This window comes from Humulus lupulus, chromosome X (genome assembly GCF_963169125.1).
Source record: "Humulus lupulus chromosome X, drHumLupu1.1, whole genome shotgun sequence".
NCBI lineage: Eukaryota > Viridiplantae > Streptophyta > Magnoliopsida > Rosales > Cannabaceae > Humulus > Humulus lupulus.
The window spans coordinates 173700004-173772092 of NC_084802.1; the positions used below are offsets into that span (position 1 = coordinate 173700004).

General features: G+C 41.7%; 3 protein-coding genes across 7 annotated transcripts; 2 read left to right on the forward strand and 1 right to left on the reverse strand.

The window, feature by feature from the left end:
* The first annotated feature begins 6288 nt into the window (after positions 1-6288).
* Positions 6289-9176, forward strand: LOC133803766 (uncharacterized). The gene is made up of 2 exons (XM_062241876.1): positions 6289-6591; positions 6861-9176. Exon 2 carries the CDS (start codon positions 7340-7342, stop codon positions 8585-8587), a length of 1248 nt encoding a protein of 415 aa, XP_062097860.1. The 5' UTR covers positions 6289-6591; positions 6861-7339; the 3' UTR covers positions 8588-9176.
* A 1826-nt stretch (positions 9177-11002) lies between these two features.
* On the reverse strand, positions 11003-15876 carry LOC133803767 (E3 ubiquitin-protein ligase MBR2-like). 2 transcript variants are annotated; one of them, XM_062241878.1, is made up of 7 exons: positions 15692-15803; positions 15030-15577; positions 12864-14055; positions 12608-12658; positions 12422-12520; positions 12028-12183; positions 11003-11466 (listed from the first exon to the last, which is right to left on the reverse strand). In XM_062241878.1, the coding sequence occupies exons 3-7, from the start codon at positions 14028-14030 to the stop codon at positions 11305-11307; spliced, it is 1635 nt and encodes a 544-aa protein (XP_062097862.1). In that variant the 5' UTR covers positions 14031-14055; positions 15030-15577; positions 15692-15803; the 3' UTR covers positions 11003-11304. The 2 variants fall into 2 exon arrangements, with proteins under 2 accessions (XP_062097862.1, XP_062097861.1); XM_062241877.1 differs by lacking the exon at positions 15030-15577 and having other exon boundaries at positions 15692-15876.
* Positions 15692-22930, forward strand: LOC133803768 (uncharacterized). Of its 4 annotated transcripts, XR_009878136.1 has the most exons (5): positions 15737-15815; positions 16831-16907; positions 18338-18436; positions 18657-19724; positions 19819-22151. XR_009878136.1 is itself a non-coding variant. In XM_062241879.1 (2 exons), exon 1 carries the CDS (start codon positions 18530-18532, stop codon positions 19475-19477), a length of 948 nt encoding a protein of 315 aa, XP_062097863.1. In that variant the 5' UTR covers positions 18524-18529; the 3' UTR covers positions 19478-19724; positions 19819-22151. The 4 variants fall into 4 exon arrangements, 1 of the variants encoding a protein (XP_062097863.1); XR_009878135.1 differs by lacking the exon at positions 16831-16907 and having other exon boundaries at positions 15692-15815; XR_009878137.1 differs by lacking the exons at positions 18657-19724; positions 19819-22151 and adding an exon at positions 22221-22930.
* Positions 22931-72089: the final 49159 nt, after the last annotated feature.

Sequence of the window (72089 nt, forward strand, 5' to 3'; positions counted from 1 at the left end):
GCATGAGTAGCTTCAGTCTCCTTGAGTTGCTCAGCATATTGAGCCTCAGCAGCACTAAGCTGATCGCTGAGTTTCTTCTCGAATTGAGCGGTCAGTGTCCTCGAGCATCGCCAGCCAGAAGTCCTGGTAAGAACTCCCTGCGATCAGAAAGATATAAAGTTGTTAGTAGGGACGAATTGGCGAGGAAATTCATAAAATATAATAAAAAGAGCAACTTACAGCAAGCACTCCGTTTAGTGCGCGGTTGAAGACTTGATCAAACGCCATGGAGCCAGTCTCCTGAATCGCCTCCCAGCTGTGACGGTGCTTTGTTATTCTGGACAACCTATCTTTGGATGAATTGAGCACCACGCCCGTGAGGTCGTCTCCTGAGGCTTCTTCTCGGTGACCAACCAGCTGCTAGACGGTAGAAACTAGAGGCGTAAGGTCGGCTGGAGCTGGTGGAGGAGTCTGTCCAACTGGAGATGGGGGATCTGGATTTACTGGAAACGGCCGAGTTGCCTCTCTGGCAGGAGCTGGTGGAGGAGTTGTCTCTTTTGTGGGAGTAGATGGCACAGGGTCTTCTGTTCAAGACCTCTTCGCGGAGGGATGGCTATAGCCTTCCCCAGACTGGCGCTTGTGGGATTTTTTCTTGTTCGCCGATTTGGCGTACAAGTCGAAAGCTCATTCAGCAGGCATGTCTGCAAGGAAGAAACAAGCAAACAATCAGGCAATATAATAAAAGGAGCTTGCTAAGTTTAGGAAACAAGGGCAAATAAATTAAAAGTATAATACTCGAGCTATAATTACTGGTCACTACACTATATACTTTACTAGTGCTACACTCACTCTCTGGCCTGAAGAAGTCTGAATTTAAAGCAGGTGTGTATTTAAAGTTTCCATCCCCATCAAAAAGGTGACAGGGAATAGGCAGACTATCTAAAAGCAAAAAATCAGTACCGTTCTCGTCCGATGACTCAAGAATATGTTTGAAGGCCTTCTTCTTGCCCTTCCCTGGAGGGGCTGGTGTAGCAGCAGGTCGCGGGGCGCCGGTTGGTTCATTGATAGTCACCCCTGTTGCCCTTCTCGTTGGAGGTTGTGACATATCTTGTTGTTGTTAGGGGACTTCAGTGCCGGTGGCACTCCCTGCGGTAGATTCCCTCACATCCTGGTGAGGTGCCAGAAGGCCGACCAGTCTCAGATTGGCCTCGGTGACCAGCTGTTTGACGGTTTTCTCTACGTCGGTCATGCTGGCCAAGAGGGCTGATCGGACTTCCATGTCTGGAGTGGGAGCCAGTCGCAGCCATGGACCTGAAATGCTCTAAACCTCTAAGGGGAATGCAAGAGGAATCAAAGGAAAACAAACGACCAGGGGTGCAAAGATATTACCTCCTTGGGTGAAGGTCAGGTTGTTAGCGACCATATCGGTAGTCAGAAAGTATTCTAGATGGTACTTCCCCACATTAGATATAAAAGTGGTATCACTCAGGAAAGTGCGGGTCGTTTCCTAGTGGCAGAAATGGAAGAACCCTGTATTTTCTTGGTTGGGGTTGGATTTTAGGTCGAACAGGTAGTTGACCTCATGTGGCGTGGGGACCGGCCACTTCTTATGACTATAAAGGATATAGAGTGCATAAAGCATTCTATACCCATTTGGGGTTATTTGGAAAGGAGCGACCCCAAAATAATTGGCCACTCCTTGAAAGAAAGGATGGAGAGGCAGGATCGCTCCCGCTTCGATGTGATACCTCGACCAGGTGTTGAAGGCGCCTCCAGGCAGATTTGCCTGTTGGTCTCTGGTGGGTTGGACTAGGGTCACCCCAGGAAGCCCGTATTTCTTGATGTAATTGGAAATCATCCTAATCGTTACTCGACTAGGAGGGGCAACGTACCATTCGACATCTAGTTGAACGACGTTTCAAAGTTGGGCTTGAGTTTGGATTCCTGGCTCGGGAGTACTCTCAGCTCTACTGCTGGTCAAGGGAATTTCTGCATGAGAAGCAGGCTGGTTTTCAGAAGGTTTTGATGGTTTCTTTTTTTGGGCAGTGGATTTTACTCTACCCATGTCTGGAGGGTTTGAGTGAGGTCTATTAGGTGGAATTCGAGAAAAAGGGATGTATGGAATAAGTAATGACGGTTGTTCTTCATCCACGAGCAGTTGGACGAGTAGGTCGTCGTCAATTGGTCTCTAACATCCCCACGGATCTTGCATGAAAATTTGCGAACAGAGAAGGGGAGATGAGAACTTAAAGCCTAGAAACTTGTGTTGAGAGTTAGAATAACGTTGCTCGCGTATAAAATTAAAGTTTTTATACGGCCAGCAACATTCTAGCAAAAACACTAAGTTTCATACGAGCAGTTTGAGAACGAATTAAAAAGTGGAAGTAAAAAGTTTTTCAGAGAAAACTTTTTCAACTCTGAAGGGGTGCGAAAAACCTAGTTTTTCAACTAGCTTAAAAATCGAAGCATTCGATTTTACGCCCTAAATCCACAATCTCGACTACCAAACTGACTCCTAACTCCTATAAAACATTATTTCACTACCCTATCAAACGTCGATCAATATGCCATTTACCCCAAAATAGTTTAAGCCAAGAACATTCAAGAGCCCAGATACAAAATAAATATAAAATGTTTTTGCATGGCATCTCAAACGACTGAAAGATTCGGGAAACTTACTTGGATGAAAGCTAGAGTACGAACACGAACGTTTTGAATGTCTGAGTGAAAGTTCCTTAGATCAGCGATGAAAGCTTCTGGGTTTTCTGGGCTCTGATGGTCGAAGTTCTTCAGAGTTCTTGAAGAAGATAAGATAAATGAAAAGTAAAAAGTAAAAATGTGATCTTGGGGTATTATTTATAGTGATTGTGGCACCGTAAAAAAGGTAATCATGGAATTATTATTTTTTCAAAGTATGGGGAAGTGCAATAGCCGTCAGAAAATTTTTTGGAAACCGAAAAGACTTGATTGGACATGATTAGTTACCTTTTTCGAGAAGGCATGGGCAGCTCTGACAGATTTTGTGGAGTAAGTGAAGAGTTGGTTTCCTAAGTTTACTTTATGTTGGTCGCAGTAAAAAAAACTTGGGGGGCAAATGTTTACCCAAAAACGGCTGCTGATGATGTGGCAAGGATTTCTCACACGTGGTTGACACATGGCAGAGTCGAAATAAAGAGGTGTTGTTCGATTATCGACCAGCTACCCGTTGCTTCGTCAAACCTCACGATTAGATGCGACCAGGCTGGTCATATGCTTCGGCTTATTTCCTTAAAAGATTGTAATCTTATAATAACTACGTTGATTATTTCTTCTTTATTGCCTTGATACTCAGATATTAAGGATAGTTAAGGCCCATTGGCCCGTGTAACTCCCCTTGAGCCTATAAATATGCATGAGAGAGCTCAAGGAGGGGACTTTTGACTTTTGAATCTTTCTTCTGAATACTGAGAGAAAGAGCATACAGTGCGATTATCCTCCAAATAGTTGTATTTCCCCTAAGGCTTGTGAAACTCAAGAACCCTAGTTCTTTGATCGCGGCATTGTGATCCAATATTAATAATAGCACTAAGTGGACGTAGGTCATTACCATTCACTGGGGCCGAACCACAATAAATCGTTTGTGTCTGTTCTTTACCATTAGATTCTATTCTTGATTATCATATCATTTCTTGTCGTATTTTTGACTCCGTGTCGTTGGCCAAATCGAGGGTCAACAAATATAGATGGCCAATCAATAATCAATCAATAAACATAGATTTCCAGGAATTGAAAAGAAGATGAAGAAGGAATGATAATTGCATTAGTTCATAATATGGATTCAAGCGATTCAATTAACAGCCCTAAACAGAAAATTAGTTCATAACTGTCATTCTAAACACAAAGAAATTCAAGAACAACATAAAGAAATAGATGAATAACAAACAATTGAGAATACTCCTCGAGTGTTCTCCGAACTTTTTAGCCACCCAAAACTATCTCTCCCTATTCCTCTCTTGGTTTCCCCTTTTCTCCTTTATAAAGCCTAATTTTTTTTCGTTTTTAAAAGAGGTGGGCTGTGGCCCTACTTACACCATGTTGCGGCCCATGTCCTAATTTTCTGAGAATTTGCACCTCTAGGTCGTGGTCCTCCAAAGCCATGCCACGACTCGTGTCCTTGTTTTCTAGGATTTAGCACTGCAAAGTCGCGGCCCGAGTCTAGCCTTCAAGACACAGATTATGTGAAGAGGCTGGCCGTCGCTCTTAATTGCTCAAGTCGCAGCCCTTAAGGAATTCTTCAATTCATGCATTTTTAAACCTGACAAATCAGCAATGCCTTCAAATCATGTCGAGATCCATCCTTTATTGATAAAAACACCGAAACTTGGGTTTTTCTTATCTTTTTGAACCAATTTTCTCCAAGCATTCAAATCTTCCTTTTTATTCACTAAAACTGTAAAACAAACAAACAAAAGCGTAAAACCGCACTAAATGAAATAAAAACGGCATAAAAGACTACCTAAAACATCACCTAACCATGACATAAACTAGACTCAACAATTCTTCCAAATGATACGTAGGCAACCTAATTGATAAGATTAGGTACAGTCACAAACTTCAAAAATCTTTCAACGAGGTCAATCACCTTAAACTTTCCAAGTGAGGTCATTCACCACAAAATCTCCAAGCAAATTAATTCTTCACAAAATTCTCAAAGATACAAAAAAATCTATATTATGTTTGACTTGATTCCACCAAAGAATATATAGGCAGCCTAATTGCTAAGATTAAGTACAGTCACAAACTCTCAAAATTTCTCAACGTCATTCATCTTAAACTTTTCAGAAAAGGTCATTCACCTCAGCAAAAATCTAAGGTGAAGTCATTCACCTCAAAATCTCCAATCAAGTTAATTCTTTACAAAATTTTCGAAGATACAAAAGTTAAGTGGAGTCACAAATACCATAAATTTCCAAAGTTCTCGAATATCAAATACAATTTTCAAAATTCCATAAAATATCGTTTATCTATAAATTTTTCCTAATTTCAAAAACATCAAATAATTCCATAATATAGCATTCACCATAATTTTTTGTAAATTTATAAAATTACATGAATTTATAAATGTACTCCATATATATGTGACTTTAATAACCAAACTAGCGTTGCTTCTCCTAAATACTCACCATTACCCGAGCAGGTCCTTTTAATGATAAAAACAACTTGTCTTCAAGTGAATCCTCTTATTACCATGTCATTAGTCATGTCGTATTTGCTCGTCATCTACTCAATCGTCTTCCTTCATAAATGCATCCTCGAAGAATAGATATAACAACCCTCATTAAATTTCAAAAATTAAAATATATACACATATGATTTTTAATCATCATATAATATGTTATTTTTATATATAACAACATATATAATCTAATAAATTAATAACTTAAACATTTAATATTTGTCTTTTTTTTCTGTATTTGACTTATTAAAAATAATATAGATACATATTAAATATTTGTTAATGACTTTTTATATGTAGTTTGAAATTATTATTTTTTATTTATAATATATTTTATTAATGAAAAAAATAATTACAATTTTCAAAATTAAAATAATCATATTATTTTCTTAATATATATTTTAAAAGAAAGTTGATATAAAAAGAAATTAATATACTAAGTTAAAAAAATATATATTGTTATAATATTTATATCAATAAAGATTTATACATGTAAAACTTCAATTAAAAGTAATTTTATAAGTTACAAAATATTTATTTCAATCTCAAAATATGAATACTTTCATTAATTTAGTGTGAAGTTGATTCAATAATCCATAATTTTAATTACAAATTATTCCAATTATGTGCAAATTAAGGCATCATCAATATATTTATATAGTAAAAGAGTTGCAAAATGAAAATAATAATAAAACACCTGGATCATTCTCTAGTAGGATTATAGGACCTCAAAAAAAGATGTGCTGCTGAGATTTTTTTTTTTTTAATGATTTGTGAATAGTTTTTAATGTAATTTTTTTTATAATGGTGTATATTATAATTATTTAGGGTAAAACGTAAAAAAAAATTAATCATGCGTGTAGCATATTATTTTTAGACTAATTTTTAATACTATAAATTATTTTAAATTATTTAAAAATTTACAGAATAATTTAAATAACTCCAATATCTATAATCATTCAAATAAAATCACTCTAAAAACTGAAAAAAAATCACGCTCTTGAAGACTTTGTTTTTTTTTTTTTTGTTGAGGGCTAATGCCGAAATTTCCAAAACACATAATAGAGGGACTAAAACTTACTTAACTCATGTTTCTTACATTGATAAAAATAAAAAAGGAAAGAAAAGACCTTGAGAGAGGTATACGGAGAGAGAGTAATAGCAGCGATCGAAGCTTCAGCAAGAGCAGAGAGCTTCATTTTATCAACTAGGCACAGAAACTTCACCACAAAAATGCACTCCCAATTCAATACTCTTTAGAGAAAAACAAAAACACTCTTGAAGAAGAAGAGAGAGACCCAGCAAGGAAAAAAGCCAGGGGGCGAAGCTCCGAAAGCCAAACCAACCGGGTCACTGCGTGGTGTTCGATTTCTCTGCAATTCCTCCACTTCGTTAAGGTCAGACTTCAATCAATCCTAGAACCCTATCCCTTATTATTTTATTTTTTTTTCTTCCTATTTTTATAATTTTTATTTTGGCGCTTCACTGGAGGCTATTTATTTTTTCTTGTGCAATTCGTACTCTTTGCCTTCTAAACTTGATTCTATCCAACCCGTAGATCTCATTCCCTCAACTTTGAATTCTTGTATCTTGAAGTATTAAACTTTTAAATTGTGCGAATAAATGGGCGGGTTTTAATTGGCGCGGTGGTGTGTAATTTTTGCAGTCCTTCTATTTCGCGAAGAGCGTCGTGTTCTGGCCCCGAAGTATGGTGATTTAAACTTAAGGTTTTGATTTGTTATGGTTTTCAAGAAATTAAGCTTCGTTTATGTGTTTTATTGGTGGGATTTAGTGAATTCCGTTACTGGGTTTGATCTCTAGGGTTTTGGTTCCAAGAAGATGAGATTTGGGGTTGCATTGTATGGTTTGTTGGATGGAAGTATTGGGGGTCCTTCTAAATCAAGACTGACTGCAATCCAGTTAGAAATTAGGGCTTTCGGGGTTCTTTAATTTGGTGAATGACGCGCAACTCTGTTTATTGATATATGCCCAACTTTTCGAGTTGATTTGGAATGAATCATTTGTCGGGTTGTGGGGTTGTCCGGAAACAGAAATAACTGCAATCTGGTTTGAATTGGGAAACTGGGATTTTTTTTTCTTCTTCTTTAGATTTTGTGGATGGTGTATGAACCTGTTTTTTGAGAAATGCAACCTCAGCAGTATTCAAGAATTGACTTGGCTGATTTGAAAGCTCAGTTAGTGAAGAGGATCGGAGCTGAGAGGTCGAAAAGGTACTTTTATTACTTGAATAAGTTGTTGAGTCAGAAGCTGAGCAAGAAAGATTTCGACAAGTTCTGCTATAGAGAGCTTGGTAGTGAGAATGTCACTTTGCACAATCAATTTATACGGTCGATCTTAAAGAATGCATGCCAAGCCAAGACCCCACCTCCAATTCATATATCAGGTCCCTCAAAATTTGGGGTACAAGCTGCAAATAGTTCTCCTGGCAGAGAAGATGTGAACGAGCAAAGTAGAACTGTTTTTTCGAATCAAAATGTACCCATTTGGTCAAATGGAGTTTTGCCCATGTCGCCTCGAAAGGGCAGATCTGGGATACGTGATCGTAAGCTCAAGGATAGACCAAGTCCTCTTGGACCAAATGGGAAGGTAGATAGTGTCTTGCACCCATCCAATGGTGTGGAAGATAGTGGTAATGTTGGGATGGAAAATGGGGATTTGACTCCATGCGATTATCAGAGACCAGTGCAACATCTTCAACCAGTTGCCGAGATGCCTGAGATTGAAAGGGAAGCAGTGGCTGTGCGGCCTACAGAAAAACCAAGGATAGATCAGGCGGGAGGAGCTGTTATAGATGATGGGGAGGAGGTGGAACTCTCTAACTGCTTAAGCTTCTCTAGTAGTCCTTTAATTGCACCACTTGGGATTCCATTTTGCTCAGCTGGTGTAGGTGGGGCCCGCAAAACCACACCAGTTGGTAACAGTGCAGAAGTCACCAGCTATTATGACAGTGGTGGATTGTCTGATACAGATTCACTGAGAAAACGAATGGAGCATATCGCTTCAGCACAAGGTCTAGAAGGTGTTTCTGTTGAATGTGCCAACATGTTGAACAATATGTTGGATGTTTACTTGAAGCGGTTAATCAGATCTTGTGTTGAGTTGGTCGGAGCAAGGTCTACTACACACGAGCTAAGAAAGCACCCTGCCCAGAAGCAGCAGCTTCAAAGCAAAATTATTAATGGCTTGTGGCCTAGTAATCAGTTGCACATGCACAGCGGCAACTTACCCTTGGAAGCTATGCAGGACCCAAGACCACAGTGCACAATATCGTTGCTTGATTTTAAGGTTGCCATGGAGTTGAATCCACATCAACTTGGTGAAGATTGGCCATTGCTGCTGGAAAAGATTTGTATGCATGCACTTGAGGAATGAAACATCTCCAAAGAGTTTTCCTCCAGAGCTATGTTTGGGTCAGTCTGTTCTGGTTCATTTGTCCTGACAGTTGTGGGAGGTGCACCTATGCACCTAGTTCTCTTGTCATTGTCAGGAAGGACCAGATGAAACCCAATTGGGTAAACCTCTGGCGCTTGCAAGTTGATGATGCCCTTGGCGTTGAGCACAAAATGTCTCTATCTGCTCACTGCAGGCTTGCTTGGTCAGGGATTATTTCATTGCAACCAAATATGGGAATGTTTCAAATTGAAGGCCTGTCTTTGGTTGTGCCGTTGTATGTTTATCGTTGACATTGGCTGAAGCTGAACTGGCTATTACTTTTTTGCTCTTGGTGCGACTGACAGCCAGTGAAAGGGGAAACCTAAGAAAGTTTTGCGGGGGATACTGTTGTGTAACTTGTTCGAAGGTGAAATCACTTTAGAGCTGGAGTGTTGCTCTGTATGTATTTCTAAAATCTGATAATAATTTTGAATTCCAATATCAATAACGCATTAACATCCGTTGAACTTTCCTTGATTGTATGACTTCACTGTGTACATTGAAATGATAACATGTCCCATTGCTGAAAGTTTCATACTGTCTCACTTATTTTTAGCATATTTACAACTTAATTGTTTCTATTCATCATGCTGATAAAGGTAACTGAATCTTCATGTATGGAACTGTTTAGTTTGATCCTTTTTTTCATCATGCTGATAATAGTTGGCTATTATGCCAACACTGTCAAAAGGAACTGCTTGCTTCAGGTGTCTCTGTCTGAAACTTCTCGACCTTGTAATGTCTGCTGCTGCTAAAGAGGTCATCTCAGTTTATCGAAATTACATTAGTCAACGGGACAAACTGATAATAATAATAAAATAAGCGAAATAATATAACAGCATGTGAGAATGAGTGTGTCCGCTTTAAGTGGTCTATATTAGGTACCATTTTCAACTGTGAAATGCTTGCATATAAGTTTGGTTCTTTTGACATTTAAAAAAAAATATTAGTTTGGTTCTTTTGACTGGAAAGAAATGATGTCACATCTGTGCTTTGCATATCCAGTCCTTGTCAGGGAAAAAAAACGGTTACCTCGAGTGTGTTAAATACAACCGTCTCATTTTAATTTTAATTTTAATTTTTTAGGTCCAATCTCACGTTTCCTCATCCTTTCTCAGTTTCATCAAATTCTCGCTCTTATTTGGAATTGGAAATAAAAGGATAGACTAGTACAAGTCTTCTGGCTGGAATACTGTTGCGTATGACTCTTGAGGAGGTTCACACACAGTGAGCAAACACTTTTCTCCAGTTTTCATTCGCATAACGTATGAATTTTACTTACAAATTTGAAACAATTACCTTGCGAATGCATAATCGTGTCTGAAAATTAAACGGAAGAACACGTTGAAAGTAAAAGCAGCGACTCTCACAAAACGAGCTAAAACATGCATTGACCATCAAGAGTTGCAATTTTCTGGTTGCAGAAGATTTTCGTAACTAAGTGAATTATACACACGTGTTTAGCCTATTTTCTGACATTAGTTTGAAATGGTTGTTAAGGTAATCCTAGTTCACAAGAAGCCTTCTATGTTCAATGGTGATGTTCTTTACATAATCATATATATCGTTGGCTTAAGAACCAATGTAGTACAATCTTCTGCAGCATTGTATTTACACGACTGACTAATTATGCAAACATGAAATCGCTTTGTTCGCGTACTTGGTTTCATATCAAGTCTTCTCAGTGATGACCATTGGGTTAATGTCAACAATGTGAAATTCTTAAACCAAGTGATTACATATTTAGTTCCACTCCACAAAAGACAAGGGTACTTGACAAAGTTCTTCAGCAACTAGCTGTAGCTGGTAGACTAGAGTCTCCTAATCAAATTACCCTTTGTATGCATTTTGGTTGACTTCATTTGGATCCTTCCATCATCTCATTCTCATTTGGTTTTAGTTTCCCTTTTTTTGATGTTTCCAGTACACCTGAATCTCGACTCGAGCTTTACAAATCAATCAATGTGGTGCACTTTAATATCAGATGTTATCAGGTTACCTTTTATGGAGCTTGTGCAACAAAAGCATCTTAATTGACCGGTATAAAAGTTGATTTCGACTTGCAAATTATGAGTTTAACAGCTTATCTTGCACATAACCAATTTCCAATTTTCAAAAGAAAAACACATTATAATAGAAGACCCTTGCAATCTCGTGAAGATAGCATTTTATTGAAACCAACTTTGCAATGTCAGTTTAGAGTCTGATATTGATTCTTATGCTTGCTAAATTCTAATGGGCAGGTGCTGAGAATAAATTCACCTACACATTTTTCCTCGATGAGGAATCAAGAAGCAAATTTTAATGCATGAAAGAAAGAAAACAAAAACAAAAGGAGTGTATTTGCAATGATAATTAGCAAAGACAAAAGGTACCATTTCTTTCTGGGAATAGTTAATCGTTTCAAACCATCACGAGAGAGAGAGAGAGATTCATAAAAACAACTTGTGAATATTCACAGTTCCGTGAATGAGTGCAGAGTCCCACTATGTGCACCACCAATACTCGGGCTTATTAGTTGATGGAGAAAAGGAGAATGAATGTACATTAACAAAAGTGGATATGAATATTAAAAAAAAAAGTAGAAAAAGTGAAGAGGAAGAAACCCATTTAATTTGTACACAATGTACCTCTGGCACATAAAAGAACTACTATATCTATGTGGAGGGTCGGTTTGGTGAAGTTGAAGGTGAAGGAGCCGCTGACGACTTGCATATTGGGCACCAGTTCTTAAGACCCAGCCACTGTTGTATGCAAACAGCATGAAAGCTGTGCTCGCACTGCAACCTTCCTACTTCATCTCCACCCACATACTCTTCCTGTAAAAAGATGAACGGACATTGTAAGTAGAGTTTCAAGTGGCACAACAGAAGAAAGATTTACAACCAAGCGCCAAGTGGATGTGATAATTGATCAATCCACAATGGTCGATATTTAGAAGGTTGTAGTGAGGTCAAAATTATCAAGAAACAGACTCGGGGTTGGAATGGTTTACAGTATAATTTATAATAGCAATTCAGTAAATTTCCCCATCCTAGTAGTACAATTTTTTTCCTCAAACTAAATATTGTATAGATAGCCCATGTAGCTTCTTAGCTTTAGGCAACCCATTCAGAACTGGGTAGCAACCTGAAATTTCTATGTTTTCCACAAAGTCAGGTCAGACCATTAATTATTCCATCTTAAAATATTTTGGTTGGACTTCAGTTTTCATATAATGTGTGCTCCAATTTAATGGTACTCAAACCTAAACCTATTCCCATTTCACCCCAATTTGCCTATTCAATCAAGTCAATGGGCATAACCACGGCTAGTTTTAATTACAACTTCCTAACTACCAAACAAATTAATAAAAGTTAACAGAGTTGTTGAAAGAAGACCTGGCAGACACTGCATTTGACATCATCATTGCTGCCAATGGCCACACCTTCTAAAGGCATAGACTGATATATGCTTATCTTAAGGCACTCAGACAATGCTTCTTCTGGAAGTGCTGTACTTACGTTACCCATTCTCTCTTCAAGAGCTAATAATTCCTGTCATGGTAATAGTAACATAAGAAAGATAAACTGCTGATAAGTTTAAGACATGATAAAATGCTTCAAAAAACAAATTCTTTTCTTTCTTTTTTTCCTCTATTGTTTTAAATTTTTTTCCCTTGGGAAGCAGCATCATGTCAAAAGAAGGGTTTTATATGCAAAGAAGGTATTAAAGGAATAATCAAGATAATACAAAAGAATTTACAATTGTAATACTTTTATAACAATAACAAACCTCGTATGACATGTTATCAATATCCAGTCTCATGTCTCTATGTTGATCATAGAAACTAAGGCCATTTAGGAACAAATTGGTCTCCAGAGAAAGTAATTGCTGCAATGATGAAAGCAAAATAGAGTTATTAACAGGTGGTCAGTCACCAAAAATATATACATATATATATATATATAAATTAACTACCTCAAATGTTAGCTCTTCATCATGTTCAATTCTCTCAAGTGCCAATAATACCTGCACAATTGATTAAACAAACTGCTGTAAGAAAACATTACAGAAGACACAATGAAATAACGTAATTCAGAGGATATGTTAGACAAAAAACTTTGTAACTTCGAATTATGTATGGAAGCTCTTTATCCCTTTCAATTAGTGTTATTTGACCACAGAGATTTACAAAAAAAAAATAAAAAAAAAAAAAAAAAAACAGAGAAGCTACCTCTGCAACCCCATCCATGTTGTATCGCCGCATATTATCTCGATTCACTAAAGATCGACTAAAACCAACTTCTGCTGGACCAGACGGTAAACTATTGCGTATATTCTCACTGCTACTACCTGATCGACCATAAGAATTTGTGCGACCCAAGGGAGCTTCGGTGGATAATAGCTGTGATGAACCAGGACTAATGTCCATAGATATCTCACAATGAGACCGCCGTGGGATGACCACAGGGGAACCATTGCGTGATAAATTGTTTCCACTTCCTTGAGTTGAAAGCCTTGTTTGACTGTTGACTGATCTCCGAGTCCTAACTGAAGCAGGACTACTATCCCTGTTAGGAGGCATATTTCTACCTCTTCTTGAATCAGAAATGGAAATGCCGTCAGAACTGGAGTTCTGTCCAGATAATGACCCATTGATTTTCTTCCCTTTGGTAGTGGAACTACTTTCTGCTTCAGAATTTCTCTTTTTAACAGTTTCTCTCCTTTTACGGAAGCTCGCATCCGATGATGAGTAACTTGATGTAACAACATCAGATATTGAATTGCATTTTAGATTTCTCAAACCATTCCTGGTTGCACCAGCATGGGGCTGCATGCTTGTGTTTTTTGATCCGGAAGATGCAGAGGGACTCACTGAAGTAGCTTGGTTGCTCATTCCAGATCTCTGGTTAAAATTCCTACGAGATCGTGCACTTGTTGCTACAATAGAGCTTCCTACTTCCAATAGTGAGACCTCACTAGACTTCGCATTTTTTGATTCAATGTTAAGTCCTCTTTGAACCTTTCCAGGCGGAGTGATCGGGTCTGAAATTTCTGGCTCATCCTGGACACTGCCAGTCTCCGATGAATCTGTTTCCATATGAGGAGAAAGCTTTTTGCAAGGCTCTGAGATGGATTTTCTTGGATTTCTGATGGAAGCACTTGTACTAGAAGAACTTCCAATTATCTCCTTCCCGCTACAAGATGCGCGTACAGAAGGTTTCCAAGGTTTGGCTTCTCCACTTTGGGTAGCCTTCGGGGAATTTAGTCTTCCATTGCATCCAATTCTGTTGCAGAATTGAGCATTGTTATCTCTGTTGTTAGGAGATTCTCTTAAAACAGACCCCTTTCTAGAGACAACAAGGCCATCAGCAGCTCGTTTTCCAGGATATTCATCCATGTATGAGCTTGTATAGTAGTTAAGTCTGTAAACGATGACAAAAGTAGGTTATTTGTGATTGGTTAATATAATTTTCCAGGTTCTCACATGGTTGTGGAATAATAAAATGGTCAGAATCATAAAGCTATGTTCTCCATAAGAAAAACATACAGTATGCAATAGTGACTATGAAGATTCATTGGAATTGACTTGCAGATAAATCAAGCTACTTGAACAAATCAACAAATGATATAACCCCCTAAGATTGCCAAAAGTATTCAAAACAAAAAAAAAAAAAAGGTTTCAATTCTAAAAGGTAATAGTTCTCCAGATGAGATGCATTCTCGTCTGTTAACTTTCATAGCACGGTGTATGTAATTTGTGAGCAAAAACTGCATTAGCTAGCAAGTCATTGAAAGAAATAAGATACACACACGCATATATATATATATATAGAGAGAGAGAGAGAGATCAAAAACTTAACATGAATTTTAAAAAGTACAAAAAATAAAAAAAAATCGGAAAGAAAGGTATGAAAATTGGCCAGAGAAAATTCATAATGCAAACTAACGGAGAATAGTCAAGTGTTGGCAACAAAAGAGAAGAAAAATGATCTCATATATGCATCAAAATAAGGCTTCTACTAAACAAGAAGGTTAACGTTTTAATATTATATCCAAGTTCAGGAGCCTGCAGAACAGAGAGAGAGGAAGTTCCATAAAAAAGTTCCTGCCAGAAACCAACCTCCTATTATTGATTCATTCCTCAATTGGAAGTAAAAACAAACTATAAGTATACGTCGTACATAGAAAAACTTGTGTTCTTCGAACAAGAATTGTGTAATGTATAGGACCAAGCACAACAGTTCTTAACACCTCAGAATAATAAAAACCCACTTCATAAACTCCAAAACTCTAACGACAAACAGATAATAAGTGCAAGTACAACATTAACAATCAACAAGCTATAACAAAGGGTAGAAAGGATATACAATCATCATCAAGATATAAAGGGAAACACCTTCTGTCACAATAGTTGAATCTTTTTCACAAACAACGAAGCTAACCCCATATTCAGACTATCTCAAGACATAAAAGAAATAAACCAAGGAGAAGAGGAAAAAGAGGAGCCAGATGGTCCCATGCCCATGTTCCATTCCTGAAAATTGGGTCTCAAATGGTTGAACTATTCTCCACTACAATTTCTGAGCTTCTCTATATTTATCGGTACTCTTTGTCCGTAATAAAAGGGCCTTATAAAACTGAAACTCCACACAAAGAAAGGATCACTGTAGCTCTACTCCCTATATTCCAGAAAAACCAAACGTTGTTTTTTTTTTCCTTTCATTTCCGTTTTCCCCGAGAAAATACTATATTTCGCGTTTAATCAACACACCAGCCCATAACAAGCTACTTACAAATAATAACAAAACAGAGAAATACCCAAAAAACAATTCATCTCAACATCCGACCCCCCACTCTCTCTCTCTCTCTCATAATAAATGTCTTTTGCAATTTTCTCAAGGAAGTTACGGCGGAGAAAATCGAAAAAAAGAAACCCAAGCAATCCTAAACCAGTCAGAATTCAAAACCAAAAGAACCCATATTCATAAGTTCAAATTCATAGACGAGTGAATTTTTAAAAGAAAGAAAAAAGAAATAATCGAATTCCAGTTCTACTACCTTTCTTCGTCTTCTTCGTCTCTGAATTGATTGAGAGTTTCTTTTTTTCCTTTTTTTGCAGGCTTTAGAGAGAGAAACGAGGAGAAGCAACAACGTGTATGAATGATCAGAGGCTTAAACTATTGTATGTCTTCCTAATTTTTCTTTTCCTTTTCTATTTTATTTTATTTTTATCTTCTTTCGGTACATAATTATAACAACACTTACTTTAGAAAAAACATATTTAATTTATTTTATTTTACTTGCTTTGGATTTAATTTGTTACTTCTTCTTTCGCACTTTGTTCTTCTTATCAATTACAAGTATTCGTATTATAAATTATATGTTTTTTTTAATAGAAGTTAATATTCTTTTCCATTACAAGTATGTTAAGATTAACTTATTCAATTAAATGGGTGTTTAATTTATAATTATTAGTTAAGTAGAGAAGAGGTAATAGTGCTGTGCCGTCTGTGTGGTGCCCAATCAGAAAGCGAGTATGGTGAGATAGTATGAGCCGTTGGATGGTGCAATAATCGACGGCCGTCCTTGACTTTGACTTTGACGTCTCCTTCTTACGTACAGCGTCTAATTTCTAATTCTATGGACTGCCGCAAGTGCAAGGCAACATTTTTGTATAAAATTTAAAAATAAAAATACAAAAACATAAATAAAGGGCTCCTTGGCTCTACCTCACGTCACCAGCTGAGCCGCCTAACCTTTAAATTTCCATTAAAAAAAAAGTGCATTTTAAGGGGAGTGCTTGCAACGCGCTCATAAGATTAAGACTAAGATGTGCTGTTGTTAACTACAAAAAGAGCATTGCTATAGGTACGGAGTACATTGTCCAATTAATTGGTGCAATATAATATAGTAGTTCTTATATATTTTATTTTAAATTAAATTACCTCCAACTCCATATAATATTACACCAACAGGAGTAGGGATATGATATGTGAGGTATTAGGCACTATGATTAACATTAATATCAAATCTTAAAAAAAATTATGTGTGTACTGACTTAAGGAGGAGCTTAATTATATTAATTATATTTTTTTAATGTATTTTTCATGTTAATGGAATACAACTATTTCATCCATTTTATTATTATTGGTTATTTTTAATGTGATTTTTCATGATGTGTTTTCCCTAAAAACTAGCATGATGACGTGGCATGGATTCTAGACACGTGGTAATCAAACGACGACATAATTTATGAAGAGGCTTATTGTTGATGGTGAGAACTCGTCAACCAAGTTAAGTTAGAAAAATAGAAACGTAGAGATTATCAAAAGAAAAACTTTAAAGATCTAATTGGAAACTCAAAGAACGCTTGCAGAAGAAAAATGGTGAACTGGATTTGTATTTCTTATGGTGTAGTGCTACAGTATTTTTTCCAACCCTCCTCAATGTTGAAGAAGGGTTCCCTTTATAGTAGGCTCTAATGACCCTTGATACAGTGTGGTCCAGGGGACCAGATGGTACACAAGTACATTCTCAAGAGAGTGGTATCAGGTGTAGTGGTGTTGGGAGACAGGTGGTCAGCTCTGGTGCATGTCAGAGACGTGGAGGTGGTGTTGCCATTCCTCGTACTACCCCTAACCGCCACTACTTGTCGGGTACAGGTGTCAGGTCTGTCCCTTGATCCTTGCAGGCATGTATGTACCTATTTAGAGGTACCTTGTCCGTATTTTTTGTCTCTTGTGGGCCACCTTGAACGACATATCTGGTTGGCCTTCTTGTAAGTGGTCCCAATTGGCTAACTGGAGAGAGTGCACTTCGTTGGTGGCCCCAACCTCACCAAGTGACGTAGGGCCTTTTCAACGAGGTGGGTATAGCATGTTATAAGGCTAGTGAGATCTCGCGAGGACGTGGGGAGGTCCTGGCACCGTGTGCACCCGCGAGGCGTAGGGTGTCATATACACCTTCGAAGCAACATGGGCGCGAGGCGCAAGGCTGTGGGAGCACCTATGCGAGATGGCCCTTTGGCGAGGCCATTATGCACGCGAGATGGCCCTTGGGCGAGGCCCTTTGGAGCGAGGCCTTTATGCATGCAAGATGGCCCTTGGACGAGGCCATTATGCACACGAGATGGCCCTTGGGCGAGGCCCTTTGGAGCAAGGCCAGCGCGCGCAGATCCTAGGTGGTGCGCGAGGGGCTCTTTGCGAGGCGTGGCCTCGCTGGGTGCATGGGTGCTCAATACGCTGAGAGGTTCCGTCGAGGTGCACGGGTGCTGGCCATGCCGAGAATAGCCTCATGTACCTCCTTGCGAGAAGATGATGTCCCATGGGTTTTGTGGCAGAAGTATGTATTCAGGCGTTTGGGGGACCTTGGCACATGCTTTGGGTCTTTCACAAGCACGAAGTTTTGAGCATCTACACTTGCCCCCCAGTCTAGGAGAGGACCTTTAGGTGCTCTGGTAGACTCTTCTCTTTAATTCTTATAAATAGGCCCCCATGCCAAGCCTATTATTTACACTTCATCTCCTTAGCTTAGTGGCATTTAGATCCTTGCTCCTTTCAATAGGTAAGGGGTTCAATCCCCCACACCCTCACTTTTGCTATAGTTTCCTCCCTTTTTTTTATATATATTTGAGCTAATTTTTGGTATGTTTATATCCCTTCGTATATTTGAAGGCTAACACATCTTTTTTGTTTATTTTTGCAGACACGTATTTTCTACCACTTGCCTCTATTTGACCGTGACGGCGCTTCTGGCCCTCGACCTCCTTTTGACCACGTCAGCGCCCCATTTTACTTGCTTGAGGTATATTTTCTTTCTCCCTTATGTTTATTGGGTCCACATTAGCACCACTCGGGATGGGGTACTTTGGCCTAAGCTTGTCGTGAGTTAGCCTTGATGCATGCCCCTTTATTCACACCCCATAGCGGGTCATTTAGAGCATTTGTGCCTAGAGGTTTTGAGCCCATTCCTTTGTGTTTTGTAGCAATCCTCTCATTTATACGTGAACCCTTTTTGCTTTCAGGACGAGGTCTCATGGCAAGTGAAGGTCCGTTCGGCATTCCTCCGGGGGTTGAGTTTGTTGACTTGTCTTCAGACTCAGAGTCCCCTGAGGAAAACCCTTACCAAGATCATGACACCCTAAGGCAGGCCCGTATTCGTCATCTTGAGCACATAGCTGAACTTAGGCATAAAATTTGGGTGGTAGAGAGCGAAATTGACTCGGTGTTGAGAGGAGATGGAGCACCTTTCCCTCCTGACCTTAGTGACCATGTAGCGAGCCTTAGGATGACCCTTTTAGATTTGCAGGGGGAGTTGGAGTTTATGGAGGGACATCTTCCGCCTGAGCCTTCTAGCCCATCCTTGCCTAATGACTGTCATGGGGCTGCTTCTGCTTCTCTTCAGCCCTTATTTTCGATCTTCCCTAGCTTAGCGCTTCCGCAGCCGGTGCCCTGGTGGAAGACTCTTGCTAGGAAGAGAAAATGGAGGGTCAAGTGTTCTATCTCTTCTTCACCTTTTTCTTTTGGTTTTGCAGATATGTCGAAGGGAGGACGACGACAGGTGTCCATTAATGAACGGGACGAAGCCCCCCTATTGGCATCCACCCTGGTGTCCCACGTGTCTGAAAATAAATTGAGGGAAATTGTAGAGCACTACCGTGTTCCCCTGGAGTACGCATTATACACCCCTTCGGACAAGTTCCGGGCTAACTGCCCTAATCCTGGCTTCGTGGCCCTTAGCGATCATATCCTGAAGGCGGGTGGTACCATCCCATTACACCCGTTCTTTGTTGCGGTTCTCAACTATTTTGACCTCGCTCCACTTCAGCTGGCACCCAATAGTTAGCTGACCTTGAGTTGCCTCTTTATCGTGTTTATGGAACTTGTCGAACGTGCTCCTACGGCCTTAGAGGTGCACTTCCTGTACAATCTCATGCCCTCTCCCAAATCCAAGGGCTTCTATTTCCTGCAAAAAGCCAATAATGAAGTCCCTCTGATAGATGGTGCAGTGTCCAACCTGGGGTCCTAGAAGCAGGACTTTTTCTTTGTGAAAGGCCCTCTTTCTGTTCGTGAGCACTTCCGTTCCGCTCCCAGTAAGTACCTCGAGCCACCTTTTCTTCTCTTTTTTTGTTGAAACTTATTGTTTTATAACTTATGTTTGTGTCGACAATGGTGTGGATCGTGCAGAGCAGTTCGCCATACCTGTAGTTGTTGGGTCGGAAGCGAACGCCGTGAACGATCTTATCAAAGTTGACCCTGCCGTGAAAAAGGCTGCATACCTATTCACTGTGGAAAAACTTAACCTTCACAGGCTGTCCCCGGTTTCAGATCCCAGGTTGTTGTGGACTATTCCTGGGTCAAAGAGGATGAAGGCTGCCTCGGCTGAGCCTTGTCCGGGTGAAGGTGAGGCTGAGGATGTGCCGGAGGGAGTCTCCCTTGGACACGGGCAACCTTACCAGCTATCCTCGTCCCCCGGGGGATGTCCTCCCTTTGTCCCTTTCGACCCGGACATGGCTTCCCAATCCTAAGGTCAACAGGTCATACCGGGGCTGTAACGACCCAAATTCGCTAATAAGGCTTAAGGGCCTTGATTAGTGTGCCTAGAGGGCATAATGAGAATTATGTGTGATTTTAATGAGTAAGATGTATGATTATGATTTAAAGCATGTTATATGACTATTTGAATATTTGAGATGCATGATTATGTGTATTAGTATGCATGTAGGCCCTGATTAGGTTAGAAGGGCAAATCGTAATTTTGGCCATTTTGGGCATGACTGTATTGATATATGTGATAATTGTCGAGACCACATTATTATGTGGATATATCTGTGATCTGTGACTCGAGACGATCCTAGTGAGCAAAGTAGCGAAAAAGTCATGGCGGGGATTTATACCCGGCTCGGGGTGAGCCTGGGGGTATAAATGGGAATTTAGTGAGTATATGGGAGTTTATTTCGACATCGAGGAATATAATTGGTGATTAGTTAGGTATCGGGAATTAATCGGTAAATATTAGAGACACTCGAGGAACTAGCGGGAATTGGGCGAAATGACCAAAATACCCTTAAGTGGACTAAAGGACTTGGAATTAAAGGGGAGGGTATTGTGGTCATTTGACAAATAGAGATAAGTAAAACTGAGGCTTTATGTTAGTGGAAGTTGTAGAAAAATATAGAAGTCTGAAAGAAGGAAAAGAAAGAAAAGAGAAAAGGAAGGAAAAGCAGAGTTGTATTCTCTAGGGTCGGTTTGTGGTTCTCTCACCACTTTTCTTGGGTTTTCTTGGAGCAAAGCTCAGAGGAGAGCTAGGTTAGGCTGAGCATCAAGGATCCTAAGCTAGGCTTGAAGAATTGACAGAGGTTTAGCAAGAGCAGACCATCACTTGAGGTAAGACTTTGTGGCTTCTTCAGTTTCAGGTTTTGGTTTTTAAACTATGGTGTATAATCTGAACTTGATGGGAACTTTAGGGAATTCAGGCCAAAGGGTGAGGAAGATCAAGCTAAGGAGGTGTAGAGGTTGTCTTGAAATCGAAATCCCATTAAAGGTATGAAGTTCTGAGCTTTAACTTTGATGTTTAACTGGTTTCTGCTGAGTTTTGATGTCTAGAGGTGGCTATGGTGAATTTTGGGATTAGGGATGCATGTGCTTGAATTCTGGGTATTTGGGGTGCTTGGGATGAGTGGAGTATGTTCATAAGGTTGTTTTTGAGTTTGGTGAAGGTTTGGAGAAGTTGTGGTTGAGTTTGGCTCGAGGAAATCGCAGGAAGGAAAACTGAGGTGGTGTCTGTCTGTGACTAGCGCTACAGCACTAGCCTTTGGGTGCTGTAGCGCTAGGCCATGCATGCTGAGGGGATTTTGCTTCTGTTTGTAGCGCTGTAGCATCCTCCAATGAGCATTGTAGCACTACCCTGTTTCCAGAAAGGGATTTTAGGGTTATTTGCAAAGGTTTTTGACCAAGGGTTTGGGGTTTGATTCCACCACCTTGTTTGGTGGAACTTGGACTTCCCGGGGGCACGGGATTGGTCCCAAGGCTAGGTTTTGGACTTGAGGTTTGGTGATGACTTTGACCTATGGTTTTGTTTAGGTGAGCGCTAGGGCTCGAGAGGGATCGTGCTCAAGGAGTCAAGTGATCAATGTAAGTGAATCGAAAGGTAAGAAAACTGCACCCGGTTATATGTCTGTGATGGGACTAAGTGCTCTCGATATTTGTATTATGTCAATGATGGTATTATGCCATGGGACATGTGATAGCGGCCTAAGGGTGCCGTACAAAATACTTGCGCACAGGGTGCGGCTTGGCCACTGGTAGCCGAGGACAGCTTAAATATTCACTGAGCTCGATTTAAACGGGCCAGAGTCAGTGGGATAACGGAGGGAGCGGCCTGAGGGCGCTAGCCCTAGTTATCATTTGTGAACTGATATTTGATATGAGTTGATATGTTTAGTATGTTGAATACTTGATTATACTAAATGATTATATGGTTGAGAACATGTGATGCAATATGAGATATTGATTTGTCTGTTGATTACTTATGCTTTGTTGATGTGTTTTCTTGCTGGGCCTTGGCTCACGGGTGCTACGTGGTGCAGGTAAAGGCAAGGGAAAGTTGGACCAATCCTGAGATGGAGAGCTGCGGGGTTGAATGTACATAGCCAACTGTTCGATCGCCATGGTCGAGGAGTGGATCAGGACAGGGATTGCCTAACTGTCTGTTTTGCCTTAATATGGCTTGATATTGTATTTAAACCTTATATCTTTTGTAAACGGTCTTTAATCTTAATATTTTTGGGATCCCGTGTAAACAGGAAATGTTTCATAATGAAAATGTAGCTTTTAAGACCAAAACATTTTAACCCTAGTTCCTTTATAGTTTCATGACACGTTTTTAACTAAACGACTTGATTAGCAAGTCTAGCACTTTATAAACACAGTGTAACGGTCTTGGCTATCCAGGGCGTTACAGGGGCATTTTGTTTGCCCCGACCCCACAGACTTTGACGCTTTTCCTCAGGCTCCCTTCGACCCCGGTCCATCGGGGGCTTACTTTCCCAATCTTCCTGCACCCTCTCCTGATCTACCCGGGGCTCATTTTTTCAATTTTCCTGCGCCCCCTCCTGTTTCGGCGAGCGGGTCGTCTGTCCTTACCCAGCCCGGTACCCTTGACTCGGAAGGGGCGCCCTGGGTGGGTCGCATGGCAGCCTCTTACGGGCGACAATATGTCCAAATCACCTCAGACCTCCCCGAAGCTGATTGGAGTGGTCTTGGGAGTTTCGCCATGTCTGACCTTGGGGAGACTTTGACGAGCACTACTACTTGGGTGAGTTCATGCATCTTGTGTCGGCCTTATTTTTTTTTTTTGTTACTTATCATTGTTGTTGTTATCTTTCTTGTGCAGGCCTATACCGTGGCTCAGCGGTTTGCCGACTCGACTCACAACCTTTCCGCGTCGAGTACCGAGAGGGACCGTCTTGTGGCCCGGGTCCAGGAGCTCGAGAGAGAGCTTGATGAAACCAAGTCTAGGCTAGAAAAGGCCTTGGCGAAAATTTCTGCCTCGTCAAAAAGGAAGAAGAAGGCGGTTGTCAAGGCCATGATGTTGCAGGAAAGGGTCACCAGCCTAGAGGGCGAACTCCAGGGTGCCAAGGCTACCGCGGCTGCGTCGCAGGAGAGGGTCGCTTCCCTAGAGGCCGAACTTAAGGTTGCTAAGGCTGTTGTAGTTGCGTCGCAGGAGTGGGTTGCCTCCTTAGAGGCGGACAGGGCAGCCATCGAGTATAGGTCTATAGAGCGCGCCCTCTATGGTGTATGGAGGCAGGATCCAAACTTCGATTTCTCCTCCTTTGGCAAGCATGTCGTCGCCCGGGCGGCTGGGTGGAACGCCCGGGGCAGAAGGCCCTGAGATCGTTATTTCATAATTTTTGTCAGTTAGCCCGCTATGGGTGTATGCTCATTTGAGCCTTGTTGTGCTTGTAATAATAATTTTTTTTTTTAATATTGCCATGTTACTAAGACTCTTTTTTAATATATACATATGCATTTATTCATCTCTTATTACTTTGTGTTTGAGGTCTTTTTGAGCCCGTATGATGGGGTTTGGTAGGTTCCCCTCTTTTATTTATCAGGCTAGAGGTCCTTTGGAGCTCGTGTGAAAGGGTTCAATGGGTCCTTTTTTGGTGCCTCTTGATTACTTTTATAAGGATATATTGACCCCTTGGGTTCTAGCTATCCTTTTATATATTTTTGCGCGCGCTTATTATTTTTTGCGAGAAGCGTCCCTCTCGTCATTATTCATAGTACTATTTTTGCGAGGGCCTCTTTTAGGACCCTTTTTGGCTAGACGGCTTGGTGGCCGCTCTAGGCTTATTGGACCTTTTGGCCTCCTTGATGTTCATAAGGGTAGCTAATCCTTGTGAACTTCAGGAGGTGCCTTGCAAGGTCTCCTCCCTGTTTGTTAGGGTTCACCATGCATTGCATTTTTTTTAAAGAATTCGTTTAAGGCCCTGATGTAAAGGGTCCTTTTTAGGCTTAACCTGTTAGAGGGTCCTTTTTAGGATCCTCCTGATAGAGGGTCCTTTTTAGGATCCTCCTGTTTGCTTTATGCTTTGCCTTCACAGGCCATTATTCCCCCTCAAGTGTCTGGTGAAGTTTATTTCGACAGACACTTTGATTGATGCTCACATAAAGGAGAAAAATAGCATGCGAAGATGTGAACTGTTTCATTCATAGTAGGCAGGTTACAATGATATGTATATATATATATATATATAAAGTTTACATCTTCTTGGGAGGTTATCTAGGCACCCTCCTTGATTCTCGTCTACTGAGCTAACATAACACATAACAAACTAAGCACGGATACTGCTTGCATTGGATGTGGAAGTCTCATTGGTAATACTTCTTGAGGTGCTCCGCATTCCATGCCCGAGGCACGACGGTGTCGTCCATGCGCGCCAGCTTATAGGTGTTTGGGGGTATGCATTGAGCGACCTGGTAGGGTCCTTTCCAGTTCGCTCCCAGTACCCCTGCCCCCAGGTCTCGCGTGTTGGGGAGTACTTTCCTCAATACTAAGTCTCCTACTTTGAACTTTCTCTCTTGCACCCTTGAATTGTAATACCTCGTTGCCCGCTGCTGATACGTAGCTAGCCTTAATTGTGCCCTTTCTCTCTTGGCTTCCAGCAGGTCCAAGTTCTCGACCAACGCTGTGGTGTTAGCCTGGTCATCGTATGTTTGTGTGCGAAAGGAGTTAACCTTCATTTCTACCGGAAGGAAAGCCTCGCAGCAGTAGGCCAAGGCGAAAGGTGTTTCCCCAGTGGTGGAACGGGGGGTGGTCCTGTAGGCCCAGAGCACATTCGGGAGTTCTTCAACCCAGGCCCTTTTCAACTTTTCCAACTTAGTTTTCAAGTTCCTTTTCAGGATCTTATTGATGGCCTCTACTTGCCCATTAGCTTGGGGGTGTGCTACTACGGAGAAACTCCTCCTGATTCCTTTTGCCTTGCAGTAGTCCTCGAACACTCCTCCTTCAAATTGCGTTCCGTTGTCAGAGATGATCTTGTAAGGTACTCCGAATCTGCAAACAATATATTTGTTGACGAAGGTGGTGATCTGCTTAGCCGTTATATTGACTAAAGGCTCCGCTTCCACCCACTTAGTGAAGTAGTCGACCGCTACCACCGCGTACTTGGCTCCTCCTCTTTTGGTTGGCAGTGCCCCTACCAAGTCAATCCCCCACATAGCAAAGGGCCACGGGCTGGTCATGCTCACCAGCTCATTTGGTGACTGCCGTGGGTAAGTCGCGTGTCTCTGGCACTTGTCACACTTTCTCGCGAAGTCACTCGCATCCTTCTCCATGGTAGGCCAATAATACCCCTATCGGATGACCTTTTTTGTCGTGGACTGCTCCCCAGCATGGTTCCCATATTCCCCTTCGTGTATCTCTTGTAAATTTTTTGACGTTTCTCCCTTATCAATGCACCGCAGGAGTGGGGTAGAGAAGCCTCTCTTATACAAGATCCCATCTACTAAGGTGTACTGGGCGGCTCTGTAAGCCAGTCTGCGGGCCTCCTTCTTGTCCAAGGGCGAGGTCCCGTCATTCAAGTACCTCCTAATGGGGGCAAACCATGGCTCCTCGGAGCTCTTGACCGTGTTGATCCTCTCTTTGGCTATACTTGGCTTGGGGAGATATTCGACCGGTATAGACTCAAGCGTATCTTCGTCTCGCATGGAGGCGAGTTTCACGAGTGCATCGGCGTTCGCGTTCTGCTCCCTGGGGATCTGTTCTATTGTGTATTTTTCGAACTGGTCCAAATACTCCTTCACCTTGGAGAGGTATGCAGCCATTTTTGGACCTCTAGCTTGGTATTCACCCTTCACCTGAAACACTACCAGCTGTGAGTCACTAAAGGCATGCAAGTGGGATACCTTTAATTCCTTAGCTAGCTGCAGGCTGGCCAACAACGCCTCATATTCTGCTTCATTATTGGAAGCCTCGAATCCAAATCTCATGGCACAATACATCTTGTGCCCTTCTGGTCCTGTCATCACTATGCCAGCACCGGCTCCCCCTTTGTTAGACGCCCCATCTACATGGAGGCTCCATTCTTCGGGGTGCCTCTCCTCTTCAGGTGCCGGTTCCTTCTCCTCTTGGGGTCGGTATGTGAACTCGACTATAAAGTCTGCAAGTACCTGCCCGTTGATGGAGGTCCTTGGGGTGTAAGTGATGTCGAACTGACTTAATTCAATCGACCACTTTAGCAATCTTCCTGAAGTTTCTGGCTTGTGTAAGACTTGACGCAGGGGGGTGTTGGTGAGCACCTCAATCTCATGAGCATGAAAATAGGGCCTCAATTTTCGAGAAGCCACTACCAGGGCATATGCTAACTTCTCTATTTCTGGGTACCGGGTTTCCATGTCTACCAACCGCTTACTCATATAGTAGACAGGGTGCTGGTGCTTCTTTTACCCCTTGACCAAGGCGGCGCTTATGGCATGCTCAGATACAGCTAGGTACAGGTACAACTTCTCCCCTTTCTCTGGCTTGGCCAAAAGGGGTGGCCTTCCAAGGTGCTCCTTCAGCTTGGTGAAGGCATCCTGGCATTCGTCATCCCAAGCGAACTTTTTGTTCCCTTTTAGGATGTTGAAAAAAGGGAGGCATTTGTCAGTCGACCTGGAGATGAATCTATTGAGGGCTGCTACTCTCCCTGTCAGGCACTGCACCTCTTTTTTGCTCCGTGGCGGGCTCATTTCCAGCAAGGCCTTGATTTTTTCAGGATTAGCCTCAATACCTTGGGAATTCACCATGAAACCCAGGAATTTTCCTGACGAAACTCTGAAGGTGCATTTGAGTTGGTTCAGCTTCACTCTGTACTTGCGAAGGGTGTTGAACATCTCCATGAGGTCGTTAGTGAGCTCTTCCGCTTTTCTTGTCTTTACCAGCATGTCATCCACGTACACTTCCATGTTCCTTCCTATTTGATTTGCGAACATTTTGTTCACCAACCTCTGGTAAGTGGCACCTGCACTTTTTAAACCAAAAGGCATCACTTTATAGCAGTACAACCCCTTTTCTGTTATGAACGAAGTGTGCTCCTCGTCAGTAGGGTTCATGGGTATTTGGTTATACCCTGAATATGTGTCCATGAAGCTAAGTAGCTCGTGTCTCGCTGTGGAGTCTATCAACTGGTCTATCCTAGGAAGCGGGAAGCTGTCCTTAGGGCAGGCCTTGTTGAGGCTAGTAAAATCCACGCAAGTCCTCCATTTTCCATTGGGCTTCGGAACCCGCACTGGGTTCGACACCCATAGTGGGTAAAACGCCTCTCGAATGAACCTGTTCGCCTTCAACTTGTCAACCTCCTCTTTTAGGGCCACGTATCTTTCTGGGTCTAGTGCTCTCCTTTTCTGCCTCACTGGCCTTGCTTTCGGGTCGATGTTCAGGTGGTGGCACATGACCGCAGGGTCTATCCCTACCATATCCTCGTGACTCCAGGCGAATACATCAAGGTTGGCTTTTAAGAACTCTACTAGTTTCTCCTTCATGTCATCGGCAAGGTTTTTTCCTACTTTCAACTTCCTCAACAGCTCACTCATGACTGTTATTTCCTCCAATTCCTCTACTGGTTCAGCTCTGGGCTCTTCTATGACTCGTGGGTCCAACTCTCTTAGGTTTGCGCCTTCACGCACAACCATCACCATAGGTCCTGTTGGCTTTGTGGCTGTGCGGAGGGATGTGTTATAGCATTCCTTCGCTTCCTTCTGCTCTCCTTTCATGCATGCTATTCCCCTGTGAGTTGGGAATTTCATAGCTAAATGGTATACAGAAGTTATCGCCTTCAATTCTCTTAGGGAAGGTCTCCCTAATACCGCGTTGAAGGCTGAGGCGCAATCTACCACAACGAAGTTTGCCATTATGGTGGTTTGTCTGGGCTGTTCTCCCATAGTAAGGGTTAGCTCGATTGCCCCCAGGGGCTGTATCGAATCTCCCGTAAATCCATACAAAGACGTAGTGCAAGGCTTTAGGTGACGGAGGCTTAGTCCCATCTTCTCCAGCGCTGGGCGATACAAGATGTCCACAGAGCTTTCGTTATCCACCAAGACCCGATGCACCCTCATGTTAGCAAGCTGGACTGTCAACACTAGGGGGTCATAGTGGGGGAAGTGTACACCTCGAGCGTCTTCTTCGGTGAAAGTTATTGAGTCATTTTCACCCTTGAAACTCTTCGAGGGGTGCAGCTCCAGACTCAGGACGCACGGTGGTGGACTTCGCCTGGCCTCCTTGGCATATCTATCTCATCCCTTCCTTGATTCGCCCCCGAATCTTGGTCCTCCAAAGATGGTCCTGACCTCTCCTTGCACTTCTGGGGCTACTTCTCGCGCCCGCGGCGAGGATGCTCCTTCTTCTGGCCTATGGTTCTCCTTGTGCACATATCTGCCCAAATGCCCCCTGCGGATGAGCTCCTCAATCTCCACCTTCAAATGGTTGCATTTCGCAGTTGTGTGGCGTATATCTTTGTGATACTGGCAATACTTGCTGGGGTCTCTTTTAGACCGGTCTTTTTTCATTGGCGGGGGCCTTCTAAAAGGGACCTGATTTTTGTTTGTAACGAAAATATGCTCTCTCGCATGAGTGAGGTCAGTATAATAGGTGTAAGGGCCTTGTCTGCGCTCGTCAGAGCGCTGATGCTTCCGGGGTCGATCATCCCTTGCCCCCTCATAGACCCTCTTTCTCTTGGCATTGCCTTGGTTCTCCCGGATTGAGGGCTTCGATGAATTTTGGTCTTTTTTGGCCTTGAGGCTCTCGTGACCATCTTCCACGCGAATATACTTTTGCGCCCGCTCATAGAAATCGTCCAAGTCTCTGACCTCCCTCTTGAGCATGTTATCCCATAATTTGCTTCCTGGGCACACTCCAGCTATGATGGCCATTTTCAGCTCTCGGCGGGTTAGGCTCCCCACTTTAGCTGCCTCCATATTGAACCTGTGAATGTAGCTCTTTAGACTCTCATTTTCTCCTTGCTTCACATTGGCGAGGCTGGTGCCTGGCATCATGTAGTCCCGCATGGCATGGTGCTGTTGGAGGAATTCATCAGAAAACTGCTGCCAGGATCTGATGGACCCCGGTCTAAGTCTTTTGAACCATTTGTACGCAGGTCCTTTCAATGTGACAGCGAAGTAGTGACATCTGGCCCCGCTACTAATTCCCCTCAGTTTCATCAGATCGTTAAATGCGTCTAGATGGTATTTTGGATATGTGCTTCCTTCGTAGGGAGTCATATGGGGCTCCTTAAAGTTGGCTGGGAGCCGGATGGCTTGGATCTCCCTGATGCAGGGTGACTCATGATTGAATTCTTCCTCAAAAGCTTAACCTCCGAAGGCGGTGATGATTTTGCTTCCCAGGCTCCTCATTTCTATGTCCAGGTCCTGCCTCCTCTTGCTTAGGGAGTCTCTCAAAGCGGATGGGTTAAGATCCCCCTTTCCTTTGCCTTCTCAAGGCGCCATAAGGGGTGTGGTCCTTTTACCCGTCCTCTTTTTGTTGAGCTCCTCTCGTAAATTTGAGGGTGCTCTCTTTGAGGTGACCTCGTCATCGTTGCGAGGGGCAGCATTGTTCTTCAGCTCTAGCTTCTGGGGTTGTTTCGGTGGTCCGGGATGTTCGCACTGCTTCGTTCGGGGGGTGTTACTAGTGGAGAGTCGCGTCTTTCCGTCATCTACTGGGATAGTGGTTTCTACCCCCCTCTGTTCTCTCTCTTTCCGCTTAGGGAGTGTCACGTTTTATCTCCCTTGCAACAGCCCATTTAGCACCTCTTGCATGTTTTCCAAGGTGGTTTCTAGCCTCTGATTCTTGCGGTGAAGTTCTCGTATCTCGTCTTCGTAGAATTGAGACTTCGACCTTGAGCTGACGGAGTGGACTCGAGGGTGCTTGTCAGCCCGGTGCTTCGATGGGCCTGGATCTTGTCGACCAGGGTTTGGCACCTGCGGCGGCTTTGGAGGCAAGAACTCATCGGCGCCCCTTGCCGGGGCAGTCGCCGACCTTGGGTTATCCTCCTCAAGTGGGACTGCCGGGGACGAGGCCTCCCTTTCATCTCTGGGCGCCTCAGGCTCCCTTGGGGCCTCAATGTTTGCAGGTGGAGGAGGATCCCTCATGGAGGCTTTTAGCTGATCTCCGTCAAGGGGGACTTCCACCACGCGCGACTCTCTCAATCGTTTCAAACGTCGCAGCATTTTTTTTCTTATCGGAATCGACGGAAGAACAGTGACTTGCAATCTATCCTTCCCACAGACGGCGCCAAACTGTTGACGGTGAGAACTCGTCAACCAAGTTAAGTTAGAAAAATAGAAACATAGAGATTATCAAAAGAAAAACTTTAAAGATCTAATTGGAAACTCAAAGAACACTTGCAGAAGAAAAATGGTGAACTGAATTTGTATTTCTTATGGTGTAGTGCTACAGTGTTTTTTCCAACCCTCCTCAATGTTGAAGAAGGGTTCCCTTTATAGTAGGCTTTAATGACCCATGATACAGTGTGGTCCAAGGGACCAGATGGTACACAAGTACATTCTCAAGAGAGTGGTATCAGGTGTAGTGGTGTTGGGAGAATGGTGGTCGGCTCTGGTCCATGTCAGAGACGTGGAGGTGGTGCTGCCATTCCTCGTACTACCCCTAACCGCCACTACTTGTCGGGTACAAGTGTCAGGTCTGTCCTTTGATCCTTGCAGGCATGTATGTACCTATTTAGAGGTACCTTGTCCGTATTTTTTGTCTCTTGTGGGCCACCTTGAACGACATATCTGGTTGGCCTTCTTGTAAGTGGTCCCAATTGGCTAACTGGAGAGAGTGCACTTCGTTGGTGGCCTCAACCTCACCAAGTGACGTAGGGCCTTTTCAACGAGGTGCGTATAGCATGTTATAAGGCTAGTGAGGTCTCGCGAGGACGTGGGGACGTCCTGGCACCGTGTGCACCAGCGAGGCGTAGGGTGTCATATACACCTTCGAAGCAACATGGGCGCGAGGCTGTGGGAGCACCTATGCGAGATGGCCCTTTGGCGAGGCCATTATGCACGCGAGATGGCCCTTGGGCGAGGCCCTTTGGAGCGAGGCCTTAATGCATGCGAGATGGCCCTTGGGCGAGGCCCTTTGGAGCGAGGCCTTTATGCATGTGAGATGGCCCTTGGGCGAGGCCATTATGCATGCGAGATGGCCCTTGGGCGAGGCCCTTTGAAGCGAGGCTAGCACGCGCAGATCCCAGGCGGCGTTGCGAGGCCAGCGCGCGCAGATCCCAGGTGTCGTCGCTAGGCCAGCGCACGCAGATCCCAGGTGTTGTCGCGAGGCCAGCGCGCGCAGATCCCAGGCGGCGTCGCGAGACCAGCGCGCGTAGATCCCAGGCGGCATCGCGAGGCCAGCACATGCAGATCCCAGGCAGCGTCGTGAGGCTAGTGCGTGCAGATCCCAGGCGACGTCACGAGGCCAGTGCGTGCAGATCCTAGGCGACGTCGCGAGGCCAGCGCGCGCAGATCCCAGGCGGCGTCGCGAGGCCAACCCGTGCAGATCCCAGGCGGTGTCGCGAGGCCAGCGCGCGCAGATCCCAGGTGGTGTGCGAGGGGCTCTTTGCGAGGTGTAGCCTCGCTGGGTGCATGGGTGCTCAACACGCCAAGAGGTTCCGTCGAGGTGCACAGGTGCTGGGCATGCCGAGAATAGCCTCTTGTACCTCCTTGCGAGAAGATGATGTCCCATGGGTTTTGTGGCAAAAGTATGTATTTAGGCGTTTGGGGGACCTTGGCACGTGCTTTGGGTCTTTCACAAGCACGAAGTTTAGAGCATCTACACTTGTCGACCCTTGACCAGAAGACAGAGAATCCCATGAAGATTCATCGTACAACTAGTCAGGACTTAGTTAAGGCTTCACTAGAAAGAGCTGGTCGTATGTTGTGGGAAAGACGCTCAAAGTTAGTTTAGATAGATATTTACTATTTCAAATGTAAAATGCATTATTTTATTATTACTTGCCATGCAAGTCATGTAAGGTCCACGACCCATCTATGTAAATTCAAAAGTATATATATAAAAGGTTTAGTGAATCATTATTTTCTAAACTGTTATTCTCTAAAATCTAAGATGTAATCTTTATACTCTAGTACACTGAATCCTGTATTCTCTCAAACTTATGAAACTCAGTTGGCACAAGCTCATTTAATCGTGGGTTCAGATATTCACTATAATAATAAAAGTATTGTTGCTTAAATTAGAAAAATATCAAAATACGTAGCGGAATGTAAGAGGAGGGGATTTTAAAAAATTATTAATATCAGTCACGATCATACATATATACATATATTAAATTAACACATAAAAGGAATAGAGATTACCTCTCGTAGTCTATCAAGCGTCCTTGAGAGTCTTTTGGTAAAAATCAACAATATTCCTATTCTTATGAAAGCTCACACCTTAGTCTTCCAAGTCGTTCTCCTAACACACAAGGACGTGTGTGGGCACGTAGGATTCACAAGTTGATTTTAGGCTCTCTAGATGTACTCAGTACATGAGATCTAGAGAGGTGTGAGAAGACAGAGACTATGGAAACTTCTAAAATTTCAGGTATATAAGGGCATGATTGGTATGGTATTTAAGAATGATTTTATGTTTTCAAAAATTAAAAGTGGTGGGACCTACAAATAATACTTGATTGGTTAAATGTTTTTGGAAACTAATTCCAAAAACAACTTCAATTTTAATGAAGGATTTTGAAAACGAAAATTTATTGTTTTCAGTATAATTTTACTATTTTAAAAAAAAAAAATTCTTGCTAATTTTCTTTTATTTTTCTTATAGTCTTGATTTTTTTTCTTTTGTCATTTTTACAAGTCAATCTACTTTTTAAATTTTTTATCTATATAAATTTAGTAAAATAATTAATTATAAAATTATATAACAGAATATAATTTAATTCTAATTTACAATATATTTGCTAAAAAAATCATTGATCAAATAAAAATTACAACAAATAAATAAAAAAATATTTTCACTTCAATTATTATTATACCAAAAATAAAAAAATATATATTACATATTCAATTTTTAGATTTTCTACCAAAAAATTATTCAATTTTATAAAACTAAAAAATAGTTAACGGATAATACATTCAATCACATTTTGATAAACATATTTTCAGACACTAAATCTAGATTCTTTTTTCAGAATCATACTTTTTTAAAATACAATTTTTAAATCACTAATCAATCATGCCCTAAAAAAATATAACTTTAATATAAAAAAAATCAAAGTTAATGACAATGCAATATTGTTATGAATTTAATTAATGCACTATTATTAAATTTTAATTTATCAATATAATTAAATTTTACTTTCAGCTAAACCAATCACGTATTCAGTTTTTGTTATATTTTCAAATTTAATCTCAATCACAGATTCAGTTTTTTAAAACTCAAAAACAGTTTACTGACATTGAACCAATCACATTTTCAGAAACATGTTTTCAGTCACTAAATTCAGATTTTCATTTCAGAATCTCACTTTTCAAAAATACAGTTTTCTAATCGCGAACCAATCAGACCCTAAAATTCTATCATTTCTTTCTTTTAGAGAGAGTTTGATAACCTAGAAAACAACTTACTTAAAAATAATCGATTCTTTTCAGGTTTATAAAGATAATTAAACTAATTTAATAATCATTATTTAATTAAATTAAATCTAATCAGTTATAACTATTTTAATTATTTAATTTAAATCATATTTAAAAAAGAATAATTAACATAACAAATTGATTTGAAATTCAAAATTCAAATCCTAGGGATGTGGTAAGACATAAGTGGTGCCACTCATGCTCTATGTTGACCCTCGATTTGGCCAACGACACAGAGTCAAAATTACCACAAGAAATGAGATGATAGTCAAGAACGAAATCAAATGGTAAAGGATTGACATAGATGATTTATAGTGGTTCGGCCCCAATAAATGGTAATGACCTACGTCCACTTAGTGCTATTATTGATGTTGAATCCCAATGCCGTGATCAAAGAACTAAGGTTCTTGAGTTTCACAAGCCTTAGGAGAATTACAACTTTCTGGTGAATAATCACACTTACGTTCTTGCTATGAGTATTCTGAAAAAAGGTTCAAAAATCCCCTCCTTGAGCCCTCTCATTCATATTTATAGGCTCAAGGGGGTTACATGGGCCATTGGGCCTTAATTATCCCTAATCTCAGCGTATCAAAGCAATAAAGATGAAATAATAAATGTAGTTATTACAAGATTACAATCTTTATAGGAAAGAAACCGAAGCATGTGACCAGACTGGTCGCATCTATCCGGAGATCTGATGAATCAACAGGGAGCTGGTCGACAGGCGAGCAGCACCTTTTCATTTTGACGCTGCCACGTGCCAACCACGTGTAATAAGTTCTTGCCATGTCATCAGGTGCCATTTTTGGGTAAACATTTGCCCCCCAAGTTTATTTTACTGCAACCAGCATAAAGTAAACTTAGGAAACTGATCCTTCACATACCCCACCAAATCTGTCAGAGCCGCCCATGCCTTCTCGAAAAAGGTAACCAATCATGTCCAATCAAGTCTTTTCGGTTTCCCAAAATTTTTTCCGACGGCTATTGCATTTCCCCATGCTTGGAAAAAAGTAATTCCATGATTACCTCTTTTACAGTGCCACGATCAATATAAATAATTCCCCAAGATCACTTTTTTACTTTTTACTTTTTACTTTTCACTTATCTTCTCTTCTTCAAGAACTCTACATTCAGAGCCCAGAAAACCCAAATGGTTCTAGCGTTTCATGAAGTTTCTGCCCAACCACTCGACTTAGTGTTTCAGAGACTCGCTTCATCCTTTACTCAAGTAAGTTCATCAACCACTTCAGTCGTTTAAGATGCCATGCAAAACTATTTTTTACCTATTTCGTATCCTGGGATCTTGAGCATTCTCGACTGTTCTTGAAAAATAATTGCTTTGGGGTAGACGATTATACTGATTTGTGTTTGAGAGGGTAGTGAAATAATGCTTTATAGGGGTTAAGAATCAGTTTGGTAGTTGAGTTTATAGATTTAGGGCGTAAAATCGAAGTAAAAATTCGATTTTTAAGCTAGTTGAAAAACTGAGTTTTTCCCGCCCTCTCAGAGTCGAAAAGTTTTTTTTGCTTTTCACTCCTGCTTTTTAATCAATTTTCCAAACTGTTCGCTTGAAATGTGGTGTTTTTTGTTAGAATGTTGCTGGTCATATAAAAGCTTAACTTTTATACACGAGTAGCGTTATTCCAACTTTTAAACACAAGTTTTTAGGCCGTAGATTTCTTATCTCCCCTTTTCTGTTTGCAGACTTTCATGCAAGATCCGTGGGGAGGTGAAAGGCCTATCGACAATGATCTGCTGGCCTAACTACTCAAGGACGAAGAAGAACCGTCACAGCTAATTCCGGAGCTCCTCTTTTCTCGCATCGCCCCAAACAATCCATCGACCCCACCTCAAAACATGGGTCAAGTAAAGTCCAAAGCCCAGAAAAAGAAACCATCCAATCCTCCTTCAAATCAGCCTGCTCCTCGGGCCGAAATTCCTTTGATCAGTGGTCAAGAAGAAAATACCTCCGAGCCAGAAATCCAAACTTAAGCCCAACTCCGAAACACCATTCGACCAGACATTGAATGGTATCTTGCTCTTCCTAGCACAATTACTGCTAGGATGATAAATAACTTCCTTAGAAAGTATGGACTTTCTGGGGTTACTTTATTCCTTCCCACCAGAGACCAACGGGCAAACCTGCCTGGAGGCGCCTTCAGCGCCTGGTCACAGTTTCACATCAAGGCAGGAGCGATCCTGCCTCTCCATCATTTTTTCCAAGGAGTGGCCAACTTGTCCTTGTGTGTTAGGAGAACGACTTGGAAGACTAAGGTGTGAGCTTTCATAAGAATAGGAATATTGTTGATTTTTACTAAAAGACTCTCAAGGACGCTTGATAGACTACGAGAGGTAATCTCTATTCCTTTTATGTGTTAATTTAATATATGTATATATGTATGATCGTGACTGATATTAATAATTTTTTAAAATCCCCTCCTCTTACATTCCACTGCGTATTTTGATATTTTTCTAATTTAATAGCAACAATACTTTTATTATTATAGTGAATATCCCGAACCCACGATTAAATGAGCTTGTGCCAACTGAGTTTCATAAGCTTGAGAGAATACAGGATTCAGTGTACTAGAGTATAAAGATTACATCTTAGATTTTAGAGAATAACAGTTTAGAAAATAATGATTCACTAAACCTTTTATATATATACTTTTGAATTTACGTAGATGGGTCATGGACCTTACATGACTTGCATGGCAAGTAATAATAAAATAATGCATTTTACATTTGAAATAGTAAATATCTATCTAAACCAACTTTGAGCGTCTTTCCCACAGCATACGACCAACTCTTTCTAGTGAAGCCTTAACTAAGTCCTGACTAGTTGTACGATGAATCTTCATGGGATTCTCTGTCTTCTGGTCAAGGGTCGACAAGTGTAGATGCTCAAAACTCTGTGCTTGTGAAAGACCCAAAGCACGTGCCAAGGTCCCCCAAATGCCTAAATACATACTTTTTCCACAAAACCCATGGGACATCATCTTCTCGCAAGGAGGTACATGAGGCTATTCTCGGCATGCCCAGCACCCGTGCACCTCGATGGAACCTCTCGGCGTGTTGAGCACCCATGCACCTAGTGAGGCCATGCCTCGCAAAGAGCCCCTCACGCACCACCTGGGATCTGCGTGCGCTGGCCTCGCGACCTTGGCTTTTGGTGCCTCTTGCCTTTCTTGGACGAGATACTTTTTACAATTTCTCTTCCAGTGACCTTAAACTCGACAGTGGAAACATTTTCCCTTTGGTTCCTTCTTTTTGTATTTATTGTCATTCTTATTCTCCTTGGCTTTTGGTGCCTCTTGCCTTTCTTGGACTTCTTGCTCTTACTCTTTTCCTTGTCGTTGTTCTTCTTCTTCCTCTTTTTGGTTTTATCCTTAGAGTTTGAAGGTTTCTCCTCTGTGACATTTGCCTCCACCTCTTTTGTTATGGTTTTGTTAAGAGACTCAAATGTCTGTAGTTCATTCAACAAATAGGTCATGTTGAACTCCAACTTATTAATAATATAGTTGGTTGTGAACGTAGAGAAAGCAGGAGTGCGCGATTTAAGTATGATGCTTACTTGGGCAAGCTCATCAATGATAACCCCATGTATTTTTGCTTCATGCATCACGTTAGTCATGCTCAAGACATGTTCATGCATAGAATCACATTTCTTCATCTTAGTAGTCATGTAGAATCTAGTAGCCTCATGTTTACTTTGATAAGATTGCTACCCAAACATGGTCTCCAAAGATTCCATTATCTCAAAAGCAGTTTCCATGGGTTCATGCTTTGTTCTCACAACATCATTCATGCTCACAAGCATGTAACACTTAGCCTTATTGTTGGATTGAATCCAGGCATCATATTTTTCCTGAAAATTTTTCGGGGCATTGACAGTGGGCTCTTCAGGACATTCCTCAGTTAGGACAAATTTATGGTTCTCACATATTAACATCAAATTTAAATTTGATTTCCATCTTATAAAATTATCACCATTTAATTTTTCAAGTGAAAGTAAAGCAGTAATAGGATTGCCTCCGTTTGACATTACTGACAGAAATAAAATACAAGATATTATAATTTGAAAATGAATATCAATAATTCGGAAAGTAAATATGATGCATGAATGCAAAAATTAAAACACATAAACTTAACATTTACTATTCCAAGATAAAACTACCCAACAAATAAAGTACCGCCTTAGGGTCGGTCAAATTAGTTTCAGATAGCTTATAAGAAGCTCTTATCTTTATTATTTAAAAATTAAAATAACTCATATTTTATCTATTAAAAAATAAAGTACTGCTTGTTTGGTCAAGATACAATTATCCATTATTTCAGAATTTATGACTTAACTTAGAGAGTGTCGCCTTAGGGTCGGTCAAACATAAAATACATCACTCTTTCCTATCTTCGTAAGAAGCCAACCTTGGTATTAGTATGACGAGAAACCTTCCTTAGGGGGATGGAAACAAAGACGCCTCGAGGCCCAAATCATATTTTATAGTGTTGTACTAATAATGGAGACCATAGGTCACATTGAGATGTTAACCTTTTCCCACTTACTATTTTAGAATATATGTGTTTATTAAACTAATCAATTAATTCTAAATTAATTACTGGTTTATAAATAACCATATTAATGTAATTAATTACAAAAATCATATAATTATAAAAGAGCATGTTTCTACAATTAAAGTGATCTAAATAATTACCCATTACATTCATCTAACTTTACTAAAATGCATTTTAAATAAAGTTGGTTGTTTAACCCAATTTTGGACTTGATGATGTGGCATCTAAGAAAGAGACACATGGCATTACACCACATTAAATTCAGAGAGCTGGTCGGAAGGAGTAGCTGCTTGAGAGGGCTACATCAGAATATAAAATCTTATTCAGCAAGGTTCAAGTAACCTGCTTGATAATGGAGTAGGCTAGTACCATTCCATGAAGCTGCTCAAAGTGCAAGAATTACTCGATAAGCAGGACACTTTTACCCGAAGAACCAGATTTCATGAGATACCAACGAATATCCCAAGATATTTATGTAAATGATATTTAAATTGTATTATTCTAATGTTATTTGAATTTGTAACTGAATGTATTGATCCCACACCTACACGTGTAGGGCCTAGATTCATTTGTAAGGGCCTATAGCCCACTAAGACTTTCTATAAATAGGGAGTTCATTCAACCATTAACCCTAAGAGAAAGTTACAGGAGAAAAGGCTAGAGATTTCTACGCACTTTACATACAAAACCCTTTGAATTGTATTCTTTTCTCAGCTTGAGAAACTCAGTTGCACCTTGTTTCTTCTTGATCTTGAGTTTGAGACTTCTTTGAACAATAAAAGTGCAAGTGGATGTAGGTCACTATCAACTCTTGGGGCTGAACCACTATAAAACTCTTTGTGTCGTTTAAGTGATTTCAGTTCATTTAATACTTATTTTGTCGTATACAATTGACTAGTTGTTGTTGACTAAAATGCTGGTCAATATTTTGGTGCTTTCATTGAGAGTTGAACTCAAGATCCCACCTTACCAAATCCATCTGAAACAATGGCTATCGCTGCTAGAAGCCAAAGCCAAGAACCACAAGGAAACATTGTTACTGGACAGACTGATCGCCCCTCGAGTAGTCAAATACCACCTTTACATCCTGGTCATCAGAGTCCTTCTCCTCATGTAAATCCACCTCCGCCAACCACATTTGGGCATGATGAGCCTCGTGTGGACATAGGAGAAGATATGAACCCTGACCTTGAACAACTGAAAGAAGTCGTGGGACAAATGTAGGAGCAATTTTTCGTCATGCATGAAAGTCAAACAACAACTCAAGAAGCTATAGCTGAAGCCCTGAATAAACAATGACAGGATTTCCAAACTTGGATGGATTAGAGACAGCGAGCCCTTGAAGCTCTCCTAGAAGAAGCTGACCGCCGTAAGTCTTAGGTGGCGAGGCTATTTTAGGCTGTTTTGTCACAAAATGAAGCAGCAAGGCCTCGACCAATGATCCCTAAACCGGAGAACAGTGGTTAGGCACAACCTGACTCTCCCTGACCAATTGGATGTGTACTAGACCCAGTCCAACCAGCTCGATCTCGTGATCAAGTGGTCCCTCATGGACCTGCTAGGAGTCATCACTCGAATAGGGAAGCTCAACCAGGAGTACAATGTTAACTCTATCAAGAGGAACAGGTGCTACCTATTCATGACCAAGATCAAGGTTGTGGTAGACAAGTGTCTGGAGAAGGAAGACCTACTAATGGGGCCACCGAGGCATGCAACCTTATAGGGAGGACAACCTCCTAATCCAAAAAATCCAGGACCTAGTCAACAATTACGACAACCAAGGAATGAACAATTAGCTAGTTAAAATCAAGGCCAGCCACCTCGACGTGCTGGATGCAATCATGGTCATCCTCAGAGAATAAATAGACGAAGGAATGACCAAGAAGCCAGTTGCAGCTATCAACCCCACGATGATCAATATTATGTCGATCGTCATAATGATGAGCATCCAAGAGGACAATTTGTTCCGACAAGGTCACATGGGCCTCAAAATGTTCATACTAGGGAAAATGTACAACCTGAAGGACCGTTTGTCCCACCAAGGCAGCAAGAGCCAACAAATTTTCCAGCAAGACCACCTCCTGGTGCTCCTCGAGCAAATAGCCAAAATACTGGGGGTGATCTAGAGGAGGCAGTGTCTTCGATAGACTTGGAAACAGAGGACATAACTTCCGAGATGTCTTTGACAAGCTTCAGGAAGGAAATGGGTCTAATGTTGCAGGACCTGTTGCATTAGTAATCCCACTAGCATTGCAAGGAGAAGCTGCAGCACTCCCAGTCGCTGCACCAACAGTTGTGCCATTAATTGCTCCTGATATTAAAGTACAACTTGACGCCCTTACTCAGATGGTTCGGGAGTTAATTGCCTCGAAACTAACTGACATCGATTTAGAGAGAAGGAAAGGATCTCCTTTCTCTGATTGAATCAATGCACTTACCATCCCTCCCAAGTTCAAGATGCCAACTTGGAAGATGTACATTGGAAAAGAAGATCCCATGTCACACGTGAATAACTTCGAAATGTAGACGGGTCTTCAAGGAGTAAGAGATGATGTCCGTTGCAGGATCTTTCCTTCTACCCTTGCCAACTCTATACAACAACGGTTCTTTAAACTAGCGCATGGAGCCATTAATTCCTAGGATGCATTGGTGAGACTCTTCTACTCACAATTCTTTGCTGCTCGTATTCTATCAGCCAAGCTAATGACCTCGTTGACATTAAGCAAGGACCCAATGAGCCCCTCAAGGATTATGTGTAACATTTTATGCAAGAGGCTGTTAGATCCAAAATAGTTAGCGATGATGGAAAGCTGATGACTATCGTGGCTGGGATCCAAGCTAAAGCTCCTTTATGGACCGATCTAAGAAGAAAAACCCTATACTCAACAAGAGAGTTTCTAGATCGAGTAGAAGAGTTTATAAAACTGGAAGAAGCTATAAGGAAAGCTGATCAAGCCAACCAAGCGGGAACCAGTGCTGGACCAGCCAAAAACACTGGAGCAGCTAACCAGAACCAGAAATCCAATGGTAATGGTAACAAGAATAATCAAAACAGAGACAAACGAAATAAAAATTCTAATAGTGGCAATAACAATGACAATAAACGGGAAAAGACCAATGATAAGCCACAAGAATACATTCCTCATTTTACCACCTACTCTACACTCTTAGGGTCACAAGTAGAAGTCTTCCAAGCTACACATACTGAAGTGCCCTATAGGAGACCAAATCCTATTAAGAAGGATATAAGCAATTGAGACACCAAAAAGTTTTGATGCTTCCATAACGATTATGGACATGACACTAATGAGTGTAACCAACTTAAAAATGAAATCGAGTTCCTCATTCTTCAAAATCATCAAGCCATGAGAAGATATATTCAACGACCTGCTGAACAAAATCCAACTGCTATAGGAACTCCTAATGCACCAGCCTAATCAAAGTCGGTTAGATATACATAAACAACTCAAGCAACGAATTGCACCATTTATTATGAGTTAGTGTAAGGCTGGTCATAAGGCACGATTTGCCCATTTTTCTATGGTTAGTCATTTTTATAGTATTTACCAGTCGTAAGGTACACTTTTGCCCATTTTGTAAATGACCAGTCATTTATCAATTTCATAAATATTTTGGTTGCAAGGCACATTTTTCCCATTGAATGATCACTGGTAATTTTTATTTTCTAAAAAGTGCTTATCGTAAGGCACGTTTTTACCCAAATTCATGCAACCAACTACTTTTCTCTTGTTTGTGTTTACAAATTGTAAGGCACAATTTTCCCATTTTCAAACAATCAGTTATTTTTTTATGATCTAGACATTGTAAAGTTGGTTGTAAGGCATGTAATGCCCATTTTTTGAACACCAATTATTACTTAGACAATTTTTTGTTATTTGGTTATCAGAAACGTTTTTCCCTTAAATATGACCAATAGCATTTGATTAATTCAATCCTTAATGTTTTTATTCAAAACATTCATTGCTCATAGAATTTTTTTTCAATAGACACGTTTTGTCTATTTTATTACGAGATATTTACAAGGGAGTGTGCTAGACACACTAAATATCCCAAACTTTTGTTATTATAACAAGTATTGCTTAACACGTACGGTTCCATTGTCTTTGTATATTTTCTATGTGATATGTTTCGAACAGCTGGGTTAAGTTCAAACAAGCTTTGGTTATTTGGAAAGTGACCAAGGACTTCCCTCCTTGATCACTTGGGGGGCACATAGGGTATACACCGCCATAACATAAGCAAAAGAGTAAAAAAAAGCACAACTGAGTAGTACTTAGAAAAAATTTCAAAATTTATAAAGTGTTGTGCTTTGTTCATTAAGAACATGGAAATTAAAAACTTTCTTTGTTCTGCAAGAGCAAGAAAGTTTGAAAACATATATATCAATTAATTGTTGTTTCTAGTCAAATTAACGACCAACCTATTGTATGTAATGCAAGAAAAATATTACAACAATAATACCCGAGATTAAATGCTGCTTGGTCAACTATTGTCTTTGCACCACGAACCTTATCGCCCGGGCGTCCAGAATATACAAAAACGATATATGAAATCTCGCCTCACTAGTTGACTACATCATCCTCAACCTGATCCTGACCCTGGTCGTTATCAGGATCCAGGGAAATCTCTGGATCAGGATTCTCTGGGGACACAGCAGCAAGCTCCTCCTCCTATCACAAGCAGCGCATTTGGCAATTTATTTATCCTGGAGGTTGGCAAGAAGATAGTCGAGGTTAGTTTCCTTGTTGTTTTCTAAGACATGAAAAAACAATTGAAGACTTAGAGAAAGAAAGTTCCACTCGACCATAACGAACCAACTAAGACAATAAAAATCAGAAAAAACTTAGCGGTGGAAGTCAAGTCTAAACTTATAAGTTTTTGGAGAAAAAATCAAGACGTGTTCGCCTAGTCGCACAAGGACATGGTAGGAATCAACCCTACTGTTATCAACCATGCTTTAAATATAGACAGAGAGAACTTCAAGCTTGTACAACAGAAAACGAGGTTGCTCGATAAAGAAAGGTCAAAGGCCTTAAAAGAAGAAGTCGAAAGGCCAAAAGAAATTGGGTTTATAAGAGAAGATTTCTACCCTGAGTGGGTTTCTAATCTCGTCCTAGTAGCAAAACCTAGTGGCAAATGGAGAACTTGTGTAGAATTCACAGATATAAACAAAGGATGCCCAAAAAAATGCTTTCCTCTACAAAGAATTGACCAGCTGTTTGACACTATTGCAAAGCACAAAGCTCTTACGTTTATGGATGCCTAATCAGGGTACAATCAAATCAGCATGCACCATCCTGATGAGGAGCATACCAAATTCAGAACAAACATAGGATTGTACAGCTACAAAGTAATGCCATTTGGACTTAAAAATGCTGGTGCCACATATTAGTGGCTAGTAACACATGATGTTCAGAGACCAAATAGGCAAGAACATGGAGATCTACATTGATGACAAGATGGTAAAGTTAAAAAAAGGCTGGGGGCGCGTGAAGGATCTAGCATAATTCTTTGCCATCCTTAAGCATTATAGTATGAAGCTTAACCATTTAAAGGGATTGTTTGGGATGAGCTCAGGAAAGTTTCTAGGTTTCATTTTCAATGCAAGAGGTATAGAAGCTAACCCAGAGAAAATCAAAGCTTTGGTCGCATGAAATCCCCAACTAAGATAAAGGAAGTACATAGTTTGACGGGACGGATTGCAGCACTCAGCATATTTGTCTCAAAATCCACCGACAAGTGTGTACCATTTTTTAATATGCTAAATGGAAATAGCAAGTTTGAATGGAATGAAGAATGTGAAAAGGCTATCCAAGACCTTAAGGAAAATAAACCTCCAGTCTTATCAAAGCCAATCGATGGGGAAACTCTATACTTGTATCTAGCAGTTACTCAACACACTGTTTGTGTAGCCCTTATTCAAGAAGCAGATAGAATCCAACATCCAGTGTATTACATAAGAAAAATGCTGGTTAGGGCAGAATCACGGTACCCATTAATTGAAAACTGGCCTATTGTTTGTTGCTCGCAGCAAGGAAATTAAGGCCTTACTTCTAGGCTCATATTATCATATTTTTAACCTATCAACCTCTCAGGCAAGTTTTGCAAAAACCAAAGGCATCTGGTCGACTACTTAAGTGGGATATTGAAGCTCAGGCAGTATGAAATCACCTACCAGCCAAGGACTGCTATCAAAGGGCAAGCTTTAACAAAATTTATTTCTGAATGCACTAGAATACCAAAAGAAAATGAGCAAGCAAAGGAGCCTGAAGACAACGAAAAAAATTTGCTCGTATTGAGGCTGCTTGTAGATGGCTCCTCCAATGAGCATAATTCAAGAGCTGGACTTATACTTATCACACCTGAAGGACATCGTATTCATTGCGCGCTAAGGTTCGAATTTAGTGCCTTAAATAATGAGATAGAGTACGAAGCCCTACTAGCAGGATTACGACTTGCTAGAGATGTTACAGCTGTAGTAGTAGACATATATATCGATTCACAATTGGTCATGAATTAGGTGTTGGGAGAATACCAGGCTTAAGGAATAAAAATGGCCTCCTACCTCAGTAAAGTTAAAGATCTTTTGGCATAATTTAAAAATTTTATCATGCAACAGGTGCCCAGTGACCAGAATTCTAATGCTGATGCCTTAGCAAAATTGGAAAGTGCTAAGGATGCCGATACTCTAAACGTAATATCGGTTGAGTACCTTGCTCAACCTAGTATAAACAAATAAAAAAAAAATGCTAATGCTCGATAACACCCCTTCTAGGATGACTCCTATTGCAACATACTTGGAGCAACGAATGTAACCTCAAGACAGAAATGAGGCTCGAAAAATTTCAAGGCAAGCTGCTAGATTTGTAATCATTGACAGAGTAATGTACAGAAAAGGGTATTCTATGCCTTTGCTCCAATGTGTTACTAAAACAGAAGCCGAGCTGCTAATGATAGAAGTGCACGAAGGATTCTGTGGCAATCATACAAAGGGGCAAAGTCTAGCTTAGAAGATATTGAGACAATGGTATTCTAGCCAACAATGAATGAAGACTATATGGAATATGTACGAAAATGTGACAAGTGTCATAGATTCTCCAAAATACCTGGGGCAACCCCTAATGAGCTCAAACAAATGCAAAGTCCCTAGCCCTTTGTTGTATGGGGGTTAGACTTGATCAGAAAACTACCTATAGGAAAAGGTGGAGTCAAGTTTGCGGTCGTTGCAGTTGACTACTTCACAAAATGGATAGAAGCGGAACCGCTAGCAACTATTACTTCGAAGAAGGTGCTTGACTTCGTGACTTTTGCGCACTACATGGTATCACAAAAAGCTTTTCTGCAGTTGCTCATCCCCATGCTAATGGAAAAGTAGAAGCAGTTAACAAGACTTTAAAAGATACGATGATGAAGTGCCAACCTAGTCGTAGTATGCAAGTTTATCCAATGTTGGTCGCACTAGGATAAACTTGGGGGGAAAATGTTTAGCCCAATTTTGGACTTGATGATGTGGCATCTAAGAAAGAGACATGCGAATTACACCGAATTAAATTTAGAGAGATGGTCGGAAGGAGTAGCTGCTCGAGAAGGCTACATCATAATATAGAATCTTATTCATCAAAGTTCAAGTAACCTGCTTGATATTGGAGCAAGCTAGTACCATTCCATTAAGCTGCTCAGAGTGCAAGACCTGCTCGATAAGCAGGACACTTTTACCCGAAGATCCGGATTTCACGAGATACCAACGAATATCCCAAGATAAGTATGTAACTGATATTTAAATTGTATTATTCTAATGTTATTTGAATTTGTAACTGAATGTACTGATCCCACACCTACATGTGTAGGGCCTAGATTCGTTTGTTAGGGCCCATAGCCCACTAAGACTCTCTATAAAAGGGAGTTCATTCGATCATTAACCCTAAGCTAAAGTTACAAGAGAAAAGGCTAGAGATTTTATTTGTACACACTTTACATACAAAACCCTTCGAATTGTATTCTTTTCTCAGCTTAAGAAACTCAGTTGAACCTTGTTTCTTTTTTATCTTGAGTTTGAGATTTCTTTGAATAATAAAAGTGCAAGTGGGCGTAGGTCATTAACAACTCTTGGGCCCGAACCACTATAAAATTCTTTGTGTCGCTTACGTGAGTTCAGTTCATTTAATTCTTATTATGTTGTATAAAATTGACTCAGTTTCGTTGACCAAAACACTGACAAACATTGGTTATCCTAAAATGGCATATAATAACTATTACATTTATTATGGTGTGATTTACTAAGTTTTAACTAATTTAAGACTTAGTAGTTTACATGTGATTGATTTCACTAAAACAATTCATATAAGCACCTAAGACAATCCTAGATAATCATGTTTCTAAAAGATACATGATTAATCAAAATTGTGTGGCGTTTCATGTATGGCATGTAATAGACTAATGCATGATCATGTTATCAATCAAACATCAATTAACATTTATTTATATAAATAAATAAACAAACAATAAATGATGAACCTAGTACTATTGGGTATTTCTAACTTTACGACCATTGAAAAAAATAGAAATTTAAATTACAAAGTGGGCTTTAGTTGTTTACAAGACTCCAAACTACTTATCTTCTCATATAGGCCCATTTTCATAATTCTTAAAAATCCATTAGGCCCAATAATTAATTAGAAACTAATTTTCTAATTAATTTATTTAATTAAAACTATTTTTTAATAAAACTTGTCATCTTTTACTTTAGTTGAATTTAAATAATTAAAAAAATCAAATTCAAATAATTATTTAAACTGAAGATAAGTTCTTAACCAACTAAAAGATATTTTATTTTTCTAATAAAAATAAAATACGATAATTATCTTTTCATAATTCAAATAATTTAAAAATAATTAAATAAAAGATTTTTAGCATAAAATTGAATGGTGCTCTAGGGTTAGGGCTGGCTGCATGGGACTGAGCCATAAGGGGCCAGGGTGGCTTCTAGCAGGCGGCTGGCACAGGGGCTTGACCATGAGGCCGCATGTAGGGAGGAAGTGTTTGCCTGGGTGGCGCTCATGCAGGGAGGGACTCGCCTGGGTGATGCATGTGTAGGGGAAGGGCCCATCTCGGTGTCTGGGACGTGAGGCTCCTTGGCGTGCGCAGGTGGCTCGGGCCACTTTTTCCTCTTGTGCAACCATAATTTTTACAACCAGATTTAAAATTTTTTTTTTTCCACAAAAATTCCTATGCCACATATGGCTTACACAAGATCTAAGAAAACATAAAATCAATTCCTAACCCAATAGCACCATATAATTAATGATCCATCATTTAACCATACATTCAAAAAACATAACCATCCATTTAATATACATATCAACATACATATAAAAAATGCAAGAAACCCACAAAACATTTAATATATATTTATATGTAGACTGCTCTCGTAGAAATTGTTGGTATTAAATTAGAAAAATATCAAAATTTGCAGCGGAATGGAAGGGGAGGGGATTTTCAAAAAATATTAATACCAGCCAGAATCATACATATATTAAATTAATGCATACACGAAATAGAGATTACCTCTCATAGCCTATCAAGTGTCCTTGAGTCTTTTAGTAAAAATCAACGATATTTCTATCCTTATGAAAGATTACACCTTAGCCTTCCAAGTCGTTCCTCTAACATACAAGGACGTGTGTGGGCACATAGGATTCACAAGTTGATTTTAGGCTCTCTAGATGTACTCAACACATGAGATCTAGAGAGGTTTGAGAAGAGAGTGGCTATGGAAACTTCTAGAATTTAAGGTATAGATTTCAGGTTTATAAAGATAATTAAACTATTTTAATAATCTTTATTTAATTAAATTAAAACTGATCAGTTATAACCTATTTTAATTATTTAATTTGAATTATATTTAAATAATTACATAAACAAATTAATTTAAAATTCAAAATTGAAACCCTAGGGATTTGGCAAGATATGAGTGGCGTCACACATGCTCTATCCCTGTTTTTCTCTTTTGTTTGTTTAGTTAACTATAAGATAATATATTTATTCCCAAAATAAATGCTAGTTAATTCAAAATTAACTTTATCTTAAAAAACTATCAGTTTTAAATAATTATCTTATAATAAGATGATAATTAAGCTCTCCCAAATATTAATCTAAACACGATTAATATTTATTTTAACTAATATAAAGTTTTTAAAAATGAATTAGTTAATTAATTCACAATTAATCAATTGCCCATAATTATTCCCTTGCCTTGGAAAATTAATTCCTTTGCAATTTAGTCATTTTCTGTATTAATCTTCTTGTGACATCCTTACCCTTGACAATGTAGGAAAGAGGTGACCCGAAGACCATGGACCTATAATATGAAGCTCCAATGAATCAGATTATTAATTAAACTCTTTAATTCAATATTCTTATATATTAATTCCATGATAACTCCACTATAAATATAAAATTGCACTCTAAGTATTTATAGAATTGTATTTACAAAGTGTTATCTTGTTGTCCATTAATATAATCAATAAATGTAGTTTTGCCCTCCATTTATTGATTCGTTAATTAGAGCTGGTCAAAATTACCGTTTTCCACATTTAGTTACCTCTTGTTCCTTAAGTACCATTAATTCACTAACGAATAATTAATCTATAATTATATTATAGATTTGAGCCCAATAACTATGCGATTCTAGAATTAACCCTTAAGGGAACCAATATTCGATCTGTTAGGAAAGCATGTATTCCATTATTGTACAATCATGTTCCCAGTCATTCATGATATTGCATCGCCAAAACAAAAGTCACTAGCCTCATTATGTCAAGAGACCTTCACGAATGAATCAAAAGATCCAATAAGCAAAAACATGAGTTCATGATTACTCATGATTTAGATTGATCTACAAATGATCATCTATGATGATATGAATTAAATCTTTATGTCAAATAGTAAGTTTATAAAGATAGTAAATTCATATCGGTCTTGTCATATATAATTACTATTATATACAACACCTTTATCAAATTTCTATCCACATAAGTAATCCGAATCTAGATTACTTGCGTCCTGTATGCTTAGTAAACCGTGCTAGCAACCATTTATTAAAGATTTTGTACTTTAATATGTTGCTGACTATTTTATTCACTATATATGATCTTAATTCTCTCGTACTAATACAAGATCATATTATCATAAATGAATATGGAATTTTATGATATTTATACAAATTATCCAAAAAATAATTATAACATTTAAATATAATAAAATTATACTTTTATTTAAATCAATAAAATATCTTTTCACATGTTTTTATGGCATAAACCCTAACAAGTATAAGTGGACGTAGGTCATTACCAACACTTGGGGATGAACCACTATAAATCTTGGTGTTGTTTTTATTCTTAAGTTCAATTATCAGTTTTCATATCGTTTATTTGACTCCGTGTCGTTGGCCAAATCTCGAGTCAAAATGATGATTTTTTAAAGCATGAAATAATTTAAGATCAATACATCTAGAAGAAAAAAAAATGAATTTTCGGATAGAAAAAGAAGAAAAAAGACTAAAAATATGAAATCCCATATGAATAATAATAATAATAATAATAATAATAATAATAATAAGTTTTTTGAGAAATTATAACAAATTGTATCCTTTTTATGTTGGTAAGTAATAAATGTCCCTTATTTTGAAGTTGGAGAAAAATAAGTCTTCTTTAAATTCTTCTATTTTATTATTTTTTTAATGTCCAATTTACCTTTCTCTTTCTCTCTCTCATTTTTTTGATCTAAAAGCATATGATTTTAAATATCCTGGTATATCTAAATTAATTTTGTTCAAATAATTTTATTTTAAAGTTATATTGATTTTATTGACTAGCTTTTGCGCTAACAACCAACTAAATAAATGCTTAAAGAAATGTAGAAGGAGACAGAGATTTATGTGGTTCAAGTTATTAATTAGCCCTAGTCCAGGAGTTAATTGTATTAGGATTTGAGAATTTTGGGGGTTCAAGCTTCTATGGACTTCAGGCAGTGTTTTAGCAGTGCTCTGAATACAATAAACTGGGATCCTTTTCAATGTTTTCCCTAGCCCTATTTATAGATGACTGATGATAGTTAATTCTGTAACGGGGATTTATTACAAACATTATCCCTTAATCAGATATTAAATAGACAATAAATAATACATTCCAGCAATCAATATGCCGGTGGGCACAGGCGTATCCCAATTGGCACAATTATGAGGTTTCAACTCACTACTTTTTGGGGAAACACATCCTTGACAGTGTCAGGGGTAGCTGCACATTTTCCAATGTCAGGCGGCGTCGTGAGACATTCTCCTTGTCTCTTGTACGAAGTTGCAAACACTCCTTGAGGCTTCTTATGGTTCAATGTCGTTGTGCATGACATCTGGAAATCCAGCTCCAGGTCTGGAGGGAGGATCTCGCTGGCCTGGAGGACGTGTGGAGGAGATGTGACTAGAGGGATACAGTAAGTAGTCATCGGGAAATAACCTTCCACGAGGACATGCTTCTCCGGAGGCGATGAACGATAAATAATGGGCAAAGCCTTCCTTCCAGAGAGCTCTAGGTAAGTTTCCATAAGCTTAATCAGCTCCCGTGTACAATAGATTACTCCTACTGCATGCCACGTGTCACTCGGTGAATACATAGACAACATTTGCCCCCAAGTCTTCACTCGTCCTCAGACAATGGAGACTTAGACTGAGAGGAGTAATCTTACGGGACATATTTAGGGGGAGATGTTTGGGCTTCCTCAACGTCTGACACTTTTAAAAAGGTCACGCCATGCGTCGAATCCCTATTGTTTGGTTTGTTAATTGGTGCCATTAAATGAGGAATCTTTTCCACTCCCAAGACGTCTATTCTATACGTGAGGTGTCCTTTTCCCATTTTTTGATCATGAACCTCGCCTTGGTAATTGCAACCATTGGACCATGCTCGAGTACCTACTCCCTAGGTGATCAACGGTTGGGGGTTGATTGCTTCCTGTCCAAGTTTGAGAGTATAAATTCAAATTTTTTGCCTCTCGCTCTTCACTTTTGTACTCAAGACATTATCCCATTCCAGAGCTCAAAAACCGCCCCCATTCATCAAGAACACCTTCATCGAACCAAAAGCCATCCGTTAGTGATCCTTGAAGGTTGGAGAGAATCCAGTTACTTTTGGGTCAATCGTACAAAGTATTTTCGTGTTCGGAATCGCTACAACACATACAAGAGCTTCATCTCGAGTATGTTTCTTGTATCTTTTCCATTTTGAGTTCTTGTTGTTTATTGGATTTATGCTTACGCTTGTAGGATATTTGGATTCAGAGGTTATTTTTACCTCTTTTAGTACAATTATAGGCCATAGCTAGTGTTAAAACCATCCAAAATGGACTGTTTAGGCCCTTTCGTGTTTTTTTACATTTTGGGCGTTCCATCGGATTATGGGATATTCCTAGATTCCGGTGATGTTCTTTAGTTTTCGGGTGGTGTCTCCAGGGGCCGAATTAGGGTTCTTGTGACACCCCGTTCCCTTAGAAATTTCTTCTCTCCTCCATTCCTGAGAAGTTGTCTTCGGGATTCTCATGTTTTGGCTATCTTTATTTCGTTCAAGGTGTTAATTGTTTGGTTTTTGTTTCGGATGTCTGAGGAGCTTTGTGAACTACACCAACAAGGATTCTACGCTTTCGACCAGGAGATTGTCCCCATGGTCCAAGAAGGAGGAAGGCAATGGGAGGAAAGGTGAGCTGAGGCTCAAGCATCAGCATGGGAGCTGGTGGTAAGGGAGGTCGCTCCGGCTGCGGAGAGGTCTGTCCAGAGGGGAATGATGGAGGAGTAAGTGAACGAAGCTCCCTTTCCTCATCCCACCCAATGGTACGAGGCACAAGGTTTGAGATGGAGCAACTCCCTAGCAAACTAAGCATTCCTTTGCCCTAGAGCGCATAATGCAGCGTTATGGGATCGAGGAAGAATTCTTGGTGTGCCTTTGCCGGGAGTCGGAGAGAGCACATCGTAGTGTGCATGACCTTGGAGCATGGAGCTAGTCACACCTAATGGCTGGAGTTGTGCTACCCCTACACCTGTACTTTATAAATTTTTTGAAGTACGTGGGGATCGCTACCTTCCAGCTTTCTCGAAATGGTTATCGGGTCCTCGCAAGCTTGTATGTCCTATACCAGAGAAGGAATTGGCCCGAGCCTTCTCCAGCTGAGGTCTTATACTTGTACACCTTTCGGACCTGTCTGAAGAAGAAACAAAGTGACTTTGATGGGTATTATACCCTGGTGAAGTTTGCCAACCCAAACATGGCGTACAAGGCTCCTCACCACAACGCGAGCCTTGCGCGGAACTACAAAGACCATATTTTTTTCACGAATGGTTTCCCGACGAGGACCAACCCCACTCTCATCCTTGAGTTCTCTAGGGTTGGTGAGTATCTTTGTATTCTTTGAGCTTAGTACTCTCCTATACTTGTAGCTTTCCAATACTTAGTAGTTTTTGTTACATAGGTCCCTTTTGACGAACTCCCTACGTCTAAGCATACGAAAATCATTTGCACGAGATGAAGAGTCACCCGGACGTGGAGCTTGAGTTAAGCTAGCTGGTCATGGAGGAGAACCTAATTACATGGGCCTCCTTTGGGAGGGATAGCACATCAATAATGTGGACTTGATCCAATACAAGAATTCCCACAAGTCCCGCGAACTGGCCACCCGCCACATTAACTATATCGATGGACGGGCCATTAAAATATTCAACTAGCAATTGTTAGAAGAACAGTTAAAGAATGATCAAGCTATTCGAGCAGGTGATGAAGCTCGGGAAGACCAAGAGCTCTAGGAAGAGATCCAGGCAGGGATAGAGTCTTCCTTCATTGATTAAGGTAAACCTCCAATCATAGTTTATAATGTTATATAAGTAAAAGATGGGGTAAGTCCTAATCACGTGTGGATTCTCCATCACTCATCCAGTGCGGGCTTGTATTTGTTCATCCTTGGACCACGAAGGAGTAAGATTACCAAGACCTGATCGATGTCTGTCTCCACCAAGTGAGGAGAAGGCTGCCTCCATGGGGCTTTGTGCCACAAGAAGACGTTACGTCTTTCCACGTGGACTGGTTTTTTCAGTATGATAACAACACAACCCAGGAGATGGGTAGGCTCGTGAGGGAGTTTTCATGCGCGATTATTCATCAAGAGGAGTCACTTAGTGGTGGGCTTCCCGAGAAGCCTACGTGCTCTTGAATCTATGCCTTTTAATTCTTGCATGCTAATACTTGTTTTCATATCATTTTATAAATGCTAACTGTCTGCTTTTTCAATTGCAGATCAAATGGGGATGGTGGACGCTATCCATGCCAAGAGGCAAAAGCTAGAGGGACCAACCCAAATACATGTCCCCACAGCACTAGCAGTTGTGCCTGCAGCTCCGGTAGTTTCTCCCACGATTCGTGCCTCGAGGCCTATGGTTTGAGAGGAGGTCTTGATGGTGGCAGATCCACCAATTATCGACCTCGTTGGTCCCCCACCCTAGGGGAATGGGCATCTAGAGCAAAGGCGGACCAGATGTCCCTTGAAGTGTTAGATAACCCACCAGTCAAACCTCCTCGATTGGTGATTTTACCCAAGCACTACGAGGGCGAAGAGTTTGCTAAGTACCAGGCGGCGGTGGAGTACTTCAATGCCCATCTGGATGAAGGGGATCGAGATTTTTGGGCCTTGGTCGAGTACCTTCATTAAGACAAACCTGTCCGAGGCAGATCCAATCAGCCTCCCATCGGCCAAGTAGAGTTGGAGAGCCTCTTTGCAGAGAAGCTTGGAAGCTGCACTGCTCCATTGGTGGCTGAGCTCTTGCAGGGAATAAGTGAGTCCCTGTGCAAGATTACTTTTCGCATTTATGCACACATAAGGGGTGACAACAAGATTACCCTATGCACGTCTTGCTGCTACACCACTGTTAGGGTAAGCCTTGAACTTATTCTGGTCTTTTGGAACACATAATTTTGGGGTACTAACTTAGTGGTCTTTGATTTAAGGGCTTTGCCTTATGCCAATGCTTGGGGGACGTCATGACAACTAGGTCCTTCGAGTTAAGGCAAGCATAGAAGGAGTTAGCTGTGGTGAAGGCCCAACAAGTAGTCCCTCTCGAGGAGCTTGCACGACTCCACAAAGCCTTGGAGGATGAGAAGGTTTGCTCCCGGGGGATGAAGAAGCTTGTGGTCGAGGAGCAGACTCGGACTTGAGCCTTGGAGGAGACTTCATCCAAGGCGATTGAAGATGAAAGGGCCCACACCAAGGCAGCAGAGGAGGCCTCGGCCAAGGTAGCAGAGGAATCCCGGGTTGCCCAGGAGGAGGCCTGGGCAGCTCGACAAGAGGCCTCCAAAGTTTTGGGGAAGGCCTCACAATTTGAAGCTTAGGGTGTAGGGCCCAAGGAGAGGCTTCCCTACCAGTAAAGAGAGCCTATGCAGCTGCGTCCGAGATGGAGGACCTTTGGCTCAAAGTTGATGAATTGAACAAGGAGACCGACTTACTCGCCGCGGACACACTCGATGTCACCTGGTTGAGTAATATGGAGATGGATCTAGCCTTCACCAACAATCCCAACACAAGTCTGCTCTTCGAGGAGCACCTTCGTGCTAAGGAGGCAGCTGCTACTCCTGCTTGAGTCGCCAATGAGGCAGGCCAAATTCCTGAGGTCGACCCCATTATCGATGTTGTTTTTCTAAGCCGCCTATTGTAGTCTTTATATTTTGTTTCAAGTATATAGGCTTGTGTGCCATCTATTTATTTCCTATACTTGGGGTATAAACAATTGACTACTCGAGCCTCCGAGCACAATTGTGCAAATATGACTTTCTGAGAATGGCTTTTGCTTGCTCTATTTACTTGCCTTCATTGCTTTTTCACTTAGCACGTTTTTAACACATCGTTCAGTAATAATGCAAATTGGACTTAAAATGTACACAATTTTTCTTCAAACTTTTAACGTAATGTGACATCACAAAAAAGATCGATTTGTCTAACCTTGTTTTATCCACCGTGCATGGCCCTTAGTCTTAAAAGACTTAGGTCATGGCTGCACTAGTTGATTGAACTTTGGACTTGTGCCCGAGTCTTGGCGACTTGGGTCTTGCATATCTCACAGGTTTTTGGGTTTCGACTCTTAGTGTTGCTTTGTGGGCACTTGGTTCTCGGGAAGTAACTTTAGGTTATCGCCAAGTTTGGGCAACTTGATGCTTGTACTCAAGTATAGGCGACTCGGGACTTGGAAGGCCAAAAAAACTTAGGTTTTCAGGAACTTAGTGTTGCTTTTCTGGCACTTGGTCCTCAGATAGTCACACTGAGTTCCTTAGTTCGCGCCTGAGTATAGGCTACTTGGGTCTTGTTTGCTCAAGTTTAGGCAAATTCAGACTTGCGCTCGAGTATAGGCTACTTGCTTGCTTAATTTTTGGCAACTTATGGCTTGGTGCCAAGTACAGGTGACTCGGTTTTCGTACCTTTTACCCTTTTTGGAAGTAGGGAACTCAGTATTGCTCCGTGGGCACTTAGTACTCAAGAAGTAACTTGAGTTCTTCGCCCTAAGGCTACTTAGGTTCTTGTGACACTGGGTCTACTTTCGAAAGCCTTGACACTAGGTTTACTCTGCTCCTAATATGCTTAGTTCTCTAGGTCATGCTCCGTGAGCAGTTACCTTTCAAGGTGACCCAACTATCCCCCCAAGTGACCAGAGACTAGTCTGCGTTCTCTTGTCCAGGCTAGCGAGCGGGTGCTCCTCGCGTAGTAAAACATAGATAAAAAAATTTAAAATTGAAAAATACAAGAAAATTCTCTTAATTTCATCTATTGTGTTTTGTACACACGATTGTCATTAAGGTTCCCAGAGGCTACAAATGACTACAAAATTTAGAAAATATAATTGCTCATATTACTGGTAATACCAGCGAAGATGCTCGGTAGTCCAAGCATGGGGCACCAACTCCCTATTCAATGATGCCAGTTTGTATGTTCCAGGACATACGATGCTCTCGACTTGGTATAGGACTTCCTAGTTGGGCCCCAACACTCTAGCCTCTGGATCTCGGGTTGCCAGGAAAACTCTTCACAACACCAAGTCTCTGACCTCGAACTTTCTGTCTTTCACTTTGAAATTAAAGTATCTGGCCACCTTCTATTGGTAGGACACTACACGTAACTGTGAAGCTTCTCAACAAGGTCTAGTGATTCTTTAAGTAAAGCATGATTCGTGGTCGGGTCGTAACTATCTCGTTGGTGCGTGGAGATTGTTGCCTCAACTGGAAGCATGGCTTCATACTCTTAGGACACAGCGAATGGTGAGTGGCCAGTGGAGGTCCTAGCAATGGTGCAATAACTCCATAGTACCTTAGGCAGCTCCTTGGGCCAGGGGATTTTCGCCTGCTCCAGCCTTTTCTTCAAATTGGCCTTAAGAGTCTTTTTGACCGCTACTACTTGTCTATTTTCCTGAGGGTGAGATACGAAGGAGAAACTCTTGATGACTCCATGCCTTTCACAAAATTATGTAAACAACTCACTGTCAAACTGCAGGCCGTTGTCGGAGACTATCTTCCTCGGGAGCCCACAACGACAAACAATATTTTTGATGACGAAGTCTAGCACCTTCTTCCAGGTGATGGTAGCAAGAGGTTCGACCTCGACCCACTTCGTGAAGTATTCGGTTGCAACAATCATATACTTTACTCCTCCCTTTCCTGTGGGCAAGGCCCCTATTAAGTCAATGTCCCATACAGCGAAGGGCCACAAACTTGTCATCTGAGTGAGCTCATTTGGAGGAGCTCCAGGAATGTTGGCATTTGTTGAACTTCTTGACATAATCCATCAAATCGCCATTCATTGTAGGCCAGAAGTACCATTGTCTTAGGATTTTCTTGGTGAGGCTCTGCCCCCCAGTGTGGTCGCCACAAAAGCCTTCATGCACTTCTCAGAGGATAAGCTTGGCCTCCTTCTCGAAAACACATCGAAGTATTGGCAATGAATATCCTCGTCTGTACAACTTGTTGTCCATGATTATGTACCGAGGTTCCTGGTAAACTAGCTCCTGAGCCATTTTTTTGTCCTGCGGTAACTCTCTGGAGATAAGGTTCTTCACAATAGGTTCCATCCATCCATCTTAGGGTTGGATTACTTCTACCTCCTTAGGAGCTATGATGCTTGGACAAGCCAAGTAGTCAATCGAGACCACATTGAGAAACTTTGCATCCTTGGTGATAACAAGTTTGGCCAGGGCATCAGCGTTGGAATTTTGCTCCTGTGGCACTTGTCAGATGGTGAAACTTTTGAAGCTGTGCAACATTTATTGTGCCTTGGATAGATAAGGGGCCATCTTGGTCCCTCGAGTTTGGTACTCTCTGAGGACTTGGTTCATGACAAGCTGAGAACCGCTGTATACTTCGAGGCCCTAGCTTTGAGCTCCAGGGCAACTCAGAGTCTGACAATCAAGGCTTCATACTCAACTTCTTTGTTTGAGGCGTCAAAGCGAATTCTTAAGGCATTGTGAACTTTATGCCCCTCGGGGGATACCAAGATAAGGCCTACTCTGGCTCCATTCTCATTGGAAGACTCATCCACAAACAACTTCCATATGAGCCCGACAACCTGGGCCTCCTTGGGCCTCTCATGTGTTCTCACTCAGCTATAAAGTCCACTAGTGTTTGCCCCTTTATGGTGGTCCTCGGGTGATAGGTGATGTCAACTTGGCTAAGTTCGACTACCCCCATGAGCAGTCTCCCAGAGGACTCCGGCTTCTGAAGGACCTACCTCAAAGGCTAGTTGGTGAGGACTTTGATGTGACGTCCCTAGAAATAAGGCATGAGCTTCCAAGAAGCCATCATCAGGTTAAAGGCGGACTTCTCCATGAGTGAATACCCGGACTTCGCCCCAAGGAGTCTTTTACTCATGTAGTAGACTGGGTGCTGGACGCGACCTTCCTCGCGAATCAGGGAAGTACTAATGGCGTCCTTGGAGAAGCCATGTAGAGGAGGAGGGGTTCTTCATCTATGGGCTTTGACAGAATTGGGGGATTCACCATTTGTGCCTTCAGTTTCCAGAATGTCTGTTCACACTCCTCCGTCCACTCATACCGTTGACCTCCTCGGAGGGTGTTGAAGAATTGAATGCACTTGTCGATAGTCTTATAAATGAAGCGACTAAGAGCCGCTATCTGACCAGTCAAGCTTTGCATGTCCTTGTGCTTTCAGGGTGACAACATCTTGATCAAGGCTCTTATCTTCTTGTGATTTGCTTCAATTCCTCGGCCACTGACAATAAATCCCAAGAACTTCCTGGAGGCTACCCCAAATGTGCATTTTTGGGGATTCAACTTCACCCAAAATCTGTAGAAGACTTAGAATGCTTATGCCAAGTCTTTCACATGGTTGGGAGCTATTCTGGACTTCACCAGCATATCGTAAGCTTACACCTCCATGTTCCGACCAAGTTGATTCTTGAACATCTTGTTAAAAAATCTCTAGTACGTGGCCCCAGCATTTTTCAGAGCGAAAGGCATCACTTTGTAGTAATAAACGCACGTGTCTTTTCGGAAGGTTGTGTGCTCTTGATATTTGACATGCATGAAAATCTGGTTATACCCCGAGTAGGCTTCCATGAAAGTGAGAAGGTCATACCCGGAGGTGGCATCGATCATCTGATCATTCTTAGGCAATGGGAAGCAGTCTTTTAGGCATGCAATGTTAAGGTCAAATAAGTCAATACATGCTCTCTAGGTGTCGTTAGGCTGTGGGACCAGCATCGGATTTGACACCCACTTGGGGTATTGGGCATCCCATATATAGCCATTCCTGAGAAGCTTTTCAACTTCTGCCTTCAAGGCCTCTGCCCTGGTCGGGTCCATTGTCCTCATTTTCGGTTGCACAAGAACAACATACAAGTCTATGTTATGGGCGTGGAAGATGATGTTGGGGTCAATACCCATCATGTTTGTATGAGACTAGGCAAAGATGTCCTGGTTCTCTTGAAGAAAGCTCACTAACGCTTCTCGGATCTCCGCCTTGAGGTTCTTCCCAACCTTTGTTTTCCTTTCGGGGTTGGAGCTATTGAGGGAAATTTTTTTAGCTTCCTCCATGGGCTCAATAGCCCTATCATCTCCAACCATGGGGTCCAACTCGTTGGACTCCCTCTCTTCTAGAACAGCATGGACCTCCATCTCCGTTGGAGGAGGCTACTCAGGGGCTACTGCTTCAACCACCATCATTAGATGGTTCAGCGACACATTGTTGCATTGGCGGGCCTCTTTCTGGTCCCCACAAACAGTGCCAATTCCGGCCTTTATGGAAAACTTCATGCATAACTGGTGAATAGAGGTGACCACTCCAAATTCCACCAAGATCGGACGTCCCAGGATGGCGTTATAGGTGGAGGAGCACTCCACCACAACAAAAGTGCAGTATTTGAAGGCCTGGCGAGGCACTTCTCCAAGTTTCACTGTTAGCTTGAGCTGCCCCATCGGAATCAAACCTTCACCTGAGAACCAGTAAAGTGTTGAGGTGCACGGGGAAAGGTTGTTTGTCGCCAACCCAATCTTCTCAAAGGCTCACTTTAACATGATGTTTACAGAACACTCGTTATCCACTAGGATCTGAACTACTATCTTGTTATAAATTTGGCTCTCGATCAAAAACTAATCGTGGTGGGGAAATGCACTCTCCAAGCATCATCCTTGGAGAAGGTGATTATTTTGTCTGTCATCTGAGGCATTTGTTCCAGGAGTTGGGCTAGCACCAGCACTTCATCATCATGGTTCAGGGCCTGTGCATAGCAATTCTGCATGCCCCTTGATGTGCTCCGTAGGTGGGGTCCTCTAGATATCGTCCCTACTCTTTCGTTCACCAGAGGAGATCCATGGGCTGCTTGCTACGGTGCAACTTGTACTTGGCTTGGAGCCTGAGGAGGTGCCACTTGTTCGGGAGGAGGCATGGAAATGGTCGAATCCTGAGCATGGCTTTAGCCCTGGCATACTGGTGTTGGTGCCCTAACATGATGAGATTTTCAATCTCATCCCAAAGCTACATGCACTCGTTGATTTGGTGTCCAACATCATTGCAGAATTTGTAGAACTTCGTGGTGTCCCTTCGCTTCTTGTCCCTCTGAATGTGCTGAGGACTCTAGTAGTGGACTTGCTGCTCCGTGGCAGGAAAGATGTTCTCTCGAGAATCCACCAATTAGGTGTACTTGAAATATTTGGGAGTGTATTTCTCCTTGGGAGCACCATTTCTCTTGGACTTCTTGCCCTTTCCCTTTCTCGCACTCTTGCTTCCGCTAGGGCCCCGTTGGGTGCTGCCGACTGGGTGGGAACCACTTTTCTAGCACTAAATGTAGGCTGAAAAAGCACTGTATCTAGTGGGAGTTGTTCCATACTTGTAACGACCTACTTCCTTAGAGCCATTACTAAGTGAGTTAAAAAATGTGTCATTAGCTCGCTAATCGAGGTTTCAGGTTAAAAGTGCAGCTAAATTGGAATAAAAAGTCGTTTAAAGACATTTAATGTAAAAACGTGGTCATTCATTGAAATCGTAAAGAGTAAAACATCTGGGATCGCAAAATACATATAAGGTCGACTTTGGCGACAATTCTATACCAATACATTACATCTTCCCAAAATAACCCTGGCCGCGGTAGCCAGGTAGGCCGAACATGTACCCGTCGCTCCCCGCTCTCCATACTCATGGTTGGTCGACCTTTCCTTTACCCTTATCTGCACCATAGAGCACCCGTGAGCTAAAGCCCAGCAAGAAAACTCAACATAAAACAATTAACATATGCATATCTATCAACAACATATAACAAAGCAGCCAACAGGCTAAACAAATAGCGGCCATGCCGTCCCAGGCGCTTTACCAGGCCTTAGTTTCGCGGTCTTCACCGAGAGGATGACTCCAACATCCTAGGTGGGTCTCACCGTAATGGCCTGCACTCCGCGTGCTAAACGCCATTTCCAGCCGCAAACCGTACTCGGCTTTGCACTCCGTGTGCTCAACACCGTTCCTGGCCCCTTGCCGTACTTGGCTTCCTACCATTCTCGGCCTTCGCCGTTCTTGGCCTTTGCCATTCCCGGCCTTCACCATTCCTGGCCTTCCTCGTTCCCGGCGTTCGCCATTCATTCACATATATGCACTACATAGCATAATATGAACAAATATCCACACATATACTAAACATAAAAAATAGGGCTACGCCCTGCAATTCAATCACATAGGGCCATGCCCTGCGATACAAACAATAGGGTCACGCCCTGCTCTATGGGTAAAACAGTTTTCTTACCTGTGTCCCAAGCTATCTGTGCACCGCAATCCCGAGAACAGTCCTCTAACACGAGCCTCATTGAAAACCTAGTCACAACATATTTATAATAGCCATTCATCAAATTCTAATCCTATAAATATCCTCGAGACATAAATCTAGCCTCCGAGACCTTGGATTCTACCAAACTGGGTAGTAGAAACCATCCTGAGCCTTAACGTTTGAGTTCTCGAGCTAAAAACCTTCAAATAACCAAAATTCTACATTTGGACCATGGCCCAGCCCCCCTTAAGGGTCGCGGTGTGCCCCAAGTCAGAGGTAAAATGCCTCTCTACTGAGAGACACGGGCCACGATGCCTAAACCTTGCGCCGCGACGCTTGGGAAATTTTTCCGAAGTCCCCTGGCCTATAAACTCAAGCGGGGAGCGGGGCCTGATGAACAGGGCCGCAGATCGAGCCCGAAACCTAGAAATCCCATGCAATTTTACGAGCTAACTTCCTCGAAAATCATTCTAAACACACCCCAAAATCAGAGTTGAGTCCCATAATTATTCTAATACACCTTAAGTAGTGCTAGAACCCCAAAAACTAGCAAACTCACCCTAATTCTCACCAAATCATGTCTTTAGTTCAAAACCCAACTAAGTTCAAGGATTACAGTGGTATTCAGTAAAATAACAACTAAAAATCCAAACCTTTATGATAATTAGCTCTAATCCCACAATCCTCAAGCTTCTTCTTCTTCTTCTCCAAAAATCAGAACTCCCACATCCTTAGAGAGAGAGAGAGAGTTACACGTGAGAGAGAGAAAGAAGTTTCCTTCTGTTTGATTTTTCCCTTCGAACCCCTTCTAGTATCCCAGCTACCTAGACATAAGCCTATCCCTTAGCCATAAAGTCTAAAATACCCCTAAGCCTATCCTTGACCCTCAAGTGCCACCAAGGGCAATTTCGTCATTAGCCATATCCCGATAATTCCTCGAGTGTTCCTATAAATCCCCGTTCAATCCCGACATATTCAATCATTGCTAAATTATTACCCACTACTCGATAAACCTGAAACACGTATTACGTTCCCAAAATACCTCTAGGCTCCTCCCCAGCTGGGTATTTGACCCTATTGTGACTTTCTAGCTAAACTACTCCCTAGGTACGTCTTGGATCGTGCATCTCAAATATATCACCACTCACTCATGTTATCAATCACAATATACACAAATATTGCATTTATGCCCTCAACGTGCTAAAAATTACAATTATGCCCCTAATAGCCAAATGGGGCCCACATGCATATTTAATTCACCTAAACATGCATTTCTAATCACATAATCACCAAATTCGTTTATTAACATAATTAAATTAATTATTGCCCTCTAGGCATACTAATCAAGGCCCTAAGCCTTATTAGAAATTTTGGGACGCTACAACTATCCCCTCCTTACACAAATTTCGTCCTCGAAATTACCTGAATAATTCGGGATAACGATCCCGCATATCTGTCTCAAGTTCCCACGTTGCCTCTTCTACCTTGTTGTCCCTCCACAACACTTTTACTAAGGTGATGGTCTTGCTTCGCATGACCTTATTCTTTTGGTCGAGAATCTGTACCGGCTTCTCTTCATACGATAAACCCTGATCCAGCTTCAAGTTCTCATAACTCAGCACGTGCGTAGAATCTGATACATACTTCCAGAGCATGGATATATGGAACACATTGTGAACCCCTGATAGAGCTTGAGGCATCACCAATCTGTAAGCTACCTCTCCAACCCGTTCTAGAGTCTCAAAGGGGCCAACAAACCTAGGGCTTAGCTTTGCCCGAAAACCAAACCGTTTCACCCATCTTAAGGGAGAAACTTTGAGAAATACATGGTCACCGACTTAAAACTCTACGCTCCTGCATCTCACGTCTGAGTAACTCTTCTGGCGACTCTGAGAGGCGAGCATTCGAGCTCTAATATTTTCAATCGCCTCATTGGTCCTCTGAACAACCTCAGGACCCAGATATCTCCTCTTACCCGTCTGATCCCAATGGATAGGTGATCTACACTTTCTCCCATATAAAATCTCACACGGAGCCACTTCGATAGTCGCCTGATAACTGTTATTGTACGACAACTTAATCAAAGGGAGATACTTACTCCAAGATCCCCCAAAATCCAGCACACAGGCTCGTAACATATCCTCCGGTATCTGAATCGTTCTCTTAGACTGTCCATCCGTCTGAGGATGATAAGCGGTACTAAACTGCAACTGTGTGCCCATAGCCTTCTGCAGGCTCTCCCATAACTTGGAGGTGAAGGTGGGGTCCTTGTTGGATACTATCGACCTCGGAGCCCCATGAAGTCATACAATTTCCTTCTTGTACAACTCAACATATTGCTCCACAGTATAAGTTGTCCTAACAGGCAAAAAGTGGGTAGACTTAGTATACCTATCTACAATCACCCACACTGAATCATGTTGTCCCATGGTCTTCGGTAACCCAACCATGAAGTTATGGTGATAGCCTCCCATTTAAAATCTGGAATCCCTAGAGGCTGCAACAACCCTGCTGGCCTCTGATGTTCAGCCTTTACCTGTTGACAAGTTAAACACTTGGCCACATAATCCACCACATCTCTCTTCATCCCCGACCACCAATACAGAGTTCTCAATTCTTGGTACATCTTCGTCGTACCCGAATGTAAAGAATAAGGAGTGGTATGAGACTCATCCAAGATCTCTCACCTGATACCAGAATCCATCGGAACACAAATCCAGCCTTTGAACTTTAGTAATCCCATCTCCGAAATAGAAATGTCTTTAGCTGCTCCGGCTAAGACGCCCTCCTTATACTCTCTCAACTGAGGATCCTCCCCCTGTGCCTCCTTGATCCTCTCAAGGAGCGTAGACTGAAGAGTGATGTTGGCTAACTGACCAACCACAAACTCTATACCTGCTCTAGTAATCTCTTTAGTTAACTTGTCTGATATCTGCCTCAAACTGAATAATTGTCCTGGGCCTTTCCGACTTAGCGCGTCGGCCACTACATTGGCCTTCCCAGGATGATATAGAATATCACAATCGTAATCCTTTACCAATTCCAACTAGCGTCTCTGGTTCATATTCAGATCCTTCTGAGTAAATAAGTACTTCAAACTCTTATGGTCGATGTATATTTCTCACTTCTCGCCATATAGATAATGTCTCCAAACCTTAAGTGCAAATATCACCGCCACCAATTCCAAATCATGTGTGGGATATCTCTACTCATAATCCTCAGCTGTCTTGACGCGTAGGCTATCACCTTTCCAGCTTGCATCAGTACACACCCCAAACCCTGTCTGGAAGCATCACTACAAACTTCTCATTGTCTGAGGGCAGACTCAAACTTGGAGCGGTGATCAGTTGCTGCTTCAATTCCTTAAAAATGTTCTCACACCTGTCTCTCCATACATACTTAGTCATCTTATGTGTCAATTCGGTTAATGGAGTGGCTATTCTAGAGAATCCCTCGATGAACCGCCGATAGTACCCTGCCAATCCCAAAAAGCTCCTAACCTCCGGTACACTACTTGGCCTAGGGCAATCTCTCACTGCCTCAATCTTGCTTGGGTCAACCAGAATCCCCTCCTTACTGACAATCTGACCCAGAAATGTTACTTGAAGTAGTTAAAACTCACACTTGCTAAACTTAGCATATAACCTATGCTCCCTCAACCGTTGTAACACTAGGCGTAGATGCTGATCGTGCTCTGTCTCTGATTGAGAGTACACCGGTATGTCATCAATGAATACGATCACAAACTCAAATAGTCCTTGAAGACCCTATTCATCAAATCCATGAAGGCTGTTGGGGCGTTGGTTAATCTAAAGGACATGACCAAGAATTCATAGTGTCCATACCTTGTACAAAAAGCAGTCTTTGGTATGTCCTCCTCTTTAATCCTTAACCGGTGGTAGCCTGACCGAAGGTCAATCTTAGAGAACACTATCTTCCCCTGTAGCTGGTCAAACAAGTTGTCAATCCTAGGTAGTGGGTTGTTCTTAATGGTCAACTTGTTCAGCTTCCTGTAGTCAATACACATTCTTAAGGATCCATCCTTCTTCTTGAAGAACAACACTGGAGCACCCCATGGCAAAAAACTCGGTCTGATGAATCCCAAATCCAGTAACTCTTGCAACTAAATCTTTAGTTCCTTCAACTCCGTCGGAGCCATTCTATAAGGTGTCCTAGATACTGGCTCCGCCCTTGGCGCCAATTCTATAACAAACTCGATCTCTTGGTGTGGTGGAAATCCTGGAAAATCTGCTGGGAATAAATCTAGAAACTCACATACTAGTCTAGTCTCACTTAGTCCAACTGACATAACTCTAGAGATATCCACAATGTTTGCTAGGAATCCTATGCAACCCTTCTGCATCAAGTCTATAGCCTTCAGTGCCAAAATCATAGGTACTCACGGTCCACTCACCGTCTCCACGAATACAAAGGGTACTTCCCTTTCTGGTTCAAAGGTCACCATTCTGCACTTGCAGTCAATCGTCGCCCCATACTTCGATAACCAATCCATCCCTAGGATCATATCAAAGTCACCCATTGCTAGCTCATTCAGATCCACAGACAACTCCCTATTGTCTATCTCTACTGGTAATGCTTTAACCCATCTCCTAGAGACTACCGATTCCCTAGTTGGCAACAAAGTTTGAAATCCCCTAGCATACAAATCACTAGGTCTACACAGATGATTTATCACTCTAGCAGAAACAAATGAATGAGTAGTTCCTGAATCAATCAATGCAAAAAAGGAGAGCCAACATTAGAAATCTAACCTGTCACGACCAAGGGGCTAGCCTCAGCCTCAGTCTGGGTCAAGGAATACTCTGGCAGGAGCGAGACTGTCACTCTGCTTCGGCTCTTCCTTCCTGGCTTGTGGGAAGTCTTTCCTCAGATGACTAATACTCTCACAAGTAAAGCAGGCCCTGATCCTGCATTCTCCCTGATGTCGTCGTCTACACCGAGAACACACTGGGAAACTCCTCCAGCTATCTCCCCCACTATGACGACCACTGAAAGCACCCAGTGCCCTCCTATCTGAGCTAGGAAGAACAAAAGAGTCTGGGGCCTTTCTCTTCTGCTCACTGGGGCCACTACCCCGACTAGATCTAGTGAAAGGAGGCACCATCCTCCGAGCATCGTGCCTAGCAGCGCCTCCTCTCCATATTTGATCCTCAGCCCCCTCAGCTGTAAGAGCCTTGTCCACTACCTGTGCATAAGTAGTAGTCCCTGGATCCAAGGTTATCTTAACGTCACGAGCGATCATAACATTCAATCCTTGCACAAACCAATCTCTCTGTGCCATGCCAGTCGGCACCAAATCTGGCGCAAACTTCACTAACTAGTCAAACTTCAAAGCATACTTAGTAACTGTTATTCGATTCTGAGTTAGGTTGGTAAACCTGTCAACCTTCACAGCTCGGACTGCGACACGGTAATACTTCTCATTAAAATTTTTCTTGAACTCTTCCCAAGTCATACCGCAACATTCCTTCTCTGCGACACAACATCACACCAGATGCAGGCGTCTTCTCTTAACATGTAACTGGCATAAGCTACTCTCTCATTCCCTTCAACTCTCATGAAATCCAGGATGGAAGAAATCATGTTCATCCACTGCTCTACACGCAGTGGGTCTGGTCCACCCTCGAAGGTGGGAGGGTGCTGCTTCCTGAACCTCTCATACAAAGGATCCCATCTATTTTCCACATCAGGCTGGGCTGGCAATGGTGCCACAGCCTGTGGAACCTGCAACCCAATGCCCTGAGGAGGGGCCTATTGCCTCAACTTTCGAAGCTCTTCTTTTGTTTGGTGAATTCTAGCTTCCATCTCGGCAAATAACTGTTGCCAATTTGGTGGGGTAGGTGGAGGGTCCTGACCCTGGTTGTCATCCTTGGCCCTATTGCCGCGGAGTCTAATTGATCGCCGAGGCATCACAACAATATGCCTGCAATCAATGACGCCACTCATCAGGCATGATAACAACATCCAAAACCACCTCTCAATTCGCATCAACCAACCACAACCAACAATCCACATAACACAGATTACATACAACAATCAAGGGGCCATGCCCTATTATCATGCATATGTCAACTCATTCATCATGCTCTATTAAAATAATCAGGAAACAGGGCACTTTAACAAACAATCAAGCATATAATTCAATAATTACCAACCAACCCTGAGTTGAGCTTGTCACTGGCAGCGAGCGTACATGTTCGGTCAATCTCCAGGAGCCATTAACCTTGGCGCGCTTTGATACAAAGTTGTAACGCCCTACTTCCTTAGAGCCGTTACTAAGTGAGTTAAAAAAACATGACATTAGCTCTCTAATCGATGTTTTAGGTTAAAAGTGCAGCTAAACAGGAATAAAAAGTCATTTAAAGACATTTAATGTAAAAACGTGGTCATTCATTGAAATCGTAAAGAGTTAAACATTTGGGACACCAAAATACATTTAAGGTCAACATAGGTGAAAAATATATACCAATACATTACATTTTCCCAAAATAACCCTGGTCGTGGCAGCCAGGTAGGTCGAACATGTACCCGTCGCTCCCCGCTCTCCATACTCATGGTTGGCCGACCTTTCCTTTACCCTTACCTGCACCATAGAGCACCCGTGAGCCAAAGCCCAACAAGAAAACTCAACACAAAACAATTAACATATGCATATCTATCAACAACATATAACAAAGCAGCCAACAGGCTAAACACATAGCGGCCATGCCGTCCCAGGCGCTTTACCAGGCCCTAGTTTCGCGGTCTTCACCGAGAGGATGACTCCAACATCCTAGGAGGGTCTCGTCCTAACGGCCTACACTCCGCATGCTCAACGCCATTTCTCGGCCCCTTGCCATACTTGGCTTTGCACTCCGTGTGCTCAACATCGTTCCCGGCCCCTTGCCGTACTTGCCTTCCTACCGTTCTCGGCCTTCGCCGTTCATTCACAAAGCACTACATAGCATAATATCAACAAATATTCACACATATACTAAACATAAACAATAAGGCTACGCCTTGAAATTCAATAACATAGGGCCATGCCCTGCAATAAAAAAATAGGGCCACACCCTGCTCTACGGGTACAACAGTTTTCTTACCTATGTCCTAAGCTATTTGAGCACTGCAATCTCGAGCATAGTCCTCTAACACGAGCCTCATTGAAAACCTAGTCAAAACATATTTATAATAGCCATTCATCAAATTCTAATCCAATAAATAGCCTCGAGACATAAATCTAGCCTCCGGGACCCTGGATTCTACCAAACTGGGTAGTAGAAACCATCCAAGGCCTTAACGTTTGAGTTCCCGAGCTAAAAACATTCAAACAGCCAAAATTCTGCATTTGGGCTGCGACCCAGCCCTCCTTAAGGGTCGCGGCGCGCCCTAAGTCAGAGGCAAAATGCCTCTCTACTGAGAGACACGGGCCACGACGCCTGGGAAATTTTTTCGAAGTCCCCTGGCCTATAAACTCAAGCGGGCCGCAGCGCCTGATGAATAGGGTTTCGGCTTGAGCCTGAAACCCAAAATTCCCATGCAATTTTACTAGGTAACTTCCTTGAAAATCATTCTAAACACACCCCAAAATCAGAGTTGAGTCCCATAATCATTCTAATACACCTTAAGCAGTGCTAGAACAAAAAAACTAGCTAACTCACCCCAATTCTCACCAAATCATGTCTTAAGTTCAAAACCCAACTAAGTTCAAGGATTACAGTGGTATTCAGTAAAATAACAGCTAAAAATCCATACCTTGCTAATAATTTTGACTTGGTCCAACTTCAAATCTCCTCCTAGCTCTAATCCCCCAATCTTCAAGCTTCTTATTCTTCTTCTTCTCCAAAAATCAGAACTCCCACATCCTTAGAGAGAGAGAGAGGGAGAGAGAGAGAGAGAGAGAGAGAGAGAGTTACACATGAGAGAGAGAAAGAAGTTTCCTTCTGTTTGATTTTTCCCTTCTAACCCCTTCTAGCATCCCAACTGCCTAGACATAAGCCTATCCCTTAGCCATAAAGTCTAAAATACCCCTAAGCCTATCCTTGACCCTCAAGTGCCACCAAGGGCAATTTCGTCATTAGCCATATCCCGTTAATTCCTCGAGTGTTTCTATAAATCCCCGTTCAATCCTGACATATCCAGTCATTGCTAAATTATTATCCACTACTCGATAAATCCCGAACACGTATTACGTTCCCAAAATACCCCTAGGCTCCTCATGAGCCGGGTATTTGACCTTGTTGTGACTTTCTAGCTAAACTGCTTCCTAGGACCGTCTCGGATCATGCATTACAAATATATCACCATTCACTCTCAATCAAAATATACACAAATATTGCATTTATGCCCTCAAGGGGCAAAAAATTACAATTATGCACATAACAGCCAAATGGGGCCCACATGCATATTTAATTCACCTAAACATGCATTTGTAATCACATAATCATCAAATTCATTTATTAACATAATTAAATCAATTATTGCCCTCCAGGCACGCTAATAAAGGCCCTAAGCCTTATTAGAAAATTTGGGACGCTACAATACCTAGAAAAAGCCGCACTAAAACCCGCTTGGGAACAACTAGACTGTATTGAAGGGCGCTGATAACACTCGTTTATGTTGGAGAGTATGGTGAGAACTGCGGCCTCGGAGCTATGGTAGCTGGGACTGTCAGAGCCGGGAAGGAAATTGGTCCTTCGAAGGCTCCAATCTAGGCATCTTCCCAGTGAATATATTCTTGGGCTCGACGTATGAAGTCATCAAGCCTGTGGCATCCTCACCTTTGCAGGTCATCCCATAGTGGAGAACTTGGTCGGATGCCAGATTGTAAGGCCATCAATTGTTTTCCATCATCGATCCTCTTGGTCCTGGCTGCTTCATCTTTAAAGCATTTGATGTACAATTTGAGGGTCTCAAGAGGTCCTTGATTAATGTTGGCTAAATCATTGACCTTGAAGTGCACCTTTTGAGTAGCTATAAATTGTTTTCGGAAGGCAGCGGAGAGTTGGTGCCAGGATTGAATTGATCCTGGTCAATGTTTCTTGAACCACTTTTCTGCAGGTCCCGTCAGCGTTAACAGGAAGATGTGGCATCTGGAATCATTGAGATAAGGAGTTATATCTGGCATCTCAAAGCCTTGAGGTAATAGGGCTTCAAAAATATGTGGGGCACACGGCTCCCCATCTTCATCCTCTAAGTCAGAGTCGTGACCTTGTCTCCTGGCCATCTTCAATATAATTTTCTTCAAACTTTCCAACTCCGCGGGGAGAGGGTCATGGTTTGGGTTGGATTTTTGTGTCGGGTATGCCCTCTGGTCGGGCAAAGCTTCTCTCCTCTGAGCAGTGAGATTGTTTCGGAGGTCCGGTTGTGGTTGTCTCCTGGGGATGTCCTCGGGAGGACCTCTGTTCGTGCAAACGTTGAGGTTGTCTCGCAGGTCAGGCTGTGCATTGCGACAACAGCTGTCCTTGGGGTATCCTACTTCCGTTTCCCCTTGGAATCAACATACTCATTGGTAACTGAGACAGTGATTCCTTGTCCTCAGTTAGCAGAGATGTTTCTCTTGTTGGCCGCTTGTCCATGGTTTCTCTTGTTGGTATTAAAAGAGCAAATCAAATATACCCAGCGGGGAATGAGCCCTTTGTAATAGTTATTAATACCAACCAATATCACACACACACACACACACACACACACAGAAAGATATATATATATATATATTAAATCACATTGTACGCCCTGGTTTTCCCACGGGCTGATTAGCAGGCCGAGCTACGGACTAATCACGATTAGCCCATTAACATCCCCAAGACCGGAGCTCCCGTTTCGAGGTCGTACCTTCTTAGCTCGAGCAATCCTTGAGGACTCGCCAAGGTTGCCCAGGACTGGGGGAAGGAATCCGAAGGCCGAAGGTCGGGTCAGGGGAGAAGCTCGTGGCACGAGCTATGTATGGAGCTCTGACCCTCTGTAAAGTCAACACACGCAAGATAAACGTGCATATATCTGACATCATGTGTTCGATATCTCCCTGACTTCTCGGACACGCAGCAGGAACGTGCGTGTTCAGATATCCACGGCTGGGTTGGGCCGTGCGGCCCATTATCTCCTTACCTATCGATTTGACCATACTTATGTGTCAGGTTTAGGAATTAATCATGAATGTCACAGAGTTGATATGACAAATAATAAGGTCACGGGATGACCTCCTTACCAACTTCCAGGTGCCTTCTCCTATAAATATGGAGAACCTGGGAGTTGATAAGGGTTGGGAAAAATAGTATCTGAAGAGATATATGCTTTGTAACCAAATACCCAGAATATATCAATAATATTGACTAGTGGAGTAGAAGGATTTTAACCTTCGAACCACTTAAAAACGTGTCTTGAGTCACCTAGTTCATTCTCTAAGATTC

Excerpts from the sequence above, each read along its gene's own strand:
- LOC133803767 (XM_062241877.1), bottom strand. The coding sequence starts at position 14,030 with ATGGATGAATATCCTGGAAAACGAGCTGCTGATGGCCTTGTTGTCTCT. Across the intron at positions 12,659-12,863 it reads ACATGGATGGGGTTGCAGAG|GTATTATTGGCACTTGAGAG; the intron begins GTAGCTTCTCTG and ends TCAATTGTGCAG. Across the intron at positions 11,467-12,027 it reads TCAAATGCAGTGTCTGCCAG|GAAGAGTATGTGGGTGGAGA; the intron begins GTCTTCTTTCAA and ends ATCTTTTTACAG.
- LOC133803768 (XM_062241879.1), top strand. The coding sequence starts at position 18,530 with ATGCATGCCCCTTTATTCACACCCCATAGCGGGTCATTTAGAGCATTT.
- LOC133803766 (XM_062241876.1), top strand. The coding sequence starts at position 7,340 with ATGCAACCTCAGCAGTATTCAAGAATTGACTTGGCTGATTTGAAAGCT.